This window comes from Musca vetustissima, unplaced genomic scaffold (assembly GCF_032173495.1).
Source record: "Musca vetustissima isolate MV318-11 ecotype Yass unplaced genomic scaffold, APGP_CSIRO_Mvet_v1 utg17462, whole genome shotgun sequence".
In the NCBI taxonomy this organism is placed as follows: Eukaryota; Metazoa; Arthropoda; class Insecta; order Diptera; family Muscidae; genus Musca; species Musca vetustissima.
Genome location: NW_026873098.1, coordinates 9,935 through 61,521, shown reverse-complemented (window position 1 = coordinate 61,521; position 51,587 = coordinate 9,935). Strand labels below are relative to the sequence as shown.

At 34.5% G+C, this 51,587-nt stretch overlaps 5 protein-coding genes across 5 annotated transcripts; 4 read left to right on the top strand and 1 right to left on the bottom strand.

The window, feature by feature from the left end:
• The first annotated feature begins 9,030 nt into the window (after positions 1-9,030).
• LOC133322703 (protein RER1) lies at positions 9,031-14,825 on the top strand. The gene is made up of 4 exons (XM_061531671.1): positions 9,031-9,223; positions 9,387-9,597; positions 12,678-12,892; positions 14,529-14,825. The coding sequence occupies exons 1-4, from the start codon at positions 9,146-9,148 to the stop codon at positions 14,613-14,615; spliced, it is 591 nt and encodes a 196-aa protein (XP_061387655.1). The 5' UTR covers positions 9,031-9,145; the 3' UTR covers positions 14,616-14,825.
• A 6,559-nt stretch (positions 14,826-21,384) lies between these two features.
• LOC133322691 (sterol O-acyltransferase 1) lies at positions 21,385-25,725 on the top strand. Its single transcript, XM_061531660.1, has 5 exons — positions 21,385-21,474; positions 23,826-24,154; positions 24,242-24,408; positions 24,482-24,630; positions 24,698-25,725. The coding sequence occupies exons 1-5, from the start codon at positions 21,411-21,413 to the stop codon at positions 25,723-25,725; spliced, it is 1,737 nt and encodes a 578-aa protein (XP_061387644.1). The 5' UTR covers positions 21,385-21,410.
• Positions 25,726-27,495: 1,770 nt separating this feature from the next.
• LOC133322714 (probable serine/threonine-protein kinase DDB_G0278535) lies at positions 27,496-29,269 on the top strand. Its single transcript, XM_061531682.1, has 6 exons — positions 27,496-27,579; positions 27,672-27,813; positions 27,910-28,660; positions 28,725-28,787; positions 28,843-29,038; positions 29,109-29,269. The coding sequence occupies exons 1-6, from the start codon at positions 27,496-27,498 to the stop codon at positions 29,265-29,267; spliced, it is 1,395 nt and encodes a 464-aa protein (XP_061387666.1). The 3' UTR covers positions 29,268-29,269.
• A 4,050-nt stretch (positions 29,270-33,319) lies between these two features.
• On the top strand, positions 33,320-33,965 carry LOC133322737 (succinate dehydrogenase assembly factor 2-B, mitochondrial-like). The gene is made up of 3 exons (XM_061531702.1): positions 33,320-33,337; positions 33,424-33,635; positions 33,695-33,965. The coding sequence occupies exons 1-3, from the start codon at positions 33,320-33,322 to the stop codon at positions 33,963-33,965; spliced, it is 501 nt and encodes a 166-aa protein (XP_061387686.1).
• A 556-nt stretch (positions 33,966-34,521) lies between these two features.
• Positions 34,522-36,838, bottom strand: LOC133322748 (DNA mismatch repair protein Mlh1). The gene is made up of 5 exons (XM_061531713.1): positions 36,462-36,838; positions 35,979-36,406; positions 35,482-35,907; positions 35,214-35,436; positions 34,522-35,083 (listed from the first exon to the last, which is right to left on the bottom strand). Exons 1-5 carry the CDS (start codon positions 36,836-36,838, stop codon positions 34,522-34,524), a joined length of 2,016 nt encoding a protein of 671 aa, XP_061387697.1.
• Between the last annotated feature and the right edge of the window lie 14,749 nt (positions 36,839-51,587).

Sequence of the window (51,587 nt, the reverse complement as noted above, 5' to 3'; positions counted from 1 at the left end):
GTACCGACTGTATTAGAACGGAGCCTTGTTGATACCTGGGCGCCTCAACAAGTGTTTCAGGCTTAGTTGCCAAGTCCTTTCCATGGTAAGAGGCTATGCCATGGTCGACCTCAAATCCTCACTAACAGCACTTTTTATGGAGCCAATTTTTAATACACCCCCCCCCCAAAAAACAAAACAACAATGAATGCGAACCTTCGACTGATGTTGGTGTGGCTGCCTTGGCACCCTCAGTCTCGAACTCTACAAGGTCAGACATCAATGATTCCCCCAAAGTGTTGACGACCCAAGCAATTCCCCTGGACCTATCTTTAGCCACCTGTCCATCTCTCGATGACGTAAATGCGAGCCTGGAGAGGCAGTCGAATCTTCTCCTCGACCTTCTAGAGGAAACCGGCTCCTTCCGCCTCAGTCAGGAGAGCATCCCAAATCAGCTCTGGGATGACTCTCTCTTGTCGGACGAGGATGACATTATGGAAACCACCGTTATTAGAACCACGGTGATAAGTACGGTAGAAACCATGATGTCTCCCCTGAAGCAAGGAGGGTCCCCTCGGATGACTAAGGAGGCAAACCCTGGCGAGGTTGAAGACGTTGACTCAACCTCCACGGCCTGCAGTGACGTCGCGAGGCTTCTAAGGCAGTTGGCTGTCGAAGCAGATGCTGGCACCGATGAGGCTCCCATCGTTAAGATGGATGATTCATCGGTACCATTATCTGATAGACAAGCTAACGCTAAGGAGATCGCTGCCAAGAAAATGTATCGGAGAGCAGTCAATTTCTGCAAACGGTACATTGGACGGGACAGCGACTCCATCACGGGTAAGGAGTTCCTGTTAATCAAGAGGAACCTCAAACTCATTAGGAAGTTCTCTAGGAACTATCCTGATGACATTGAGAGGGACTTCTTGATTGACAGGATCCCCCGACCCAGTACTAAGACCACGGCGGTAGTCCCTTCTAAGAAGGAGAAACCTGCTGATGGCCCCGGTACATCCAGGAAGCTGATGCCTGAGACGTCTAAGCCCTCAGCACCCCCAAAGGGTAAACTGAGTACTGAGACGTCTCAGACATCAGAATCCACAAAGACAGAAGGCAGGGGACTGTCGAAGTCGGCCCGAAAGAGAGCCCGCAAAAAGGCCTCCAAGAAGACCGATAAGGCACAACCGCCCTCTGTCAATCCACCTTCTGCCGAATTGCCAAAGCTGACAGCCAAGGCGGTGACAATTGGGCAGTCGTCAGTGGTTAAGCAGAAGGTAGCGGACGCGAAGCAGGTGCCTGCGTCTGCTGGGCATACCTCTGTGGTAGCTGCTACCCCGGGTGCCAAATCTCGGCCACAGCCCACGGCTGTCAAGAGAATGAGGTCCTCGGAGGAGCAACAACCTGCTGCAAAGAGGCCCACGCAGTCGTCGGCCGTACAGAGCTCTGCTTCCTTTGCTTCGGTGGTAGCGTCGAAGGAGAAACCTGCCAAGAGCAGCGATTGTGGGGTGAAAACCAAACACGCTGTCTCGAAGCAGGTAGCCCGGACACCTACAACTAAGCAAAGCGACTCTGCTGATCCAAAAGAGGTTCCGGAAGATCTGCGGGTAGCGATCATCGACCGAGCTGACCCTGACGGGTTTATCAGTGAGGAGAGATGGGAGCTGGTCGACAGCTATCTGAAGGACCTCTTCCTGTCCGACGAGGTTGATCGAGAGAGCCTGCGGTTTGGCCTGACCTCCTCTTACAAAGGAGTAAAGGTTGTTGATTGTCGCACTAAGAAGACTTCAGATTTTCTTAAGAAGACAATCAACAGCCTGGACCCCCTTTGGGAGGGTGGTCGTCTGGCGGCCGTAGCGGTTCAAGAGATACCGAGCGGTATGGTAACCTCGGTGTTTATCCCAAAACCTTTCAAGGGGCTGGAGAAGACACTGAGGTTATTGGAGAAGCAGAACGACGGCCTTCAGACGAGGAGGTGGAGAATCCTCGCCTCGTTTGAAAGGAACGGCGGTGTAGTCGCGAAGTTCGCTACCGATTCTGCGGGAGAGGAGTACTTGAGGAAGAACAAGGGTGAGCTTGTTTATGGAATGGGGAAACTTTGTTTCCGTCTCACCACTCCAAAACAATAGGCAGGCAGCAGCAAGCGCTTAACGTGATCCAGATAAATCTGCATCACTGTAAAGCAGCAGCTGCTGAACTGCTACTCACCCTTTCTTCCTCAAACATCGACGTGGCGCTCATCCAGGAACCTTACCTGTACAAAGGTAAGGTGACTGGACTGGGCGACACCAAATACACGCTTTTGTCTACCTCCAATGGAGAGAAGGTGAGAACGTGTATTCTTGCTAAAAAGGAGTTAAATTTAATGCTTCTTTCTAATTTCAGCAATGGAGATATGACGACAGCAAGACTAGACAGAGGTACCACGAAGCCACTGATAGTCTCTGCCGTCTATCTTCCCTACGAAGCTCCTGACCCACCCGGCACTGCTGTATGCCGCCTATTGGAGGAGATGAGTAGAGTTGGTGACCTCGTCTTGGGATGTGACGCCAACGCACATCACTTCTATTGGGGAAGCAGCAACACAAACACAAGAGGTGAGTCCATCTTCGAGTTTATACTTAGCTATAATCTTAGAATTTGTAATAGAGGCAATACACCAACTTTTGTAAATAGGGTGAGAGGTGAAGTCATTGATATAACCCTCACAAATATGGACGACTCTGGGGTCGTAAACTGGGAGGTGTCTGAGAAATGTTCCTTTTCGGATCATAGACTCATATCCTTCCAGATTCCTACCTCTAGAGTTAAACAGAAACCTTATAGGAATCCTCGGAAGACGAACTGGGACAAATTCAAAGCTAAAACAGCAGCCTCTTTTCGGGATCGTAATGATCTCAAAACGGTTGAGGATGTTGAATTAGCTGTGAAAAATGTCACGGCCACTCTTCTGAAGAGCTATGAGGCATCTTGTCCCCTGACATACCCTGGGAAGAAATCTCAACCGGTATGGTGGTCACAGGACCTTGCAACCTTGCGGAAGGCTGCAAGGAAAGCTTATAATAGAGCTAGTAAGACAAAGCTCAGTACAGATTGGGATGTCTATAAAAGACAATTCAATAGGTACAAGGGCGAAATCAAGAAAGCTAAACGTGAGTCTTGGGTCTGCTATAGCGAGTCGATCGAAGGAGTCAACGAAGCGGCCAGATTCCGCAGAGTACTCTCTAAGGATCCAAAATCCATAGGAAGTATTAAGCGAAGTGATGGAACGTGGACAAACTCTGGCAGTGAGACTCTTGATCTTCTATCATCAACCCACTTTCCTGGTTGTAAGGACTATAGGGAAGATGCGCAGTGTGTGCATCAGCCTACAGTTCGGACGAGGGAAGAGGAGAAGATGATAGAAGACACTATAAGATACCCAAAACTGATATGGGCGATAAATAGTTTTCAACCCTACAAATCTCCTGGTCCAGATGGTATAACACGCATGTCCTGGAACCCAGCATAACCCAACTATTTGACGTATATCATTCAGAGCGGTCTTACAATCATGAACTGCTTTCGAGTTTATAGTATGCGACTTCACCGCTTTCAGGGCCGCCTGACTATCTACGTAAATAGTCACCGGTCCTGTAAAGTCTGTATTAAGTGCTTTTACTATCTCGGCCGCTTTCGTGATTGCAAGAATCTCTGCTTGAAAAACGCTACAATCATTGTTGAGTTTATATGAGTTTCGTATACCTAATTCCCTGCAGTAGACGCCTGCGCCAGTGCCTTCTTCCATCTTGGACCCGTCTGTGAAGATTGACAGACCTGGCAGAGGTAGGGAGCCACTAGTCCAGGATTCCCTGTTAGGAAATTCGACTTTAATGTCATTAAAATCCCTGTGGGGGGAATATAATCACTGATATGACTATCCCCCCTAAAAAGGTCATAACTTGGCGTTATGTTTAGAATGCTGGCATGACCATAGTTCCGCGATTTCAAGGCATCTGTTTCCCGGAGTCTCAGGGCACACCTAGCAGCCTGGAATTTGATCAGAATGTCCAATGGTTGGAGATTCAAGATTGCGTTCAAGGCTGCTTGTGGTGTGCTTCTTAATGCTCCAGTGATCAGAATTGAAGCCGATCGCTGTACTAAGCTCAGTCTTGTCAGCAGCTTCTTTTTATTCACCCCCTGCCACCAGACAAGACATCCATAGGTAAGTATGGGTAAGACAATCGTCGTATACAGCCAGTGTATAATTCCGGGTCTCAATCCCCAACTCTTGCCTATGGAGTTCTTGCATGAATAGAGTGCCATCAATCCCTTCTTAGAGCGTTCCTCGACATTCCTATTCCACAGTAACTTGCGGTCTAGGACAGTGCCAAGATATTTAGCTTCATCAGAGAGAGTTAGTGTCACTCCACCAAGTGATGGCAGACGGAAACTAGGAACTTTGTATTTCCTAGTGAAGAGTACCAGTTCGGTTTTTGTGGGGTTTACACCAAGACCTTTGGTGCAAGCCCAATTTGACAGGGTTGAAAGAGCACCCTCCAGGATGTCTGATATTGTCGTAATAAACTTACCCCCAACCAACAAGACTACATCATCGGCATAGGCTACAACCTTTATCCTGAGATGATTGAATTTCATAAGTATCTCATTTATCACCAGAAGCCACAAAAGGGGAGAAAGAACTCCACCCTAAGTTTATTACGGTCAATGGTATCTCTAATTTCTGAGTCTAGTAACCTTTCTAAAGTTTTTAGTAGAAAGGAAGAAAGACTAATCGGTCTATAGTCTTTAGGTACCGTATGACTCGGCTTCCCGGCTTTCGGGATGAAGGTCACGGTAACCTCTTTCCATAGACTGGGTATGTACGACAAAAGTAAACAAGCCCTAAAAATGTCCTGCAGATATGATATTATCCGTTCATCTGCGTGTTGCAGCATGGGTTCCAGGACATAACGATATTGAAGGGAATGAGATAGCCGACGAGCTTGCTCGAGGGGGGTCACAGTCGTCCAGTCTTCTGATTGAGAGATCTGTGAAACCCCCTATTAGCTATTTCATTGGCAGAATCCGTGCGTTCTATTGCGAGGTAGTCGGCAACAGATGGCTAAGGGAACCTGCATGCAGAATCTCTAAATCTATCTGGCCAGAATTCTCTCATAAAAGAACGTCTTCGCTGCTGGATCACAACAAGAGGGAGATTAAGATCGTTGTGGGGATCATTACTGGTCACTGCAAAGTTAGATCTCTCACTTCTAAGTGGGACTCCAGTGGAGAGGATTACTGTCGTCTATGTGAGGATGAGGAAGAAGTGGAAACAATTGAGCACATCCTTTGCAAATGTCCATCGCTGATCAGCAGAAGACATAAACAGTTTGGATGTTATGAAATTGATAATCTAGTCTTCTTCTCCAAAATAGACCCTAACCTAATTCTAGGCTTTGTCAAAAAATTGACTTGGCTAAAATAATGTCTCTTCCGCTTCCGCTCCCTCCTATTCTGACTACCTCTCTCTCTACTCTTCCACTATCTTTTCTTCTCTCTCTTTATAGGTACACCTATACATAATGGATGATCACAATGGACATAGTCTCCGAGTGGACGGTTGTTACAACAGCCGTACATCCCAAACCTAACCTAACCTAACCTTGTTATTCCTTTTGCAACACCTTCAAATAAAAAATGGGGACCGAAAAGACCCCTTCAATGAGTCGGTTGAGGGTTAAAGTTGTATACCAAAATATTCCTCGATATTTTATCAGTAATATTGTCGAAGACACTATATACCTAAAATGCAAGGATTGCAAGAAATCTTAATTCGAAAATGATCAAAATTCTTGAAAAGGGGGAATATTGTCCCGCCATTTCAGGTTACCTCCCGACGTAAACTTTCAAAACGCCGATACACGTGTCTTCTTTTTTTAGCCCCTCTTTCATAATCTGTTGGAATTTTCCGGTAATTATTTTTTTGTGTTGCACAATGTAATTAGTCTATTTGATTAGGCTAACTTCCGAAGGATACGACAAGCTTGCCTATTATAGACACATGTTAAAAACAAATTCCATTAAACCTTGCTCAAATTTATTAACCAGTAAGAAAAGTAGTAAAGTCGGACGGGGCCGACTATATTATACCCTTCACCACTTTGGATATATTCAACAGATGAATCCTAACAGACGTCGCATTTTTGAAGAACCAATGACATGAAATTGGATTCATAAGCATGTCATTCTGCAACCTATACTAAATTTTTCATTTGATCTGATATGGAGTTGCTTCTTACAATGGGACAAAATTATGTAAATCAATTTAAAGCAAATATCAATCGGTCACCCGTTTATTATTTGGATAAATATCTGATAAACATGAGTAGTTTGGTGCACCATGTGCTAAAAATCGGACGAAAATATATATAAAAGCTATATCCAAATCTAAACCGATTTCATAGAAACTGGTCACAGGTTAGGTCATATAAATTTCAACATGTTTTGTGCATATCAGCCACATTTCGAGTTATTGGTGCACCATTTCATTAAAATCGGGAGAAAATATATATGGTAGCTCTATCCAAATTTGAACCGATTTCAACAAAACTTTCCACATGCTAGATAATATTAACTTCGGTACATTGTGCAAAATGTTGTGTCAATCGGCCTAACTTTGGGTTTGGTGTACCATTTACTTCAAATCGGATGAAACTATATGGGAGCTATATCTAAATCCAAACCGATTTTCAGCAAACTTAACACACAACATTCTAGACCTACTTCAGTACACTGTGCCAAATTTCGTACAAATCGAAAGATATAAAGGGACTTCGGTGCACAATTTACCTTAAATCGGACGAAAATATATATGGGAGCTATATCTAAATCTGGACCGATTTTCAGGTAACTTAACACACATCGTGCAAATCGAAAGATATAAAGAGACTTCAGTGCACCATTTACCTGAAATCGGACGAAAATATATATGGGAGCTATATCTAAATCTGGACCGATTTTCAGGAAACTTAACACATATCATTCTAGACCTAATTCATTACGCTATGCCAAATTTCGCGGAAATCGAATGATATATAGGGACTTTGGTACTCTATTCACATTAAATCGGACGAAAATATATATGGGAGCTATATCTAATTCTGGACCGATTTTCAGGAAACTTAACACACATCATTCTAGACCTAATTCATTGCGCTATGCAAAATTTCGGGGAAATCGAATGATATATAGGGACTTTGGTACTCTATTTACATTAAATATATTATCCCTTTATCTGTCAACGGAAGGCGAAGAACTATAATAAAGTTCCAGCGGGGTTGGAAACTAAATAATTAATAATTAATTAACTAATTAATTAATTAACTAATTAATTAACTAAATAAAATTAAATAAAACATAATTGTTTTATTGAGCTGTGATGCTAGATTTGTATAAATACTACGCAAATGGTTTCCATTGTCACATTTGTAATTTCATAAGATTTTTTCTTTGAAATAAGTACAAAAATGTTTAAAACTTTATTAATAAAATAATGCTAACAAATGTTTTGGTATTGGTAACAGAAAAATGCTAAATGAAATTTTTGCGGCTAAATCCAGCAGCAAAAATGCTGCAGACCACACTGGGCAAAAGTTAAAAATCCGTTTTTACTCGAGTTTACGGAAATGTATGATATATTTATTTGTAGGTAATATATGTATATGGAAGAAAATACATTAGTTATGTTTGAAATGATTGTCGAAATGCAAACAAATTGTTTAACGAAAGAATTCTTTCTGCGCCCTTACAACTGAAAAGCTAGCAAAAGTTATTTACGATGCGGAAGAATTTTAAACCAAAATTTAATGAGCGCTGTCCAAATGTGCCACCCTCTCCCCTATATCCCCTAAATTACGACCCAAAAGCAGTGGTTCATAAAATAGTATGAACGTCGTTCAATCTTATTACTTCCGTATGACATGTGATGCTTAACTGAACAAGCTCAAACAACGTATTTTGGTTAAAGTATCCAGGGAAATATATTATTTATTGTATTGCTTTTTTGTTTCTCTATATATATATATATATATATATTTTTTTTTTTTTTGATTTTTATATCTAGTATTTATTCATTATTATATTATAATATTTGCATTGAATTAGAAAAATCAGATAGTAGCTGTCAAAGTCTGGCAATAACAAGCACACACACACTGAACATACCCCAGTATTACAATCGAGTAGAGAAAATAATCGATTGCACTTCTCTATGGTCCCTTTTGTGCGTTCAAAATCAGCTTTCGCATCCCTAAACGTGACGTGGTGGTGGGTTGAGAGACATAATTGGAAAAGAAATCAAAAGAAAATAGCGAATGTCAGTGGAAATAATTTAATAAAATTTTCTTTTTAACAGAGAAAATTATTCCTTTTTTTAAACATATATCATGTGCAAATTGTAGAAGAAGTGTAAGCATCTTAAAGCTGTTATTTTAAAGCATTAAAAAGTGTTGGAATATGATTAAATCTAACTTCCATATATGAAATTCTGAAAAAGGGCCTGTGTTGTGTTCTGTTCTGTCATTATCTCACGGCGGTCGGTCGTTCGGTCCAGTTTTATTTTGCCTACAAATGCTATCTCTACATTTAAATTGAGTTAAAAGGTCAATTACAAAAAATATATATATTTAGTCAAGATCCAGCCGTGACTGTGCTGGTTCCGAGTCTAGAACACAGATCATAACAAGTAAAAGTGGAAGCACGCGAGCAGGTCTCAGACATTTTCCTTCATTAAAAAAGTCTGTCAGACGACACTCAGATGAGAGAGTGTGGTGTTTAACGAATTTCAATGAGAAAGAGAATAAATTGACATGACGTGTTTTCATTCTTTTTCGTCTGTAATTTCCAACATTTGTACTACGGCCAGGCCGATTTCATAAAATTTTCTGTTAAATAATTTTCATAAACATTACTACGGCTATTGTTCCTCGAAAAGATATTCAGAAATCCATATTAGTGTTGTAAAATATGCTGACTTAAGTTTTCTTCTTATTTTTTGGATTTAGCCACAAGACGACGACGACAAGAAGAAGTAGAGGAGGCTAGTAATTAGGTTTAATACAAGTAGCAATATAACAACAACAACACCATAAGCAAACAAAAGTAATCATTATCCACAAGGAGGAATATGATGAATGAAGATACGACGAGTGCGTCAACGTCATCCAGTGGCGGTGTGAGAAAGTTCTTTCAACGTTTATCACAAGTAAGTCCCTCTTGTCCAAAAAAACATGTAAATTGGTCTATCAAACATGGTGGTATCCAAGGTTCCCATTGATTGACTCATGACCAAATTGTCAATATGTTTTGATGGCCAATTGTTGTTGCTTTTCTTTAATTTTTTTAATAATAATTCATTTCTCTTACAGATCTATCAATCTGCCTTGGATCGATCCACACCACATACAAAACTGCGTTGGAGTGCAGCGGGTGCACTAGTTTTAATATTCCTGTTGCGCATATTTTTAAACCAGGGCTGGTACATTATCTGCTATGCTTTGGGCATTTTTCATTTAAATTTGTTTATAGCATTTTTAACGCCAAAAATCGATCCGGAATTCGATCCATATGCCAATGATGGTGAGTGCTATCGTAATTTTTTATTCAATATTATTCGGCGACTAAGATTTATGACAAACATTCGGAAATTAGCGTTCAATTTTAGCTGATTTGGCATACTATAGTGTTTGTTTATCAAATCAATCAATTGTTTTTATTAGCCACAATTAAACGTAACAAGTTGAGTTTGAATTTTTTAAAAATGTATTAACCACAAGAACCGTTTATCCTACAACTAGAACAAGAAATGTTGAGAAAATCAGGCAAATGAGTTCGTACGTAATTTATTAAAATATTTGTTTAGCATATTTATTGTAATATTTATTTATTAAGTATATATCACTCTTATTTGTATTTATACAGATATTCAGATTTAAAAGAATGCGGTTGTAGATCAATGGTGATGTACGGGCATTATGCGTTTGATTCATTCAGTAATAAAAAGTAACTTACCATCGGAGTAATTTTTTATACTGTCCCCCAGAAAATTTGCATTCAAAATACATAAAATTAGTCAGAATAGTCTACCAGTAGGTATTTTATTAAAATACCACATTAGTTGCAAAATCAACAAAACAAAAATTCGCCATATTTTTTATTATCCAAAATCGGGATTTATCTGGACGCTTTGTGAAAACAAAGACTATTTTTGAACATTTTCTGCCAAGAACCCAGAATACACCCCTTTTAGCTATGCGGTGTATAAACCGTAAGTGACGCTGCACAGAAACGTGGACCCATTTGAAATACCAAACATACGGTGAGCTGGTATTTCGAACTCATTCCGACTGTATAAATATATAAAAAATCTGGCTCCTCTATAAACTATGGTAAATATTCGATGATTGTAAAATATTTACCTTAACAAGATTAACACTAGATTGCCAAAGGCGGTCATTTTGGCCGTACAAAAACAATTGTGTATATTATGACGCAGCTTTTTAAAATTTGGTGACTTTTATACCACATAGAACTACGTTTATTAATCATAGTAGCTGCTTCCCCCTCTTTCATTTCCCATATTCACATGTGTTATATCTATATTGCCTAAAATCTGTGATTTTGACCTCTTGTGAAATATTAAATAATCAAACTGCTTTTATTATTGTATAAAGTAAATTTCTTATATGACCAGATTAGTACAACAACATCGAGAACGGTTTGCTACTCTAGAAACACAAACGAACACACAAATCGGGAAAATTAAATTTTATATTTCCAGTCGCTTTAACTCTTCGAGTAAACACTTACTCTTTTTCGAACATTTTGTCCGCGCTATTTTCAAAAAAGGAAACTCGAGAGCACTCTCACCGAAAACAAATAATAAAAACGTTTTGTATGATTGTAAATAATGTAAAAAATAAGTTAAACAAAATTTCTTTACACAATAAAAATTCTTGCAGAATGAGGACATTTTGACCGATTTTAGGCAATATAGGTATATACAAAATTCCAGTCTTTCTAGTGTTAAGGATAATTTTAAATCCAGTAACCAAGAATTTTGGAAAAACTCCGAAATTGCAGAATGTGTTGCAATTTTTTGCCATTTATATATTCATATACTACTTATCAGATTACAGATCCACATCCTTATGTACTATCAAAGATAGATCGAATATATATGATCTTCTTACAAAGTTCGGAAGTCTCTAAAAATCCACGTAGTTTAAAACCATTTAAATGTCCAGGCCCTGATGGACATCGACTTTGATAATTTTACAATAGAAATACCTAACAGAGAATCGTAGACTGACGGTAATGTTGTGAATATATAAGATCTAGCAAACTGATTGGGTTTTTCAGATGGCATAATTTTGTGGCGATAATTATCTGTGAAGAATATTTTACATTTGAAAGAATCTATATACAAACTATATCGAAGTAGAAAATTGATTTCTTTGGGTTGGAGAAAGTTAAATATTACTGTAGGGTTCAGCACAGGTCCCTGAAGGATCATATCTCTCTGTTCAAATTGGAAAATTAATGAAGTGGAATACTGACGTCTATGTGAGGTTAGTGTTTCGATGACCGAAAAAATGCATCAAAAGTTTGGAAGATATAACATAGACACTCTAAACATTTTCCGAGATAGACCCCGTGTTCCCAACCTAAAACTCTCCTCTTTCTTCACATGTTTTCTTTTATAACTTTTCTTCTTTACAACGTACCTTGGGAAAAGGTGCTACCTGAAGTCAATTTGTTTTGACGGAAAATAATATAGGAAAACAGTCCTATATAATTTTCGTATACGATACATAGTATTCTCCCCCAAATATCCTGAATTTGGCTAACAAATGGCTGAATCGCCAAGATTACATTCAACTAAAGTCGCAGTTCTTCCTTTAAAAATACATATTTTTTTTTTATCGAAAAATAAAAAAACAACAACTAAAAGCTGTGGTTATACCTATCTGGTAGTGATATCGAGTAAAGTAAAGCTATAAAACATAGTAACTATTATATATACTATACTACTATATTAAACATATAGTACTAAAGTCTTTAAAGGCAATTCGTTAAAAAATGCCAATAATTTTTATTTTCACTTGCATAAAAATGACCTAAATATATTATGCATAAATAGTAAAATGTAAATGTACATCATAATAACATGGTTTGAAATTCATACAAATATGAGAATGAAAGGCCTGTGTGTTGTCATTGCCAGTTAGTTCGACATTGGGCAAAATGTAAGCGAATATTGATTTTCGCCTTATTTGTTTGTTGGAGGAAGAAACACAAAATCAAAACAAATAACAAGTAAATATTTTTTCTTTCAAATGCGACTAATAATTTATAATCTTATTGCGCTCACTACTTGTTGTAAGCCTTATTAGAAAATCAATACAGCTAAGCTGAAAGAATAATATGATACTTTGTTTTATAGTTAGATGGAAGAGAGAAAATGATGGCTAGGCAACATTAGAATCGTGGGAAAGTGAAATATGTCATTTTGTTTCTTTTAGATAATTTAAATACTAAATTGATGAAACCTAGGGTGTAATTAGACCCATTTAATTTTGCACAAACAATTATGTTTTTTTTTTTATTTTCAATATTCTTTTATAATAAAATATATATTTTTTTCTTTTGTTTTACAGACGATGGTCCAAATTTGCCAACACGCAGTAATGAAGAATTTCGGCCGTTTATACGACGCCTGCCCGAATTCAAATTCTGGCTAAGCATTACAAAAAGTACAACAATAGCGATAATCTGTACATTCTTTGATTGTTTCAATATACCCGTATTTTGGCCCATACTGGTCATGTACTTCATAACGTTATTCTGCATAACAATGAAACGACAAATTAAGGTAAGAATATACGAAATGCATTATTTTGAATTCCTAAATATGGGGGATAGTTGTTATTTAAAATTATTTTAATATAAATAAGGGTATGTTTTGCGTAAATTGTGTTTATTGCTCAATCGGGTCATGCGATATGTTTATTCTTTAAATTGGCGTCAACATATTTCACCTTAATTGTGAAATTCTTTGGATGTAGTTTTCAGAATTTTATTGTGAAATTCCTAGAATGTAGTTATGAGAGTTTTACGAAGCACAAAGTCTTTTTTATGTCTTGTTGATTTTTTTCTTTTGGGAGATCTTTAAGAAATATGAAAATTTGTATACCAAGGTTGACTTCATTTCTGGAAAGTAATTTTTCTAAGAATCGCATGTTCTTTTAATTTTTTTGAATGATGTTTTGACTAATTAACTTTTCAAATATTAAGTTGGGGAAAAAGAAATCCATTATTTTCTCGGAATATGATAGATTTATTTTACTGATAGATTTCTCGTAAACTATCGCTCAAACAATTTCACATTTATGATCGTTGGAAGGGGGTGTTGAAAATGGAAGTGAACAAAGAGAAAATTCGGTACATTTTACAGTTTTACAGTTTTTTCCTTGACAAAGGCAAAAATGCAAGCCAAGCGGCTAAAATTTTGAATGGTGTTTATGGTTCCGATACGGTAACAGCCAACTATGTGCAATTTTGGTTTCGTCGATTCCGTTCAGGAATTTTTGATGTTAAAGACGCACCTCGCACAGGTAGGCCGGTCGTCCAAAATGTCGATAAAATCGGAGAAATGATCGAAGTTGACCGGCATGTTAGCAGTCGTAACATCGCCCAGGAGCTAAAAATCGAACATAACTGTTTTAAACCATTTACACAAAAAATAATAATAATGGATTTCTTTTTTCCCCAACCTAATATGTTATCTGATGAGAGACATAACCATGATGGCTTTGTGAAATAATTGTTGAGGAATGTATAGATTTATCAGTTTCCCCAGAGAAAAACATATATTGCTTCTTAGAGAGTATTTCAGTCGATATTAGGAGCTGACTATCAATATCTGATAAAAAAAAAATACTGAGGAAACCATTCATACTTCATCAAATAAAGGCGAAATGAAATCACTCCTCGGCAATAATTTCAAACCTAAGTGTGTTGGTTCGGATTTTTGTGGTAGCTGTGTTTTGATAGTTCAATACGTCGGAAAATCGATAGATTTGGAGAAAGGTGTGTTGATTTAAGAGAAAATCACATCCCGCCACCAAAATCAATTCGGTTAAGATTAAAATATAGCTCTCATATATACTCTCGTCCGTTGTCATTCAAATTGTGGATTATAGTCTCCACGTTTGACCTATTAATACGAAATTTTACATAGATTTCCGAATGGGGTATTTAATGACTTGTGTCAAATTCCAATATATAATTTATTCCTATTTTATGTAAGTGATGTATATATTTTCCTAATGAATTACGTGTTTTTCATTTAATTCAGTTCAGATTTATTTCTCCTTCATTCACTAATGGGTTAATACGATATGATGTAACATTAATTTATTATTTTTCACAATATTACATATGCAAAATAACCATGCTTTAGGTCAAACTGATAAATAATATTTATTTTTATTTTTTCCGCCTTCCAGCATATGATAAAATACAAGTATTTGCCTTTTACACGCAATAAGCCTCGTTATCAACGCGTTGGTGAGCAAACGGATTCATCAAAGTGACAATTAGCCGCACAGACATTGCCTACAACAAACGACAGTCGAAGTGAAGAAAAAGCAACTACAGCCGAAACAACAATAGCATCTACCCTAATACCATCATCATTGTTATCGGGGGTAACAGCCGCATCAGCAACCACAACTAATGTAGTAGCAAAACCACCGCAAATTATAATGATTGATGAATGAAACAACAATAAATTCTCTATACAAAATCAAACAAACAAAAAAATCCCATATTCCACAATTCTTTTTTTCCGAAACGTAACATCAGAAACGATCTACCTTGAAATACAAATGGCCATGTGTATATAAAATATCTTGTGTTATACCATTGTGTCATCGTCCTATCAACATCTTTTGATGACAGAAACAAAACTAAGAAAAAAAATGAAAAAAGAAGGAATCCAAATATCTTGTGTTTCATTTATTTAATTAGAACTTATTCTCAAATTTTCAATTAGCTTATAATTTGAGTGTGTTTTTGTAAATTATTTAGTATATTATTGTTGTTGCTTTTTGTGTTTCTATTATTTTATCGAGAGACGCCAAAACACCTGTCGTTGCAGTGTCATGTGCAAATAATTTTAAATATAAAATAACTTATGTATTTTTATTGAAACTGGAATCGTAACATGTTTTTGGGAAACGCGTATTCTTATGTTAATGCAAACGTAGTCTATAATGATTCTAAAACAAAAAACCAACCAACAAATGGTCTAGTTTAACGAACGTATAACGAATGCCTTTATTTTTTTCAATTTTCCTTGTTTTCTTTAGTGAGTAATAATTAAACAGAAAATGTAATTAATTTTGTTATTAAAACTAAACCATAGTTTTATTTTTATTTGCTTTGCCTTACCTTCATTAAGTTTATTTTAAATATATTCTTATAAATCTCTTCTCTACATATTTAAACCGAAGATATTTATCTTTGTCTGTTTTGACTTTTTTTAGTTTCCTTTAAATTTATTCTTGTTATGTTCTTATTTCTTTATTTCCACCTTTGTACTATAAATTTAAAACAACAAAAAATGAAATAATTGAAAAATCAAACTAAAGAAACTAAATAAATAAAAAATTATGAATAGTACATTTTCGTAGTTTTATTATTTGACTGTAGCGTGTATATGTCAATATTATTTTTTATTTAATTTTGCATGATGTTTTCATTATTAGAATTACTGTCAGTTTCAGTTTGTTTTAATTTTCTAACAATTTAACACACTTAAATTAACTGTAAAATATTAACACATCTTTTATAATATAATTTGTATTTTATATATTGATCTATTAAAACCCGTTCTTGTTTTCGGTGCAACGAAATTTTAATATTAATATTTTTATTTTTTACTCGTTGCAATCTACGCATAGCCAATCTTATTTATTCCAATATATCCTAAAAACCTCACCTGTATAGGGTTTGGTATTACCCAAATACGCAAGGACCTTATTTAAATTTCACACAAATTTGTGTGAATTTAAAACGGTGAAAATGGATAAAGACATTTTTTTATTTAATAGAAAAATATTAAGTTCTATAAAAACACAAATTCTTCTATAACTGAAATATTAATTTTACTAGAAATCACATGGGCGATGTCCATGTATGCCAATTTTAATAATTATTTTTGTAATCGTACAAAATATGGATACCTCCAACGGAGGTGGCCCATCTATGGGCGGATTGATGATACTGGTACGCCAACTATTGAAAAGATTACCGTTATTAAGCGAAGTTCCTCTAGCTGGAGTGATGATCGTGTGGATATTCGCACATGTTTAACATCTGTCTTGTGAGGATCTTGGGGTAATTCCGACCACTAACTATCCCAATACACACACCAAAGGTAAATAATGTCAGCTGTCCAGAGAAATCAGGGTAGTGTCGGGCCAGTTATGTTTCGGATGGTTCATTTGTTTCAACATATTTTGAGCACCGATTATAACTTGTGGGATGACTATCAAACACAGTGTGAACAAAGGAAGTAATTAGCTGACGAAATTGTTCCAAACTTAAACTGCATAGGCAATTTTCATCAAGGAGGCAGGACACGAAAACCATAGAAGTAGTTGGAAATGCGATGAAGATGTCGACGAATACTGTAATTTATGCGGAGACGTGGATAACTATTGATCATAAAGAAGAAATCGAATTAATACTCTATTCTTCTTCTCAGAAATAGTTGCCACTACTATAGAAAGCTCTGACAAATGTATTACTTAATATTTTTCTGCCGTTGAAGTAGGTGTTTTCCGATGTTCGCACCTTTTCCTTGGCGTGTGGTACCGATAACTCCCAGAAGTAATTTATCGAATTAATTTCGTCTTTGGGTTCGATCCTCACAGTTATATTTGAGGATCTGTCTCTCCCGAACTTCCTAAGACATATGTCTGCAAAATTAGCTAGTTTTTCTTGTTTGGATTTGTTTCGGCTTAAGGTTAAATAAAATTCAGTATTTTGTTTTCTGCTTTTTTATTTTTTTTTTTTTTTTTATTCTCCAATATTTCGACTGTCTTCGACAGTCATCTTCAGGGAAATACTAAAAGATACAATTATTTAATAAGGTTTTCACAGAATAATATAACACAAATATTACGTTATGAGAGAAGCTACAGGTTTGTTACACCGTCTATGCTAAACTAAACTTTAATTCGTCTGTGCTTATGAACTAAATTTCTATACATATGTGCACAGTGGTCCGTGTCAGTCTTGTAATTCATTCTCTTCTCTTGCGGCACATTTATTATATTAAGCATTTCTAAAGTAAATCGTCGTTTATAATTGTTTTCCTGTGTCAAAATATCAACGTCTTTGAAATTTGGCGTATGCCCCGTCATTGTGCAATGTGCTGCAAGAGCCGTCTTTTGTTCTAATGGCTTGTCTGCATTTTGATCCGACTTATGTCCAGAAAGTCTTGTCTTTAGTTTGGTTTTTGTTGTACCAACATACACCTTTTGGCATAAGTTGGTTTTGTCCCCGTTACATTTTATCTTATATACTACACTAGCTAGTGGTAAAATCTATCCATTGGTAAATGTCATAAAGCACAGACCGAAGATCAGCTATCCACAAAATCTTTACAAATATAAAGGACATTCATTCCTTTTGCAACACCACGAAATATTTACCAGATACCCCACACAGTATATATATTTTTGATCAGAATAAAATTCTATGTCGATTTACACATGTGTCTGTTGTAATCACGATAGAGATCGCAATAATTAAGATAGAGCTCTGATATTGCTAGTACTCCTACGATGTTTGGTATTGCAAATGGCATATATCGTTCCACATTTTTGAATAGCCCCCATATAACGATACCCCTCAATATTCGGTATTTTGGGGATTTTGAACACGTTTTCCTAACAAATTGTCTGTAACTTGGCATTTTAGGTTGTCGTGGTATAGCACATCTTTGCACCTAAAATTATTAATAGTAACCCAAGTTTCTGTGTAACCCCCATATAACGGTACTCCCCACGGTACTCGGTATTTCGAGGATTTTTTATTTAGTTTTCCAGCCAGACACCAACCAACGTGGCTGTAATTTTGATTAGCACTTTTCCTAAAAGTTTTTAATATTGACCCACTAGAGCCCATAATATGATATCCCCAATATGGAGATTTTTTTTAATCAAATTGGCTGTAATTTGGTATTTTGTATACTCATTGGCTTTCAAATCTCACTACCAAAATATATCAATTGAATATATCAAAATAAATGTTCGAGGACCTATCATAACATTAATAGCCTGAGAGATATTTGAGATATGGTATATGGTAAAATGATTTCGTTTTTGCAAAATAGTCAGTTTGTTGTTTTTATAAAAGCAACAATCCCCCACTAATAAATATAAGTTTTTTTTTAAACAAACTGGGATTCAGCCTGACTATTTTGCAAAAACAAAATAGTTTTACCATATTTTTAGTACGGATCTCAGTTCATAGACTATTTTCTTCTAAAATATAAATTTTATTCTTGATTTTCCTATGTGATCCTCATTTTCTTTTCTTTCATATTCTAGATATGCCCACAAAATGTTATCTAGGTATGCTCATGGTATAATTATTACAAGGTAGGGCACAGCTACCAACTGATTACAATTTTTTCTCAAGGTGGCTTGTTCAATCAAATCAAAATACGTATTTTGTGTATGTGTGTGTATTGTTTTGAATACAATGTCAAATAAATTTAAAATAATTTGAAATATATTCCACATTAATTGAAATGAAAATAAAGTTTTTAACACGTGCGTCTGGAAGTAATTACTTTGTTATGGATGAAACAAACATTTTATGGTGTTCCCTACATAACCTTTTATTCATTTTTCGGATTTTGTGTTGAAAAAATGTCACACAAACACTTGTTGCATATTTACCTGCCCTCCTTGTATTATTGTATCATGGGTATGCTAAAATTTTTGTATAGGCCCACACAATGACTCACATATCCTATAGGAACGTGGTTGAACGTTGTACGCGAACTTAACTTCTGTGCCATATGGACAGGTTATAAACGATTGAGTACAATCGAACGTATCGTGAATTTTATTACCGATATATAATTGCGCACCTGTGAGTTCACAATCATAAATTTACAGTATATTCCGGATAACTGTAAATATATTTTAGAAATTATAACAATGTTACTTAATTTCCAACGAGGCGTACAAAAATATTCATATTCCCCACTATAGAGAGAGGTTTTGCACGGCCGTATTACCCAAATATGTCGAGTCCATTTTAGTTAGTACTCTAATGTTCCTTATTTTTTATTGATATACACATTAGTATATGGAAACATATTATCTAAAAGAATTTGCATGAATTAATGTAAAATTCCTTTTAAAATGAATTACACTAAGCCAGAGTCAACTGCAGTACATCGTTTATCACTGGGATATTTGTAATACAGACCAAAACATTTTGCGATTAATAATTTGCCACCAGACGGGATTATCAGTCATTCATCGTGCAATTATTACTAAAGGCCTACCGAGTGCACAAGTACTTGAAGCATGGTTGTTAGTGACTGTAACAGTGATAAGCAATGTACCCGATGAGTACGCATTGACTTTACTTGCCGCTCGTTTAAATTCACGAGACAACAACAACGTCGTAATGGATCTAACAACACATAATGGGATTTTAAACTTAAAAAAAAACAAATTTTGCAATAGCGAGGAGGGAGATTAATTGAATTGTACTCAAATATGATTAACTTAGAACTATTGTCACCAATGTGGATGCACTCGAAAACCAAATGTGTACTTTGAACCAGGAGCTGTTTATTTCACATGTATAGTTTTGAAATGAGAGTTACAATTGGTATGAAAATGTGTACTCAAATAATTGTACTTAAAACTATAATATTGAGTAAAATATTGAAATCGTATCACTCTCGCATATATTGAAACTATTACGATAACAAGAGATAAGGGGTTTTCTGATGATTTTTTAATGAGAGATTGCTGTAATCAAACGTAAATATATGGTATTTTGAACCGAATAATACATCTAGAAACATTATAGATTAGTACATTTTTTAAGAGATTTGAATGTAGTGATATAAAAATGATATAGAATAATTCCATGGTCATATTCAAACGGAAATATTTTGTCAACAAATAAACATACATTTTTTTCATTCTTATACTATCCAACATAAAATTTTTCAATATATGTTCTAATTTTGACCCAGCACCGTATAAAGGTCTTGTCCTATTTTGATTGTTTGATGGTCCTAGTTATATATTTTGACATAGGCTCCCACCTCATTTTAAGTTTTTTTTTTTTGATTGGCCTAATCGCGTATTCCAATTGAAGTGACTGGGTTCATGGAGCATGACAACCTTATTCTAAGAAAATGCAATATAGACCCCTGTTTTTACGTACTTGTTAAACGATTCATATATTACATTGGTTTCCATTTTCTATAAATTTTACAGGAAAGAACTTTTATTACATCCAACCAAATAAAATCATTGGTCACCAAATTTTGCGTAGCTAAATACCCGCCTAAGCACCTAAGTGTAATTATATCTAACAATGTCTTGTAATTTTTCATACTAGTAAATTTTATCATCTGAGCCGATAATCATCAAAAAAAATATATATTAAATTTTTTTCAATTTATTTTGTTCATCCCATTTGAATATTAGCCCATCATCAAAATCATATAAATATCTTCGTTGGCCAGATTCCGATTCTTAATCCAAATTTATAGACGATCGCTCCATAACTACAGTCAATACATGGACTTCAAGTTATAATACACTGATGAACCTCCAATGCTAAAGCAAATCAGCTAAACTAGATATATAAATGGGCATATTTAAATGTGAGTCTTGGACCAATAGACAACAACTTTAACTATTTCTCTATATAAAACCAAAACATATACATACCTCTATTAAATATTCGGTTTTCAAAAATGAAGATCACTATGAGAACATTCTCTCGTCTCCATAAGTGTATACTCCACATTTTCAGGCAAATTACACATTCTCCCCAAGATACAATATACTACTCTTTTGTTGTACTCTCAAACAGTTATTGAGTGAAACAATGTGTGTGTGAGTGCTAGTGTGTGGGGGGCACAGAGAACAATAGCTATCTTGCACCATACAACAAGCGAACATAATCATTTTGGAATGATATTCGGTAGAGAGTGGTTTAACTATAAATTAAAGAAATATTGAAATTCTGTGTTTTAAATACAAATTAGAACAGAGGGATTTAATAATATATATCACATTTTCCGTTAAGGGTTATAAATCCCTCAATAAAAGATGGTAGAAAAATTAATAAAATCCGATCGAAAGATCAACTCTCCTGACAAAAAGGTACAAAACGGTAAGTAGAAGTATTTGATGAAAGGAAAAGTGTAATAAAAAATGGGAAAAGGTGTAGTAAAAACGAAAACAGCATTATATTAGATGAAACGAAGTGTTGTGTGTAAATGAAGATCATGGCATTTCAAACAATGTTATACTAAAATCGTTTCGATTTTTAAAATATTTTTGACTTTTTTGTGATATAGAATTTGAGCGAACTAAGAAGGTTTATTACCCTTAAATGGATACATACATACGTGTGTATGATTCAATCTCTGTTGAAATCAAAACAGAAAAAAGTACTCGTGTTTTCTAAGGAAATCCGCTATTCACTTTTCATCTGTTTTATGCTGTCAAGCCATGCTTCCATCAATCGATTACATCTAATTACGAAATTGATATTCTAACACCTTCAACTGTGGTTTATTTAAAAATTCTCTGTGAATGCTGAGAACTGGGAACAAGTCTAGTTTCGGGTCCATCCTTGAGGCCCTGATTACAACGGTATAAATTATTACTTGCGGAAGATATTTCCGTATTTTCGAAGATATGGGACTCTCAAGTCCCGCTTGAACCTTATATTTTCTCATGATTTTTAAAATTTATAAAGGTAATCACTTTGAAGTGCTTCGGGCCTCTTAAATTCCTCTTGGAAACTTATATTTTCTATTATATTTTAAAGCGTTTCGGATTACTAAAATGTAATTTTCTTACAAATGAACTCCATATTTCTTGAAATATAAGTATCCAAAATTCCGACCCTATTAAAACCCTTAAAAACAAAGTGGGTACCAATTAAAAGCGAAGGAAATGTAAGTTGCAAAAATGTAATTATATTCTCAAAATAGTACATACTTCCTGATTATATACTTCTAATTAAAATAAGTAAGTATTTTAATTAGAAGTATTTCTGGGTGTCCGGACTTTCTTCAATGGCAGATGGCAACTCCGGCTACGTAACGGAAACTCATTTTAATTAGAAAAAATTACTTGTGGATGGCCGGTCTGGGATTTTCAGCTATGGAGAGAATCTCCTCTGTATAAACATTGTGTCCCAATACAATTGGTTTTTGATAAATGTATTTAACCTTTAACATTAAAATAGAGGGAAATTGGATTTTTGTAATCACTTAACGTAACCATTTTAAATTGATACCACAGTGAATTTTAAAAACGAAGAGAAAATATAAGGGTCCGAAAGCCCATATCTCCGGAAATGGAATTTCAGCAAGAAATATTATTTTTTTTTTGCATTCTTTTGTTTTATATACCCTATGATTGATAAGTGTCATATTAGAATGTTTTTCTTGTTGAATGTTCCTAATCTTTTATAATCTTTTGCAAAATCCATATTAAATGGCAAATCGGTAAACTATCAATCATTACGACTATATACCCACCGGTTGCCTTTGCTTTATTGTCAGCGATAGTTTATCAGTTAATTGTGTAAAAAAAGATTAGTAAGCAATATTTATTATAAAACAACTATCAAGTGATGTTCTAAAAATATTTAAATATATTTGATTTCAATTACGTTTTCACTATACCTAACTGGCCGATTTCCTACCACGTTTTTTTGTAATTATCAAATTTTATTAAGAACCTAACTTTTTGAATGTACATCAAAAATGTACATCAAATTTACGCTCACCTGAATAAATTCGAAAATAATTACTTTATGATATTCTTTTCTTATCATTTTCTTCTCCTATATTAATTTTTAATGCAACGGTCTCAACCGACTAACATGATTAGAATTTATTTTGAATTAAACGTTAATTAAAAATAATTATGTTTATAGTGTGATTTCATGGGGGTGATTTTAAAATCGTCACTATTTTCTGTCCTGTGAAGAAATAAGGGCATGCGAACTTAAGGTATTAACAATAATAAACATAACCCATGTAAAACGACTTTGAGACGGATAGAACGAACAAAATTCGTTAATTTCTGTGAGGATGTTTTCCATCATTCCTTAATGTTATATGTCAAATTATATGTCGGATTTCAAAACAATTAAACCTAATAACAAATAAAAAGGTCGTCAAATTTGGCTGGACCTAACTTTTTACGCCAAAGTACATTTTTGGTATGCAGATTTGACACCCAACTGAGAACCAAATTAAACCCAATTGGGATACAAAACGTGTCCAATATCCCCAAAATACCGAATAATGGGACTAAACTAAAAAACAGACCGATATCGATAATTGATGGTTGCGAAATTTTCAAACACAAAAAATACCGTCACTCTTGGTATGTGCATACAGTTTATATAAAATATACAAACGAATTAGATATGTACATATCTACATACGTATTCTTGAATATAGATAAATGATGAATCTTCTTTGTTCCTTTTGTTTGCAGAAAACACTGACTTAACAACACAAAATATGGAATTACACTTTGTGCGCCATAAGTTAGAGGCTTTTCAGGCAAATATGTTGCGTGACGTTCAAAAACGTATGTCCGGCATGATAGATGAGGTCATGCAAGAACTACGACAGCAAGAGTTGCAAGCCCATGAATTTCGTAATTTTGCAAAGACACAAATGCAACAACAATCAAACACCTGGAGTAATCGTGTACATTTAACATCAAACACATCCAATGAACCTTGTGAGAGATCCACTGCGAATACAAGTACATGTCATGGTGCAGGGGATGAACATCAGTATGCAACAACTGATGAAAATGTTGCACACATCCTCGACAGACAAACATCAAATGATTCATCAGAAAGTGATGACAGTAAAAGCCATGAACGTGACCGCACAAAAAAGAAACGAAGTCTTCGAACATTACCCGAAAAAGTTTTTCGCAACAGAGAATCATATTTAACAGCACTTTTAGAAGTCGATCATATGAAGACAATATATCATATATTTTACATAATATTTTTGGTCTTTCTGCTAAATAATATCACCTATGATTATTTCGTTAATGGAAGGTGAGTACAAACATTAAAATTATACCTCAATCTGCCAAATACTAATCGTTATACATTGCATCTATATTTTCAGTGTCAACTTTGGTCTGGGAACATTTAAGGCAAGCTTTGCAAAAATCCATTATGTTTTTGCCATATGGCTTGTACAGAAGATGTTTGTATGCAGCATATATTATGCACTTAAAGGCTGGTCCCATGTCAGATCCAAACTTGCCAAACAAGGTATATATTTCTTAAAAAATTAAATTTAATATTCATATTATAATTCTCAATATGCTTTTGTTTTCAGAAACTTTACAAAGACTGTGGTCATCATCCTGTCTTCTACTGTACATCACAAGTCAATTAATATTTACATATTTACCGCCAAAGGTCTGTCTAACATTAGATCTTCCATATGTATCGGCCTGTGTCTTGCTGCTGGAAAGTATTCGCATGCTAATGAAAATGCATGGATTCGTGAGGACGATAAGTGCTCGAGTATTGCAAGGCAAACTGAAAACGGATAATGACGGTACAGCATCCACTGCCAGTGTTATGCCACCATTTCAAAAATATTCCTACTATTTATTCGCTCCAACTTTATTGTATCGTGACAACTATCCACGAACAGCTGTTATACGTTGGAAATTTGCTCTTGGTCGTTTCCTTGAGGTTGTGGCCATCGCTTTCCTTTACAGTTATATTTATGAACGTCACATCAAAGTGATCTTTGGTAATTTCGGCATTGAGGAAGTTACTGTCGGATCCGTTATCATCAAGTTGTTCGGCATGCTCATGCCTTGCATTATCATCTATCTGTGTGGTTTCTATCTAATACTTCATTCATGGCTAAACTTTACAGCCGAATTGCTACGTTTTGGTGATCGCATGTTCTATCGTGACTGGTGGACGGCAAGCAATTATGAGGCATACTATCGCAATTGGAATGTTGTTGTCCACGACTGGCTCTACGAATACATCTACAAGGATTTATATTTGTATGTCTTTAAAGGCTCCAAGTTTGCATCGTCACTAATGGTGTTTACAATATCGGCCCTATTTCATGAATACGTCTTGGGATACGCCTTGCAAGTTTTCTTCCCAGTCATGTTTGTGTTCTTTGGTATTATTGGAGTTTTGATGATTTTCCTAACTCGTTTCGCTCCAAAGAATGTTGGCAACATAATGCTATGGTTTTCTTTAATCTATGGAAACTGCATGATGATTTCACTATATAGTATGGAGTATTTTACTAGGATAAATTGTCCCAAAGATTCATATGAAAGTTGGTCTGATATACTAATATCGCATTTGTGGAGTTGTTACATGAAATAGGTGGAAAGAACGATGTGGAATTCTTAATTGTGATATTGCAAACATATTATATATTGAAAATAAATATGAATGTTCTGCTTAGTTAAGTATATTTTAAGTACAAAATTAAATAATATGAATAAATATTTGAAATACGAAGAAAAATGCTGTAACAAGATCTTAATTAATCAACCACTTCAGCTGGAAAATGTGACCATGCTATTTAAAAGGAATTTCTGTATAGAAAGATTTTCCTTGTTTTATACAGGGTTCTAAGGCCCATATCTTTTGAACAACAGAAATAACAAAAGGGCAAATTGTGGTCTATAGCCTGTTTGGAGAGGGACAAATATTTTTAAAAATCCAAGCAAAATTTTTTGTATATCCCCAAATCAGTTTTATTACCACTCAATGGAAAATATTTTTATAACCTTAAATGATACCCATATTATATTAAATCCACAACTATGGATGGTTCTTGAACAAAATATTTTTAAATAAGGAACTATTTTTCAATGTTTTGGTTTAAAAACTCCACGATTTCCTTTGGCTGCAGAAAATAATTTAAAAAATCCAATCCTATAGATATGCTCATGGTATAACTATACAAGGTAGTCTCATTTGAGAAATCGATAATGGCAACCCTTCTTAATATGGAATTCATATATCAATTCATGGTACAATTATAAAAGGTAACAGCAAGTCCCAGCTGATTTGATTCCAACGTAATACTAGGCATCCAAATAAATATATCTAAATAATCTAGAACAACATTTTAAAAAATCCACGCCTAAAACGCGGTTTACATTAGAACTTTTTACCGAGTTAACCTATGAGGATTTATTCGAAATGTATACAATGGGTTAAAGAAATCCGGTACAATGCAAACGTACTTTAAGACTAGACCATGATGCAATAATAAGGTGATGTATCAAAACAAAAACCTTTGTTTTTGTCTCGATTATCTGTCAAATTTTTCGATATAATATTTCAAATGGTTGGCAACACTGCACATCGAATTCAAATAGAAATTACCCACTTTGACAGTTAATCAAGACATCAGCTGCGCTAAGACTTTTAAAAAATATTTTTAAAAATTCACGCCACTCAAAAAGTGAATTAACTATATTGATATATTATGACTCATTGAAAACAATCAAGATCAATGGGATATTCTTGCAAATTCGGAAACAGAACAATAACCAAAATAATTGTACTTTTACATTTCTGGTTTAGTTGACTCAAACGAATGAGAAATTTTGAATTCTAAATTAAAAAAAAAGTCCAAGGATTTTTAAGGGAACCCCACACATTCTCGATTTTAATTTTTCAAGAGTTTCAATGGGCTGGTAAATCAATACTAAGGCTTGTTAAGGATTGTAACTTTGCAAATATATATTTGAAGATTTGAAAGAGTTTTTCACTTGAAATTTTGTAGAGATATTTTTGAATTGGTGTAGAATCGAATTAAATCAAAAAAAATTTGACCCCGAGAATGGACCCCCCATTCTTAATTGAGATTTTTATGCATTAAATTTGCAAATCAATAATTTAAATCAAATCATAAAAATTTTTCAGTTGAAAAAATAAAATATTCCCTAAATTTTCTAAAAAAAATATACCAATGAAAGTTTTAAGAATAGTTCCAACACTTCATTTCACGGAATCGTTTCATTGAACTATTTTGTTCAGGAACGATACAACTCTCGAAGATAGACATTCAATTCAAACAAAACAATAGTTTTTGCAATTTTTGCAAAAAAAATCGGTTGCATTCAGCTTTCCGCGAAAATGTCTCGAAATAATGTGATATATAGACCACCCGAGTCTGATTCCGATGATGATTATTATGATGGATTTGCTTTTGGCGACGATGTGAGTAATACAATAACAAAAACAATGTAACAAAAAGGATATCAGTCCCCAGCAGCAGTTCAAGGACATATTAACATTACTTTACCTTATAGATTATACAAAAAACCAAACCGGTAACCAATTGGCAGAGAAGTAGCGACGAAGAACTCTATGAAGCATTAATAAAAGGCGATTTGGAGGAACTTAAGCAACAAGTGGAGCTGACCAGATTCGATATCGATGAGCCAGTTCGATGTAAGTAAGATCGTAATGGGCGTGAACCCCTTTTTTACAACCCAATGTAAATATATAGTACTCACAAATCTTCTTATAACAAATTCCTACTTTTAGATGGTCTTACTATGCTGCTGCACTCCTGCAAAGAAGGTTTCCTGGATATTGTTGAATATTTGATTGAAGATAAACATGCCGATGTCAATAAGCAAGTTGACTCGATAACACCGCTTATGAATTGTTGTGATTCGAACTGCAGGGATCCACTGGTAATTGAAAAAATGGCAAGGATTCTATTGTTGCACGGTGCTATTGTCAATGTAGCTGATAAATACGGAACAACACCCTTCATGCTGGCCTGCAAAAATGGCCATACGAAAATAGTACAAATGCTAATCGACGAAGTTAGTTTCGATGCTGTGGACAATCAGGGCTGTACACCGATTTTCCATGCCATTGAAAATAATCGTGCCGATATTGTTAAAATTCTTATTGATGCTGGTGTTAATTACACCATTGCCAACAAGAAGGGTTATACACCAATACAAGTTGCCCAATTTCATGGTTTCTATGATCTATTGGATATATTACCCAAGCAAAAGGAAACCTATGTGGTACCATCACAATTTTTGGGCTATAATACCTTACGTGATTATATACCACGTATTTTCTTGAAGTCTGAATGTCCGGAATATTTTCAAGAAATCAATACAATTCTTTTGTCCATCGGCATGGAAAACTATTTGGAATATTTTGCCAAAGAACGTGTACCTCTGTCAGAGTTTTTATGTATGCAAGATCAGCGGCTTAAGGAATTGGGCATTGAATTTCCAATATATCGTATGAAGATTATGAAAGGACTTTTGGAGTAAGTATAAACAAATTGTATGAACAAACAATTTGGTAACATTTCCTTTGTCTGTGTATTTTAGTTTCCACTTGCATCATTGGTCAAAGAAATCAATAGCTCGAGTTAGCAAATCTTCCCATGAAAAGTAAGATACAATTTATCCATCTAAGAAAATATATTATAGATGTTTTTATTAACAGCTTTTATGAAATTCTAATGATAACTGCCAATCATTTGCAACACTTGGTTATTATCAATTCAACACTGAAGTTTGTTAAAAGTCATTTAGAAAACAATCTTTTGGGACCGGTCACCACGGAAAATATCACAACTTTACAACGCACATTAAAAAGCTATAAAGGAACTATAAAAGAGCTTAAGAAGACAACAAAATATGTAAGTAAGATATCCAACAAATTAACGATGCTCAAATAATATAATTGATTTTGTATTCCCCATAATACAGTTGGCTGGTTTTAGCCCACCTAAAAACCCTCTTTACATTGACTACGATGAATACCTGGCCGAACGTAAACGTTCTAAAATAAAATATTATTTTAAGTATACTACAATAGCCATAGGCATATCTGTATTTATATGCTTAAAAGTAAAGCAATTGTTCTAAAGTTTTTTTTGTGTATTTTATATTTGAAAAAGAAAAAAAAAATCATTCCTATTTTGAAATGTAGCACAGAATCTCTCTGTGGTGTAGCTTTTAAGTGAAGTGAAGAGAATAAGTCAGTTAATTAGCTTTAATGTGAATTACTTAATGCGCTAGGTCTTCTTTTTGTGTCACAAAATTTTTTGCATTTATGAATTCATTGAATTTTCTAGTTTTTACTATTTAATTTATAGTTAACAAATTGCTTGAAGCAATATTATATTTTATTATTATATATTTTTTTTAATGAATAACACAGAGAGTGGTTGAAGACAAAAGAAACTTATTACAAATGTTTATATGTAATGTTATATAAAATACTGTTATAAATGTATAATTGAAATGTTTAATAAACAAAATCTGAATTAAAGTGAAAAAGAGTACTTTCACATTTGATAATAGGTAAGGCGACCATATTTTGGAAACGAAAATAGATGACAAAAAATAAAAATGTCTCGAAAATGTTGGAAAAAAGCCAACGAAACCTCGAGCAAAATATGAAATAAAAACCAGTTTTTATTTTCATCAAAAATACCTGACCAAAAAAGCCAAACAAAAAGCATCAATGATTAAAAAATAAAATTTACTTGGAATCAACAATTTTTATATAATTTACAGAGAAATATATGCAAAATAAATAATAATACAAATTGCTCTCTTCACGAACTTGCAAGAATCTTGAACTGAACTAATAAACTAATAAAAATAGATTTCGATATATATTACTTATGGGATAAGAGTTCCAATAGTCGGCATCTGTTGTATATAACTGTAAATAACTAAAAATCCTATAACCAAATATGAAAAATACCTTGAATAATCTTCAATAATATTGCAACTATGATGCTCCATTTACATAAAAACAGACGAAGCTACATATGGTAGCTATATCTTAATCTCAACCGATTCCAAAAAAATCGCATACATCAATCTGGACCTAATTCATTACACTGCAAAATGCTTTCTCAATCGGACCAATATTTCTAGTTTGATGCACCATTTTCAAAAAATCGTACGAAACTATATAAGGGAGCTATATGTAAATCTGAACAGATTTTCTCCAATTTCAGTAGGGTTCGTCCTTGTGCCAAATAAGTGGCATGTGCCAAATTTCATCCAAATCGGATCATAAACGGTGATGGGTAAAAAAAAGAGAAGCAACTTAATAATTGTCAGAAATGCAGTTCGTCCTCGGACGGCTCACAAGAAAGACGTAAAAAAAATTTTAAATGAGTATTACACGCCCACGGGCTTAAAAATAGATTTTTACAAAATGGCGGTTGTTAAGCGTTCGCTTAACTAACACGTGTGTTTTCAAATACGGATAACCTATAAATTACGAGTCGTTCAACAGAATCCAAACAGCTGCGCATGAAATTTTTAATTTTCGTAAATTTAATAACAAAAGAAGATGCTTTTCGCAACTATGTGACTCCTTCACAGTAGAAGAGTTCACTGATACACAAGGCTTAGAAAGTCTGAACATTGTGGTCAAATTCTTAAAGAAGATCGAAGTCAACCTGCAAAACATAAACCACCATCTATGGATAAAGTCAAATTCGTAGCTTAAGCTACATATGGAGACATGGCTCTGAACATTCTAATACCAAATAGGACGTGAGCCAAGGAGGAGAGGAGTTAATTGGAAAAAAAAATAATTGTCAGAAATGACACAAAACCTACCAGTTTCTAAATGAATACATATTTTTTCTGCTAAGCCTATACTTTGTCTTACCTTGGATATAATGAACTAATTCTATAACGAACTATTTTGCTTGGTCCCTACAAGTTCGCTATAACCGTACTCGACTGTACAGTATTTTTCGGTTAATTGCACATCAAAATATGCACAATTTTTTGTTCAATTAACTGAGGAACCAATTATCCGATACCCGCTTAATTGAACTGTTTGTTCAATTACAGAAATCGCTCATAATTGGTAGAAATTAATTTCTAATGTTATTATCAAATACAAATCAAACACTTACGCTTTCTCGCGGTTTTTCCTTAGCAATAAACATATGTTTTCAATTAGTAGAGATGTACCCTAGTGTTTTTCATAAATTATGTCAAATATGTATGTAAAACCAGTAAGGAAAGTAATAAAGTCTGACTGGGCCGACTATATGAACCCTTCACCACTTTGGTGTATTCTACATATGTATCCTAACAGACGTCGCTCTTCGAAGGAACATTGACTTCAAATTGAACGAACTCATATATATATATATATATACATTTCTGTGATCCGACTAACATCAATCCATACGTATGCCATTCTAAAACCTACGCTAAATTTCAAATAGGAAGTTTGGTGCACCATTTACTTAAAATCGGATATGGGAGCTATATCAAAATCTGAACCGATTTTCACGAAATTTAGCACACAATATCCTAGTTATCATTCAATCTGATATGCCAAATTTCGTTAAAATCGAAAAATATATAGAGACTTCCGTGCACCATTTACATAAAATCGGACGAAAATGTATATGGTAGCTATATCTAATAGTACGTTTACATTTAACCGGATTTCGTTAACCCAGTGGGTTTCAATTGTCAATTCCTTTGCATATATGTCAAATAAATTTGACATAAATGTTTTTAAAAATTAACCCAACAGGAAAATAAAAAATTTGAAATGTATATGCAGTTTCAAAGTTACTCAACCCTGAATTTTCGAAATTTCAATAGGGTTTTCCTATGTGTTACACATATATATAATTTGGTGTTACCAAAAGATTGGAAGCGATAGAAATCTAACTGGATTTGATAAATTTCACCTGTTTTTCAATTTTTATTTTAACATCGACACACAAAATAAAAATAATTTGCATATAATTTGTTTATTTGTTTAAAGTTTTCTGAAATCCAGTTGACATATAGAACTTAAAAAACAAATTTCCATGGGTTGTATAAAAATGACAGATTATTTTTCAATATTTTTGATGACATGAATTTGGTGTACCAAATTTAATCTAACTGGATTATAAATGCGACCTGTACATTGTTTACAATTTAACATCGACACACGGACGGGCATGCATAAATCGACTCAGAAAGTGATTCCATGGATATTCTTAAAAGGAACCATGGGTCTATAAAAATGACAGATTATTTTTCAATATTTTTGATGACATGGATTTATTTGACATATATGCAAAGGAATTGACAATTGAAACCCAGTGGGTTAACGAAATTCGGTTAAATGTAAACGTACTGTAATGTACATGTGTTTTCGAATGCAATATTTTGTTGACCCATCATGTGGTTCAATTAAGCGGGGAAACCAATTAACTGAAAAATACTGTATTTATATTTCAAACACTAAAACATGAACAAATTAAGTTTAGGGCTTGGTCGCGGATCCGTTTTACCACTCGTCCTAAGATCTCAGATTTTACCGAAATCAATACTTCCTGAGAAATATACCTCCAAATATCCACAGAAGGGGCTTGTATTTGAAGAAATTGCGGTATGATCACAAAAATTTAATAATTTATTTGGAGAAGTCTACACATCCTTATATAGGGGCTTCCAAAATTTCACACAGAATCTCCTTTCAAATATAATTGTTTTTGAGGGAAGCATTGAATTTATGAAGTTCTACTAAGGCTTTGAACAAGTCGGGAAAAGTTGTATTTTTTATACAAAATCCAGAACCATTCCACTTGACTTGGTAACACTGTTTTTGTTTTTGCGTATTCGTCCCGTTGGTCGTCATTCGTAAACAATATGCCCATTCGGCTTGTTCTCTATCACCCATATTCGTAACATGATGCGTTTGAGTTGTTTTTCGTTCCTACACATTTCGTAAATAGAGGACTTGAGAATGATGGAAAAATACGGAATCTAGTTGGGATTGTTCAGTGGTTCATTTCAGTGAATCGTTGAATTGAATTTTTTCGTTCGTAAACATAACATCGGTTCTGCTGTTGCACGACCATTAAACAATAATAAAAATTATTAAATTATAATAAATTAAATTACACAAATAACAAAAACAAATTCCGAACATGTTGCGTCAATTAATAGTAAGTAAAAACTTTATCCCCAATATGATTGTAACGTTGTAAATGAGACAAACTCAAATGCATTGCATAACCTTATATTTCACCAGACTACTGTGGGTCAACGCACACTTACACCTCTTCTGGCGCGCACACAACGTTTTTCTGCCGCTACTGGTGCCGGTGGTGATGGTAAAGATGGCAAACAGGATGTGGTCAATCATGCCGATGTTCCCATCATCGACTACGAGGATCCCGATTATTTGCCCTTGCCAGAATATCCATTCCGGCCAGACGAACCATTGGATGTTAAAAAGCAAAGGTAAAGGTGATGAATTCAATTTTTGTAAAACGCAATAACATAAAATGTTGTTCTTGCAGATTGGTATATCAATCACGTAAACGCGGCATGTTGGAGAACGATTTACTGCTGAGTACCTTTGTGGCCAAACACTTGAAAGGCCTGAATGCTGAACTAACAGACCAATATGACCGCCTCATTAATGGTGTCACCAATGATTGGGATATTTATTATTGGGCCACCGAGAACAAACCCACACCTCCGGAGTATCAAAATGAAATAATGAATATGTTAAAGGAACATGTTGCAAATGCTCAGCGCGAAAAACGTTTGAGACAACCAAATTTGTAAATTGATGTGCGTTTCGGATTTGCAGTGTGAATTTCGTCATTTGAATATGCTAAAGATCAATTTTGATATTGAACAACAAAGCAATACAAATTTTAGAAATAATTTATTTTTATTTTATTGATCTTTTGCATAACTTATGATGATTGGTACTTATGATTAGCTTGTGATTTTAGATTGTAATTGTTTTCAATAAACTATTAAAGTGTTAATTTAAACTGTACCGTATAATTTATTTTCAAATTTGTTTACTATAATTTTTAGACCCAACCAAGCTTTCGTTACTTTGTCAACTACAGAAAAAAACAAATTTACAAAAATAAAAAAATTAAAAAATATTTTCAACAATACACTGCCTAGATAAATATATTTAAAATATTAGTATCACTATATTCCAAGACTAAACCTAAACGATTAACAGAGTAGTGTGATTTAAAAGTGATTCGTAAACTATATATTTATTATTATTTAAAAAAATGTGATTTTTTATTACAAACAACAATTTAAAATGAGTACATTGAGAAAATATTTCATGCAGTATAACAAAGTATCGCCGCCATCAACATCTTTCAAAAACCTTGTAAAGAGAGGGTAAGTTTGCCAATTCAAATATATATTTTTTCAGATTATTTGGTGGCAGCAAATATTTTTTAAATGCTGGATATATAATGTGCTCTACCGTCCATTTATGTTGTTTTGGCATTTCTAGCCTTTCTGCTTCTGATACCATTGCATAATAGCGCGCAGTTTCCCTGCAAAATGTTTCAAAACATTCCTCCTCCGTATCCCATTCAACTTCGGTAGCCAATCTCAACATATAAATTGGTAAAAATGTTTTACTCGGTATATATTTGTCCAGCAAGGAGGGAATAGTCTCCAATTGCCCACTGCTATTAATAGTCATGGAGAAATATTCACGCATTATTGGTGATTTTTCTATTAGAATCTCTGAAGCTCTTTCCGCCAATTCATCTTTATCACCATCTTCTTCTGTCCAACCACTTTCAGGCGTATTCAGTGCCAATTTAATTAAATCCTTAACTGGTAAAGGTTGTGGTTTAATACTTATCATTTTGTGATTTTCAAATTCGTACAATAAACGTTGATAAAAGAGTTGTTCACTAAAATGAAAATAAGGAAACAAATAAGTACGCTTTGAATTTGAGAATAATTCAGTAAAATTTGTAATCATATTGGAAGTTCAAATTATCACGCTAAAATTAGTTTTGAGAGTATATCGTCATGGCATACCTTAATTTAATTGTATCAGCCATATAAAGTTTAGTTTCATGCTGAAACAAAGCAAATTGCTTATCCACAACACCGACAAAAACCAACTCCTTTACCATCTTTCGTATTTCAATCGAACAATCGTTTTCAATTTTCTTTTGCATATTTAAAATGCTAGTTAGCTTAACCTCCTTCGATTTTTTATGGGCAATGTCACGAAAACTTTCCTCCGGCAATCCCGCACCTGCAACCGCTGTCTCGTTCGCAGCTGCTGCCGCAGATGTAGAACTGGAACTACTCAAACTCATCGAACAACCAGAATCATTTAATTTTACACCTTCGACATTTAAAAATTTGTAAATACTCTGCTCTTTACTATCAGTTCTTATCATATTTTGAGGATTTATTCTGTCTACACTGACATTTTTCAAACTGCTATCAAGATCTTTAGTTCCAGCAAGTGGTTCCGAGGCTCCGGGCATTTTTAATTGTTTGTAAAATGAACGCGTTTCATTACTGCCCAGCAATTTCGTTTCCAGATTCTGTTTTATTTTTTCAACAATTTCATCTTCGTAGAGAAAATGAACTTCGTGCTTTGTGGGATGGACATTGACATCAATATTGGATGGATTTATTTCCAAGCTTATGTAGGCGAAGGGATGCATTCCTCTGGGTAAATATGTACTGTAAACATTATCGATGGCAGCTTTTAAAGCTGCACAAATAAAAGCGAGCAAATTAACATTTAATTATAGATATAATTGCTTCCATAAAAAGAAAACTTACATGCCAGCTCCACAAGGCGATGATTTATAAAAAACAACATAATGCCTTTCTTTGAGCTGTAATTGACTTTTGTAATATATCCATTCATTTGGAATTTATGGACATCATCTTTCAACTCAACCGCCAATAGCTCTTTGGCTATGGAAGCACCATAGATTGTTTCGATATTTGCCTGTTGACTACTGTTCGGTGCTGTTTTTACCGATGGCTGTTCACCGAAACGTTTCAATGTAAACCCCACTTTTGAATTATGTATGGCATACTTCGACATAACATCAGATATTCTTTGGAATTCTTCATTTGGTGACTTTAGTGCCTGTTGTCGTTGTGGCATATTATAAAACAAATCTTCTATGGTGATAATTGTACCCTGATTGCCGGCACAAGGTTTTGGTGGAGCTTTAAGTTTGCCATCTTCATAGGAGGCCCTTAGAGGAGAAAGCACTTTAGAAAATCAAATCCAACATTACAGGACCTACTTACTTGTATCCACATTTCTCCTTGACAGTCTTCGTCTGTATTGTCAAGTGAGCTACATGGCTAATACTCGCCAATGCCTCTCCACGAAACCCGAATGTGGCAATGCTGGTAAGGTCCTCAAAAGTTGTGAGCTTTGAAGTGGTGAATCTTTCACATACAATCGCCATATCCTCCTTCCTTATGCCCGTACCATTATCTTGAATTTGTAATAGTTTGAGTCCACCCGACTTTACTGTGACCTGTATGATGGTAGCCTTGGCATCCAGACTATTTTCCAGTAGTTCCTTTAAAGCATTTGCCGGTCGCTGTATAATTTCCCCGGCTGCAATACGATTCACTACAACTTCATCTAATTTTTTAATGACACCAGGTTCTATCATTGTGGTAAATTTTCAGGAGCTCAGCTTTACAAAAATCTCAAAAGAACTAGACCCTAGTACAAAAAATAATTATAAAATATATTTATTTTAAAAATTTAATAGAATTATAAACCATAACAAACGAAACTATCGCGCCTTATTGTTCATTCAACACAAAACATCTCCTTCCAGAGTCGCCACATTTTTTTTGTCGCAGGGGAAAACATATGACTGCATGAGACTACCTTGTATAATTATGCCATGATTGAAAATATGCAAATCGCCATACAAATATTTCCTAAGAGTCTAAACGCAACCATAGAGTCTAGAGTCAGCGACAGTCGTTTGCCGTGTGTTTCTTATAGGCAACGGGAAATCGCGACGTCTGACGTTCGCGTCTAGCGGCATGACGCTAGAATAGATTTTATTCATTTTTGCTCAGCGTCATACTCAAAAATTCTCTCTTGCTCTCAATTAAGTTGCCATATTTTAGGTAAAAATCAACAGTGCTACCAAATTTCAATGAGAATTTATATCAAAACATATGGCAGTACTGTTAAATTGGTTTATTGCTTTAACTAGCAATACCAACAACAACGTTATGTGCATTCGTCACAAAGTGACGACACATAGCAGTGGGAAATGTATTGTAGTTGTCTGTAAATGCCTTGTCGACCACGAAGTCAGGCGCCAACGAAACGAACTTCTCATTGGGGTCTATCGCTGGTAACGTAAGAACTTCGAATTGTCACAAGAGACATTTGGGTTTGAAAGGTTTTTTGTAAAGAAGCTATTAATAGCTTCTGGGGAGAATATCCCAACAAAAAACTAAGGGAACTGATGAGGATCAGTGGCGAGATCCGAAACTATAGTCTTCCCTGCCTTACCCCTCGGCGGACAATGCCATACATTCCCCACTAATAAATAGTTGTTTTTTTATAAAAACAACAAACTGGGATTAAGCCTGACTATTTTGCAAAAAAAAAAAAAAAAAAAAAAAAATATTTTCAAAGATTGTGGATGCTTTTTAATGAATTATTAATAAAATGGAAGAAAAATATTTTTTTCAATAATTTTATCAAAATTCCTTGACATTATTGTTTATTAAATAATAAATTGATTTTGGTTTGCACAACGTAAAATTTTCTGTCAGAAAATGAACACAAATAATTGACATTTTGTGCCGCTAACGCTAACTCTTTCGTTTGGTTTTCACGCCGGCGAAAAAGTATGACGCTGACTCGTGACTCTCTGGTTGCGTTTAGACTCTAATGGGAAAATGTGAAGCAGCATATAACTTATTAGTAATGACTTTTTTTCAAGAATTTCATTCATGTTCAATTTTACATTTTGAACAAATATACTGATATTTTATGTTTTACATACAATAATAATTTTTTATGTGGTTGTCGTTGAATTGTATTTTTGCTGTTACCTTGTAAAATCGGTTGGCAAAATAAGTTTAATTTTTGCGATGTACCATGGTATAATATAGCAGGTGATGCAAATGTGGTATACCCATTTGATTTTAGATTGCCAAATTTTTATTTTTTATCCGATTAAATTGAAATTTTACACTTAACATGCTACATATGTTGTCTTTCCATGTATCAATTTGAAAATAATGTTATTCTAAAAATTTAAGAGATATTTCAGAAAATATTCAAATTCCATTAAAAGTGATTTAAAAAAAAGTGCAGGTAATGTGGTATACCACATGATGTTAATGTGGTATAGTATATTTTTCACTTCCAATTGATATCTTATATAATTTATTGTTTTTAATGAATGCGAAATAGCTCGAGATTTATGTCTGTTAAGATTTTTAACGGATACGTTGAGTGGAACTTTAGCTGTGTTCCCAAACCTGCAATATAGTACTATATTGTACTAGTTTTGCAATTTTTGCTAGAAAAGCGTTTCCTTACGTCGAAAAGTAGGAAAAATTGAAGTTAAATTTAAGAGAGTTAAAATCAAAATGGCGTTCTCTTCTCCTTTTTCTGCAAGACCAATTTGGCCTAGCACGAAATATTAAATGTAGTAAATTGTGAATTTGACATTTGATTCCCAGAGATATACAGTCCGAAATAAAGCATATGAAAGTTAGCGCTTCAACAAAAAGGACACACGCACAGACGCACACACATTTGCTTGAAAAAAAAAAAACAAATAGGAAATTTAAAAATGGACAAACATAATTTTTATTATCCTTTGAAGGATAGCGAAGATGAATGAATGGCAGAAGATTCAGATGAAGATACTATAGAATGAAGATGAACGTGTGTACATTGGTCCAAAATATCTTGGGCTTAAGTCAATTTTAGGGGCTCCACTTGGATCGCTTTGACATTTTTACAGTAAGTGGTCCTCGGTGAACTGATTACGGTGATATATATTTTATAGGGAGAAATGCATACTTCCCGCGATATGGGCCTTAAAAAGTACCCGATATAACCTTTTAATGATACCCATATTGCCTTTGTGGCAATAGAAAAAGGGTTGTTTTAAAGAAAATATGTTCCGAAATTTCAAGGCCAATATCTCGGGAAGTATGCATTTCCCCAGATGAAATTTATATATCTGTGATCCGAGTGGAGCCCTTAAACTTGACTTGTTCCATATCTTGTTGTTCAAGTTTGCTAAAACATTCCAATCAAAATATCTACCAATTTCAATAGCATTAACATTATGGGAGCGTCCAGCCATGTAAGCCTTTCCGGACTCGTCGGAAACTCCACTTCCAAATATTCGATAATGTTTTCCTCTAAATTATACAAATAAAAAAATAAACAATAAATATTAATATTATCAAAATCACGCAATGGACGCCGTTTAATTTTTTGTTTTTTTTTTGTGCATTAGGTTCTGTAGTCTTTTTTTGTCCTTAACAAATGAAATTTTTGATTTTTACGTTTCTTTATGTTTTAACTATTTTTCGTTCCTTTACTTTTTGCCCAAATCTTGTATGTGAGAGTAATTTTGGATAGTTCGCTCTTTTACTAGCTTTACTATCAAAAAGAACGGGAACGAACCTTTTAATTTTTATTATATAATAATGTCTACACATGGCAATCTTTAACTTTTGTATGGATAAATTGTTAAAACTCATAGCCTTTGTTTTTCATCCTTGTGATTCATGGTAGACTCTCGTAGAGTACAAATGTTGCAAATAGTAATGATATTTTGCCTTGTGCTGACTTTTTTCATGCAGACTCACACCACATTACCTACACTTGTGTTTACTGAATAAACGTGTAGTTTTTTTTCTAAATTGATAAATAGGTGTTGTAGTCGCGCATATTATTCAATTTTTAGTACTTACTAATTATTTTAATGCTTTAATAATAAAGATTAAAATACATCTGTAAACAAAAATATATTTTTAAACTTCAACCGAAAAAAAGTCAATTTCATGAACATTTTCATTTTTGCTACTGATTCCCAACGAGAGTTAAATAAATTAAACAGATCATTGCTACCTTATTTTTTTGAAAACAGCAAACTATAGAACATGTTTCAGTTATTCTGAAAATTTCAGTTTACAAAAAAAGTGACTATACCACATTACCAACCTATACCACATTTGCATCACTTCCTCTAATAGAAGGTAACAGCAAGTGTTGTTGTACAACAAACGATACAACAACCACATGGAAACTTGTTGTTGTAAGTTATACTAGTGTCCAACTTCTTTTGACAGAAACATGTAAACAAACAAATTATTGGTCTGTTCCCGTACTGCAAGAATCTACTAGATTTTACTATTTTCTTCGATATCATAAAAGAAAATTCGTTATCGTAGTAAAAAGTAGTAGATTCTTGCAGTACGGGAACAGACCATATATTTATTTTCAAAATGAAATATTTTGGAATCCTCAAAATAAAATCGCTATGTACTGTAAACATTATCAGGGAATTGCGAAAGCGCAGGGAATTGCGAGTTATTCCATGAAGAAAGATTTGCTTCCTCAAATTTTCCCATTAGGCAGATTGAGTAAATTGAATACGGAAGCACATTTAAGAAAGAACAGTTTCAAATTATATGCGTTCCCAATTTTCCTGTTGGGTGATTTTTAAAAAAATAATTTGTCAAATTCATATTGACAATAGTATTACGTTGGAATCAAATCAGCTGGGATTTGATGTTACCTTTTATAATTGTACCATGGCGATGCACGTTAGAAACTTTTGCGGGTTATAGAACAAGTGCAGGATTTAGTAAAACTAATTGATTTAAATTATAAATTCCATTGCATATATGTAAAATAAATACTAATTGTGGAGGTTAACACAGCAAAAAGTTATAATGTACATTCCGTTTTAACATCCTCTATGTTGATTTGTTTGACATATATGTAATGGGATTGACAATTTAAATCCACAGGATTTACACAAGGCAGTAACAACTTAAAGGTCAATTTATAATAACAAACTTTCAGTTTGAATATATCTTATATATCTTAAAATACCATGCCCATAAATAATATATTTGTCTTCTATAGAGTTAGAGTATGGGTTCGAAAAACACGTTCTGTGTAAACCTGTTCCTTACTCATACACCAAATAAATCAGCTATTTGATTGCAAATAAAGCATAGAAAATAACTTGAAGAAAAGTAGTTAAATTCGTGGAAGGCAAAAAATTTAAGAAAAATGCATATACAAGTATGAACATAATAGTAAAAGATATGTAAAATCCAAATGTTGCCATACCTAAATAATATCATATGTATAGAAAAAATGAAAATAAGGGCTCGTGGAACAACAACTTAAGTAATTTCCCAGTGATGTTTACACCGTTTCTGTACTTCTTCTCCTAATTCATTTTTCTAGTGTATCATTATTCGGGACCTTAGGGATTTGCCATTCCGATTACCCGGTTTGTCGACATGGATAAATCTCACATGTGAAAAATCTTTCTATTTCTCAATCCACAGATCTAGAAACTGATGACTCAATCAAACCACCCATATATCGTTTTTGTCGGAATTTTGAGGCATTCTTTGACGAAAGAGCCTGTGAACTTTGGCACAACGAACCTAGGTGCAACGTTTCAAGATCCATTTGTCCGACTCTGTCTACCAAAAGAACGCACTCACTGTTGAACCTGAGCAAAGCTGAAATTAGAGTGATGACGGGAATCATTACTGGTTACTGCAACATCAGGGCTTTTACTAGTAATTGGGATGTTGATGCAATTGATTACTGTGGACTCTGTTTTGACGAGGAGGAAACGGAGACAATTGGCTTACAGGCGGCATATACTAGTGGGTGCTCATCTTCTACCGAGTCTCAGCTTCTTCTCAACAACCGAACCTGCTCTAATCTACAGCATGATTAGAAACATAAACATAATGTCTGACTCCTAGAGCCATCGAACTTCATTCCTCCTTCATTTATTTATGTAAGATTCTCAACTCTCCTTTAATTCCCTAATCTTCTCTCCCCAGCAGATCTGTATTTGTCTCTCTTCTATTCCTCACTTTATTGCAATAGATCCGTATAGAAAACCACACATTTCATTTAATTCCGATATTTTAGCTTCTCTGATTTAAAAGTATTCGGTATTCGTTAATCCGGCAACGGTTCTAATGTAAATGCCGTTTAGGATAGGAAAGTGAGGATGCAAAATAACTCACTGCAAAAGGTGTATTCAGTTTTAATCTGTATACTTTGTGTAAAAAAATCTTATGAATCTGTTTGTTTTGACAAAATATTTTTGACATATCAAATTACAACAACCGATGTTTGTTGTAGAAATTCGCCGATGCGGCTACCTTATATATCTACCTTGGTGGAAATCATGTCACAATGAATAGGTAGTCCATTTAGCGCAGCTGATGTCTTGATTAACTGTCAAAGTGGATAATTTCTACTTGAATTCGATTTGCAGTGTTGCCAACCATTTGAAATATTATATGGAAAAATTTGACAGATAATCGAGACAAAAACAAAGGTTTTTGTTGGCATACATCACCTTATTATTGCATCATGGTGGCTTTCCTTTTCATAGCAACTCCGATCACGTAGCTCATCTCGAAAGAGAAATTAATAAAAAATCGTTTTAGTTTGTTCGCTGTATTTTCGACAAAGTCTGTTTAATTCGAGTTGCCATAATTTAAATTATACGGGTATTCTCACGACTGAAGTGCTTTTTACTTCTCACCTGAGTTGAATTTTTGAATTTGTATCCAAATACAGGCATTTGATAGACATTTTTTTTATTTTTTACTTTAAGCTAAATTTGTTTAAGCAATTATATGCGATGACAACATCGTAATGTAAAATTATGTGAATTTATTATGATAAAAATACTTATTTACAGCGAAAACCAGTAAGGAAAATAATAAAGTCGGACGGGGCCGACTATATGATACCCTTCACCACTTTGGGTATATTCAACAGATGAATCCTAACAGATGTCACATTTTTAATGGACCAGTAAAATGAAATTGGATCCATAAACATGTCATTCTGCAACCTATACTAAATAGAAGCTATATCTAAATCTGAACCGATTTCAACGATTTCACGAAACATATACCACCTAATGCATAACGCTGTGCCAAATTTCGTGCAAACCGAAAGATATATAGGGACTTTAGTGGACCATTTACATAAAATCGGACGAAACTATATATAGAGCTATATTTAAATCTGAACCGATTTACTCGAAACTTAACACACGTCATTCAAGACTCAATTCAGTACACTATGCAAAACCTCGTGTAAATCAAAAGATATATATAGAGACTTCGTTGCACCATTTACATAAAATCGGACGAAACTATATAAGAGCTATGTCTTAATCTGAACTGATATGCACGAAACTTAGCACACATCATTCTAGACTTAATTCAGTACGCTGTGCCAAATTTCTTGCAAATCGAAAGATATTTAGGGATTTTGGTGCACCATTTATCTTAAATCGGACGAAAATGTATATGGGAGCTATATCTAAATCAGGATGATTTTCACGAAACAAATTTCGTGCAAATCGAAGGATATATAGGGACTTTGGTGCACCATTTACAAGAAATCGGACGAAACTATATATTGGTGCTATGTCTAAATCTGGACCGATTTTCACGAAACTTGGCAGACATAATTCGAGGCTCAATTCAGTACGTTATACCAAATTTGGTGCAAATCGAAAGATATATAGGGACTTTGGTGCACCATTTACATGAAATCGGACGAAAATATATATGGGAGCTATATCTAAATCTGAACCGATTTTTCCCAATTTCAATAGGGTTCGTCCTTGGGCCAATTAAGTGACCTGTGCCAAATTTCATCCAAATCGGATGATAAATGCGACGTGTACTTTGTTAAAAAAAATACATGGACGGACAGACGGACATGCATAAATCGACTCAGAATGTGATTCTATGCATATTCTCAAAAGGAACCATGGGTCTATCTCGATTATTTTTGCCTGTTACAAACATATGCACAAAGACATAATACCCTGTACCACAGTGTGGTGAAGGGTATAAAATCTTGAATACACCCTGCAAAATATACCTTGTATAATTGTACCATATTATACAAGGTATATTTTGTCAAATTAGTGAAAATACACCTCTATCTTGTGGGCTATAATTTCAGAATAAAAAAAAACAATGTAAGAAGTCGTTTTGTTCATTTGACATATTTGTAACATTTTACTAAAAACGAGCTGAGAATAAGATTTAGATATTGATTCATCCACAAATCATACATTTTTTGTTTGTTGTAAAATGGATTTTGTATATACATGTGTTTGGCATAACAAGTCACATTATGAAAAAAATTTTATTTATAAGTTGTTATGACCTACCTTGAATAATTGTACCATGCACCCAGCTTTCACCACCGAAAACCCAGTATAAGGAGTACACATCAAAAAAGTGTAACATGTGTTGCAGAAACACTGAGGTGAATGTTGTTGAGGTGAATGCCAGAACATGCCCGATAATGTGTGTTGTCCCAATATTTTCATTTCTTTATTGTAATTTATAACTCTTAATAAGAGAAATTCGAAATGACGAAGATCCGCTGTAAACTGCCTTGTCATTAAAGAAAAAAAAATTAAGTTTGAAAATGTGGCAACATATACGGCATTCAAACAGGTGTTTATTATTTGATACAGATAGCAAATTATTGCGTGCAATTTTTCCGTAAATATTTGCCAAACTATAATTTTGTTTCTATTTTAGATTAAAATGTATTAAATGGACAATAATGTAATGTGCATCAGATTTTAAGACTCCTGAGAATAATAACAACAGAATCGTAGCTTTGTGTTATAAACTTTTACTGGTCAACAACCCATTATCTACATTCATTTTGTTGTCACTGATATACTTTTGATAGACGATATTTTATACAACTCAAACAATCTACTTGATATTATGAATGACATAATTTTAGTCGATCTTTCCTCGCGTAGTGCAAAATATACCGTCCATATTCAATAAAGCATGCAATAATTTTAAATCTTCAACTAAATTTCTTTAAAAAATACTTTTAACACATCGAAGGCGGTTCAAAAAGTTTGTACCGGATGTCATGTTTTAATTATGTGACAAATACTGTTACCATCACATATAATTTACATAATCGATTCCTTTATTACTTAAGGAACATATAAATAAATTATAAAAATATTACTATTATTGCCAAAAAACGGTAAATTTCGTGTGTCCAAACTAAAAACTTACACCTACTATTTTTTTTGAAGAAAAAATGTAAATACATTGACTTCTGATCACTACCGCTTTAAACTTCTACCTTATTCCTTTAATTTATTTCACTTTTATTTTTCTCATTCCGTAAACGAAAATCTTTTAAAAATTACCTCACTATTCTTCTGATTTAGAGTGTAAATGGGTCACTGGTTGGCAACTCATTTATTTGTATTTCCTTTTCCGTTACTTTCCACACATGACATTATTTCCAATAGCATCGATTAGACTGTAATCGACTTGTATATCCCTAACCGGTTATGACATAAAGTTGCAATAAACAACCCCTCTTGGAGATTTCACAAATGTAAACAATGTATTGTGAAAGGTCGGAAATTATTTAGAATATATTTTTAACGAATATATTTTGTATTGTAAATAATCACTAAAACTGTAAATAATTTCATTTATTATTAAATGTCCAATCACCATGGTCTTTTCCCTTTATTTTGTTGATTTCTTTTTTTATAATAATTGTTGGCGGCTTTTGTGTGTGCGATTTATAAATTGAGAGAGAGAGAACCGTTTTTGTTATTGTTATAAAAGAGAACGACAGTTTGCGATGTCTTGTGTCAAACAACATGCTGAAGGTGATTCCATGTTCTCTGAACAAAGAATTTCAGTCGCATCGTGACTTTTGAGAGTGATGGATGGCAACGCACGGTTTCGTTACGTCCGTATTTAGTGAGCAGTGTCAGTGTGTATGTGTGTGATAGTAATTGAAGAAGAGGAGGAAATAAAACCTCACCCCATACAAAAAAAATCTCCCAAAAAAAGTTGAATAAAAAATGAAGTGTTAAATTAAAAAAGAAGAAAACAAATATTTAAATAAAGAATAACCAAATCAAGCTTAAAGCCGAAGCCACAATTTGCAGTGCAGGAAACCACCTCTGTCTTTACACACAGAGTAAAGCCGTTTCCATTGTGTTCGTCGTCGTAGTCGTTGTTGTTATTACTATTTGGCATGGCTGAAATAAACCACCTTTAAAGTGGAGTGCGTTAGAGGAGCAAGTGGAGTAGAGAATACCCGAGCGGCGGGTAGCATTTCAAAAGGGAAGCTGAAATAACGAGTTGTTGTTTAGAATATCCCAAGAAAGAAAACAAGTGATAAAATTTTGAAGAAGAAAAAAATAATTGTCATTGTAGAAATGTGAGAAAAATATCACAAGAAAATATTTAAAAAATAATATATATTGAAGTTAAAGTTATAAACGTTATAAATTTATTCCAATAAGAAATAGAAAATAAATTAAAACACAAAAAGAATTAACGAGAGCAATCCCCAACTAGTGTGAGTAGTTTGTCGCATGCTAACAGTTGTGTTGACGTCGCTGCGTACGTTCACGTCAAAAATGCCGGTTTTTCGGGCATTGTCGCAAATGCCGGCGACGACGACGCCGTCGCGTACTGTTGCCATCACGTTTTGTATGTCAAGTGTTGTAAATTTGAAAATGTTTGTTTACCTTGTCTTAATATTGACCAATTGCCTGTCTGGCTGGAATGTTGGGGCCGCCACCAGCATCAGTATTGCTCCAAAAAGTTATGTAATTGGAGATATAACGGAATCGCATGGACAAATCCTTGATACCAAAGTGAATGAGGACAACGTAGAGAATGCCCACTCGTCGTCTTCTGCTGGTAGTGATGACGGCAGTTCAGCTACTGGCACCCCAGCGTCATCCATTGTTCATGCTGCAAAGGATTTATCGTTAAACCCCTCGTCACCGCAAATAGATGGCATTGGTGGTGGAGCCTCGTCGGCACAATTAGGACCAACTGGTAGCGCCAGTTCTCGTTTCAATGTGGATTTACGTGACTCGAAAAGTATTGGCTCAACAGGCGTCATACAATCGCCCACCACATTTATTGGCGAACATCGTCTGCATCAATTGAAACAATTCGGGTTGCGTAAAAAACCGCAATCATTGACAGCAGCATCATCGTTATCATTGTCGTCGACCAAATCGGCATTTGATGAAAAAAGTAAGTTTTTGCAATTGCAATTTTGACAAGTGTACATATGTGTGTGTGTGTGTTTGTAATTGTGGTTGCATTTTTATCGGTGTCAATGTCCGAATTAGATTGTTTTTTTTTTTTTTTGGTGGAAATGTGATAAAATTGTGTAAAGTAAATATTTGACATTATTAAATGTATTTTTTTAATACATCGTTAAACAGATTTGAGTTATTTATTATGAAGAGTTCGCAATTGTTTTAAAATGTTCAAAAATCAAAGCAAGAATTGCGATTTGAAAAAAGTTAAAGAAGATTCTGAAAGACAATAAAATGTAAAAATTAAACTGGAACACAATTTGACCGCCTGTGAAAAAATATTATGTTGATCAGACATCTTTTAAAATTTAATTAAGGCAAGATTTTAAGTTTTAATACGAGCTGTAATAAAATAATAGCATGTTTCTAAAGAAAAATTTGCTGTCGATTTTGAATTTATAGAATTTAAAAAAAAAAACTGATTTACTTAAACAGATTGGTACAGCTTGAGGAAATTATTGTGTGGAAATTTTTATTCTTCTCTATCAAGGATTTAGAAAATCGCGTACAAAATCCTCAATATATCGTCATTTTTAGGTGTACCTTTATTTGCAGGCTACACCACAATGTGGATCATCAAATTTGACCTGCTTGTAATTAAAAGATGCTTCTGTTCAAAATTTTATCATTGCAACTTGATTCGCTTTGGAAGTTAGCTTTACTTTCAAAACCTGCAGGATTTTGACAAGGAATCAAACCGTAATCTGGAATGATCATTGTATTGTATTTAGGTTCATATGTTTCAAAAATTTGTTTAATTTGTAATTACTTGTTTAAAATCTGGGTCAGATAAATCAGTTGTGAGTTCTGCAGATTTTAATAGGAGGTAGTATAACTATTTGTATGAGTCTGTTTATTAATTTTCATAGAAAAGTAAAATAAATTTCTACAAATATATCAGATAATTCATTAATGTATTTGAACCTGAAAGTGTTAATTTAAAACCAGTACAAAAAGTGTTAAATTGGGGCGGGTTGAACTTTACATACCCTCCGCCATAGAACTATTGAACAGCGAATGAGTTTTGGAAGTGTGGCTAAACCTTAGGGTATCAAAAAGTAGCGATATGGGAAGATTTGTTACTAAACATGAATCCAAAATACCAAAATTAAAGCGAACTTGATAGGAAAATGCGCCCAAAACCTCAAAAATGCAGACAATTTGGCATAACATTATATGGGAGCTACGCAAACAAAATATTAGGTTGGTGCGTATGAAATGTCGGATTCTTAAGTGATTGTATAAAACTGCATATCTTTCTTCAAAAGTTATTTATTCAAAGTATGCTCCATTCGCTTCAATACACTTCTCCCAAAGAGATTTTAAAGCGTAGATGCCTGCCTTAAAAAATTTGGTCTTTCAAATGAATAAACTCTGATATCGAGTTTTTATACCCTACATAACTATGTTGTCAGGGTATTATAACTTTGTGCAGCCCCAAGAGTTTGTATTGGTTCCTAGATCCACCTTTAAGTATACCGATCACCATATCTCGATTAGCTAGTCGATCTAGACATGTGTGTCTGTCCGTCTGTCCATTATAATTTGTAAACACGATACAGGCCACAGTTATGGACCAATCTTCACGAAATTTTGCATGTGGGATGGGTTCTGGCCAATGAAGACCCCTATTGTTTCTGGTAAAGATCGGTTAATATTTAGGGAATGAAATGGACCAAATACTTAATTTTTGATGGTTTTTCTAGGCGCTCCAGAGGTCGCAGTTATGGTCCGAACATCGTGAAATTTTACATGGTGAATGGGATCGAGCCAAAGATTGAGCATGCCTGTTTTGATAAAGATCAGTCAATATTTAGCGTGTCAAATGGACCCTGACTTTTGTGTGAAAAATTACAAAATTTGGATTCTATGGCGTATATATTTACTCCTAAAGGATATAGACCCGAGTTGATAGTATATCCAAGAGGAGTGCCTGACCTTTAAATTGATACCAATTATATTGCCATATGTTCTCGGATGTGGGAGTTACACTTACATATTTACAGGTGCTTACATATTCAGATATTATTTAGTAACTGATTACCACACTAGAGGGCGGAAATATAACGCTGATCGATTTGAAATTGTTCATGGGGTTACAGTTATGGTCAAGGACAGCGCTTATAATTTTCGTTGATGATCAGATAATAATTTTGGGATGAAGAAGGGCTGTACTGAATATTAGTAATATTCGGAAAATATGTCAGTGTATGGAAGATGTGCTGTTGACCTCTAATCGGGCAAGAGGGTGCAAATGTCGCGAAATATTTCCCAGGCTCGGAATGAACTTCCTTAGAAAGTTAGAACTCCTTCGTAGTTGTGTAGGGTATCGTATGGTCGGCCCCGTCCGACTATACTGCTCCGCTCACTGGTTTTAGATTGTCTTCATTTTCATAGTGTTTGCCCCTTAAAAACAACTCTAAATGCTTGAAAAAATGAAAACCGGTCGGCGAGAGATCCGGTGAATATGGTGGATGCTGCAAAACTTCATATTTCAGTTCTTTCAGTTTCGCAATTGTTTTGCGCGATGCATGCGGCCGAGCATTGTCATGGAGCAGTAGCGGGCCATGCCGATTCACAAGAGATGGGCGTATAAGTTTTAACTTATCGTGCATTTCATCAATGTACTGGCAGTACTTTCATCCTGATAGCAAGTTTCCTCGTGGATACGGCTGTATACGCTTCCACTAGAGCCTTCAGGTCATCATTCTTCACAGACGTTTTAAAAAATATGCTCTACTTACATACTTACTTAGCTGGCTCGAGACAGAACATTTGTTCCATAAGACGAGCTTAAAAAAGATTTCAAGGCGTGTCGGTCCTAGCCGCTGCAGCACGATAGTCGATGTATTTTTCGTGGGTCTTTCCCAGGATTTTGCGCAGTGTGAAAATCTGGTCTGTAGCGTATTTGTCAGGTCTGAAGCCGCATTGATAAGATCCAATAATATCATTGGCCATTGGCGATGGAAAGGAGACTAATTCTTGTATAGTTGGCACATATCGTATTGTCTGCTTGGCTGGGTGGTATATAATACCGTTATCTTTAATTTGTTCTGGGGTGACGAAGATAACCGCTACTATTTGATATCAGAAGCTTTGCAAAATGCTTCTTCCAAATCCTTAACACGCTATCAGTATCAGTTACCAGGTTTCCTTTTTCATCTCCACAAGAGGATGTGCCTGCACCAAAGCCTTCGATTTGGTGTTTTACTCCGGACTTCATTCTGACTCCTGTACATCTCGATTTGCTCACGCTTTTCTTGTTCTTTCTCCTCTTTTTTTGAAAATACGTTTCTCCTTTCTCCCAATGATTCTCTCTAGCATTGCGTGTTGCTACTGTTTGCAGGGTTGCCCTATACGCTGCGTTTTTCGTCTCAGCTGCTGCTACGACACTTCTGATCGTGCCACAGGTTTCTTGATAGTGGTCTTTAGTATCCAAGTGTTGCGTTTGCTGCAGTGTGTAGGGAGTGATGATTTTTTGCCATTGTGTTTCTACATTATTATCGAGACAAGGATTGCCCTCGTGGGATACGCTGAGCGGAGTAGGCTTCTGCTACCTGTTGTGTTTTCAACTTTTCGTGTTGTGTTCGATCCCACCGTCTTAATGTAGCAGAAAGACGAGTGCGAATATTGGCTGCTATAAGGTAATGGTACGAATTGATATTCGCTCCTCGGAAATTTCTTTGATTTGATTTCTCGTTGCTTGGTAGAGAGAAAGCCATGTGGCCTTGTGTATGTCGAGAATCTGATGCTGCTAACTATTTTTTTGCTGTCACGAAGTCAATCAACCTCATGCGTTGTCGGATGCTTCTTCATAGAGGCTAAATTTGCCGACGGTGGGACCAAACAAAATTTCACATCAGATTTTTTGCCTTAAATTCCCCCAGCAAAATGTGCTCACAAATCCCAAAATACCGAAGTTTATATGGGAACTAACTCGCGAAACCATAAATCCGCATATATTTCTTATCAGAATTTCTGCCATACACAT

Coding starts and splice junctions, on each gene's coding strand:
- LOC133322748 (XM_061531713.1), bottom strand. CDS start 36,838: ATGATAGAACCTGGTGTCATTAAAAAATTAGATGAAGTTGTAGTGAAT. Junction 35,908..35,978: donor TCGCCTTGTGGAGCTGGCAT/GTAAGTTTTCTT, acceptor TTATTTGTGCAG/CTTTAAAAGCTGCCATCGAT. Junction 35,437..35,481: donor GATGAGTTTGAGTAGTTCCA/GTTCTACATCTG, acceptor CAGCGGTTGCAG/GTGCGGGATTGCCGGAGGAA.
- LOC133322714 (XM_061531682.1), top strand. CDS start 27,496: ATGTCTCGAAATAATGTGATATATAGACCACCCGAGTCTGATTCCGAT. Junction 27,814..27,909: donor TATCGATGAGCCAGTTCGAT/GTAAGTAAGATC, acceptor TCCTACTTTTAG/ATGGTCTTACTATGCTGCTG. Junction 28,788..28,842: donor AGCAAATCTTCCCATGAAAA/GTAAGATACAAT, acceptor TTTTATTAACAG/CTTTTATGAAATTCTAATGA.
- LOC133322703 (XM_061531671.1), top strand. CDS start 9,146: ATGATGAATGAAGATACGACGAGTGCGTCAACGTCATCCAGTGGCGGT. Junction 9,224..9,386: donor TCTTTCAACGTTTATCACAA/GTAAGTCCCTCT, acceptor TTTCTCTTACAG/ATCTATCAATCTGCCTTGGA. Junction 9,598..12,677: donor CGATCCATATGCCAATGATG/GTGAGTGCTATC, acceptor TTTGTTTTACAG/ACGATGGTCCAAATTTGCCA.
- LOC133322691 (XM_061531660.1), top strand. CDS start 21,411: ATGGTAGAAAAATTAATAAAATCCGATCGAAAGATCAACTCTCCTGAC. Junction 24,155..24,241: donor ATGCAACAACTGATGAAAAT/GTTGCACACATC, acceptor CGCACAAAAAAG/AAACGAAGTCTTCGAACATT. Junction 24,409..24,481: donor GATTATTTCGTTAATGGAAG/GTGAGTACAAAC, acceptor CTATATTTTCAG/TGTCAACTTTGGTCTGGGAA.
- LOC133322737 (XM_061531702.1), top strand. Junction 33,636..33,694: donor TTGGATGTTAAAAAGCAAAG/GTAAAGGTGATG, acceptor TTGTTCTTGCAG/ATTGGTATATCAATCACGTA.